Source organism: Euphorbia lathyris, chromosome 4 (assembly GCF_963576675.1).
Source record: "Euphorbia lathyris chromosome 4, ddEupLath1.1, whole genome shotgun sequence".
In the NCBI taxonomy this organism is placed as follows: domain Eukaryota; kingdom Viridiplantae; phylum Streptophyta; class Magnoliopsida; order Malpighiales; family Euphorbiaceae; genus Euphorbia; species Euphorbia lathyris.
The window spans coordinates 25,869,508-25,930,455 of NC_088913.1; the positions used below are offsets into that span (position 1 = coordinate 25,869,508).

A 60,948-nucleotide genomic window follows, 5' to 3' on the forward strand; every position below is an offset into this window, starting at 1 on the left:
TTTATGTGACTTTTCCATAATACCCTTAATATTTACGGCGCGGCTACGAAACTCCCGTCTGACTTCGCAGATTCCAGAATATGCGAAGCCTGCGAAGCTAATGTTTGGTTTACTTGATGATTTTAATTAGCATATGCAAAGCCTGTATGTGTTTTTAACAAAATTCTCTAAGTGGTATATAACAAAAAATGTCAAACAACAACGGATTCTAACATTAAAATCATAACATTATCAAAATTTACAACAAGATTGCCACAATAAACTCCTAACAAATAACTTCAAAGTGAACCTAACTAATCTGGACGGAAATTTCTCCCTCTACAGGAAGTCCAGACTTTTTGGGATGAGAAATGGAAGTCCAGACCTTTTGGGATAGACGTGTCCCATGGTGCACACCAAGATTGCCACAATCTCTCCTAACCAATCATTTCAAAGTGAATGTGCCAATCTTGAGGGAAATTTCTCCCTATAAAGTAGACCTGTTCATGAACCCGTTGGTCCGCCCAGCCCGTCCAGGCCCATCCTTTATGGGTTGGGCTTGGACATTCATATTTAATGTTTGGTCCGATCCGACCCAAGCCCGATTAAGTCCGCACACAAAATGGGTTGGGCTTGAGATTTGTCTCAAAATCCCAACTAAACCCGACCCGACCCGACCCGATTTTATATTATATTATATATATATATATATTGTGATAGATTGAAATAGATAAAATAAATAAAAAAACAAATATAGAATAAATTAATAATATCAATTAATCAATTAGTATAATCAAAATTTTAAAAGTATAATCAAAATTTTAAAAGTCTGATGAATTTTACAAAAGAAAAAGGTTCAGATGGATAATTAAGAAATGTAATATTAAGTACCAGGAGAGTAGAAGAGGTTGTCCAAGGAAAAAAAACTTTAATAAAATTGAGATTGCATTGGATTATAGGTTTACATTAGAAAGAATTTATTTTATTTTTATTTTATTTTTTAATATTAATATAATAGATGGGCGGGTTGGGTCGGGCTTGGGAAATACTTTTTATAGTTTAGCCCAGCCCGGCCCGAGCCCGATAAAAATATAGTGTGGGTTGGGCTGGGCTTGGACAAAGTCACTACATGATAAACCCGATTAGGCCCGGCCCGAGCCCGGTCCGGCCCAACCCATGAACAGGTCTACTATAAAGGAAGGAAAGTCATCTCCTTTGCAGCCCAATACGCCGCCTTCCAAAAAGGGATGTTATATATTCAAGCACCTTCAGAAAAAATTAATCGTGTTAGGCAGGAAAAAGGACGATTTGGCTTCACGAAATGAGGCTTAGCGAAGCATGCGAATGTAAATGTGCAGGGAAGAGGATGATTTTACTCAGCGAATCGATGCTTTCGCGAAGTCTGTAAGGTCTGAAACGTGCCGATCTACTTAGCGAATCGATGCTTTCGTGAAGTGTGCGAGTGAAATCATGAACTTTTCTACTTGCAGACTTCGCGAAATAATCGATTCGCTAAGCAGATCGTCATGTTTCAGGCTCTTTCTCATCGCAGATCTTCGCGAAATCACCGACTACGCGTAGTGATTTCATGAAAAACGCAGACAATAGATACTTACATTTTTCGCCACTTTCACCCTTAAAAGCGACAATAACACTATGATAAACTTGGAAAAACGATAGAAATAACGTAGAATAACCATTTCTTTGATGGTAACAAGAAGAAAGAAACCAAGTAACGAGCATGAACATGAAGATGAAGAACCATGGTTTCGTTTTATAGCATTAGGAAGATGAAGAATCAAGAGATAAAGAGAGGAAGAAGAGAAATACATTATAATTTGGAGAAATGATGCAGATTTCGTGCAATTTAAAGGAAGATAGAAAGATCAAAAGTCTGGGAATCATTCATGGAGGAGCTAATCATTTCGCGTAACCAATGAGAAGGGGGGAAAGACCGTTCGCGTAAGGAGGAAGTGAAATGGTTAGGGATATTATAAAAAATGTCATATAAAAACAGTCTAGATATATAGTAGGTTGAGTAAATGAGTTAAATATATAAATTATCATCTCATTTGATCCGGTTTTATAATTTTCCTAAAAACAAAGAGACGAAGAATAGGAATAAACTAAAATTTGTCCAAAAGTCATAATCATGAAATGAAGGATCCATGTGTGAAAGCACGAGTAGCGGTGTGACTTCTAAGTTCTATTTAATTCTCAGAAAACTGAAATGAGAAAGCTGACTTATATGTTTATAGAAAAAATAAATAAATAAATAAATAAATAAATAAATAGATGGATAATCACGTGATGATTATGATGGATTCATAATTTGGAATCTCTCTTTATAGATTCTGCATCTTCAATTAACCCCACCTCTAATATATTCTACAATTTTAAGAATCTCCAACTATTCATATCAATTTATCAATAGTACATAAAGTAAATAATAAAAGATAAATTAAATCCACACACCAACAGAGTAAAGTAAATAATAAAAGTTAAATTAAATCCCTTTATCAAAAATAAATAAAAATAAATTAAATCCACTCACCAACAGAGACGGATCTAGAAGGGGTGGGTTTGAACATCCACCGGTTACCAGGAAAAACTTAATTTTTTTTTAAGTAAAAACATAAAAAAAATCAATTTAGCATCTATAAATCACAAAAGAAAGTGAATAATCGATCCGTCACTGATCACCAAATCGAAGAAAATATTAAGAAAACAAAAACAAAAAAATAAAAAAAAAACAGTTCATTTCTTGAACGTTTAGTAAATAGATCTATGTGGTTGCAACAAAAGAAATGACTTTGATTCGAATGTTTGAAAGGGTCTAAGTGATGAAGATCGGATTGCAGTTATCTTCTGTGGATTTTGATTTCCAAGAACTATATGTTTCATTGTTTTCTGTGCTTTTTATACCTTTTATGGTTTTTCATGCTCTTTGTAGTCATTTTGTTTCCTTTATGAATTTTGTAAAGTTTTATTCTTTCTGATTTTCTTATTATATTTGTATGTTTTTCATCTAATGAAAATATAAGCATTTACATAGAAAAAATAATGACACCCAAAAAGCCCAACAAGTCAGGGGCCATAAACCATTATCCACATAATATTAAGTTGAAGTTAATTTTAGTATATGATTATTGTCTGTGTTTATTCCTTTTTCCTAAAAATGTAGTTTGAATCAAATTTAATTAAAATCACTATGTGTTTCTAGGAACTTTATTTATATAATGTTGCTCTTTTTCCATAAACCGAAAGAATGTAGTTTGAATCAAATTAAATAAAAAATCCGTACTCACTACATAAAATCTTTTGACAATAATCAAATTTAATTATAATAATTAAAAAATTGGTTCAATTGCAAAAGGACTTTCTATTGGTTATGTGTTCCCAGGAACTGTATAATGTTACTCTTTTGCCATTTACTTTTTGAACACTCAAAATCAATATTTTAGTGCACATAAATTAAAAAAAATGATTACATTGATTTTAATAATTATATATATATTCATTAAAGTTTTATCATATGAATTTCTAAACATGTATACAATGATGATGAAACCAAATAAAAAAACCGTGCAAAAGCACGAGTCTAAAACTAGTTAAAGAATATATAAGAAATAATATTTGATGTGCTTTGTTAGTTAAGAGAAAATAGTTATAAAGCATTACATGGTTCTTGATCTATTCAAAATTTGTACATTTGACCCATGATCTATTATATGATCATACATTTGACTCTTGTTCTATTCCAATTAATGAGTTTTCACCCAAATTGAATGGAAAGTTAACTATGTTCAATTCCATTTCTCACGTGGCAGTTACCATTTATCCAGTCACGACACAAGGTAAATACTAAAAAAAATCGACATTTGGATTATATGAAGTAATAAAACAGTTTTAATACATCATTTGTCCTCTGAACTTGTTTAAAAAGGTTGATTCATCCTTTGATGATGTAAATTAAAGTCGATGATGACGGTTTTAATCTTAAACTGACAAAGAACACAATCTTCTCAAGTCTAGCTTGAAGGTTGGATTAACTCAAATGAATTGTTCCTTGCTCCAATGGAGGCTTGTATATTCAAATTCTTCAAAAGTTGTTTTCTATTACAAAAAGAAAGGAATTTATACCTCCTCTCATTTAAAGGGAAAAGATTACGGACCCCTCACTAGGGTTTCCAACATAACTTAACTAATAGGGGCAAAATAGGGAATAAAGTATTAAGGATAATTTGGTCCTCAAAGAAAGGAGGGAAAAATAGTCAAAGGATAGATGGTCCCTCCTTATCCATAGCATGAAGAACTTGGGGAGGAAGTATCCTCCGGATTGGGCACGCTCCGCGTATCTTCTTCACGCTTTGCGTGAGTGTGGCTCTCGCTGGTGGCTTTCACGCTCTGCGCCCCTGGGGGTACGCTCCGCGTATATGACCTCTTGGACCTGGTTCTCTCCGGAGGCTCGATCCACGCTCCGCGCATTGGGAGGCACGCTCCGCGTAGATGACCTTCTGGACTTTTCTCCGAGTTTGGACCTCTTCACGCTCCGTGTGTTGGCAGGCACGCTCCGCGTGTTTTGTTAGTTGCTGCTGTTTTCTTCCTCCTCGGATGGCTCTCCATGGCCTTTGCTAACTTTGATACCAAGCTCCTCCCCCCTTGGCTCCGAGGTCGATGTTAAGGGAGGGATGCCCTCATCATTCTCCCCTTCTTTGAAAGAGTTGGACTCCATCTCGGGTGTCTTGGTCGACAACGTCCCCTCCGATTTCCACAAGCTCAAATCATGCACATTAAAAGAAGGTGACATCTTTCCAAGCCAATTAGGAAGGGTTATTTGGTAAGCATTGACACTAATTTTCTTAGCCACTCTATAAGGGTCATACTTCCTCGGCCTCAACTTGCTACTCATTGCATGCACGAGCCGGTCCTTTCCCAAGTACACCATCACCTCATCCCCAACCTCAAACTGAACATCTCTCCGGTGCTCATCAACCTTGGTTTTGATTTTGTTATTTTTCTCTTGAATACTATGTCAAACCTCTTGATGCATCCGATGATAATCACTTACTAAGTTTCGGGCCGCTATACTTCTCTTCTCTCCCTTTGGGACCTCTTCCAAGTCAAGCAAATGGTTAGGTGCCTTGGTGTACACGACTTCGAAGGGGGTCTTCCCAGTAGTAGAACTCACAGTGGAGTTGTAAGCAAACTCGGCTTGGGCAATCACATAATCCCACATCTTCGGCTTGTCCCGACACTTGCTCCTCAATAGATTTCCCAAAGTCCAGTTAACCGCTTCGGTTTGCCCATCCGTTTGTGGGTGAGCCGTGGTACTAAACTTCAAAGTGGTGCCAAGGATAGCCCAAAGAGTCCGCCAAAAATGGCTAACGAACTTCATGTCTCTATCCGACACTATGCTCTTCGGGACCCCATGTAACCTCACCACTTCACAAAAGAAGAGCTTAGCAATAGCTGTGGCGTCATTGGTCTTTCGACACGGGATGAAATGGGCCATTTTTAGAAAATCTGTCCACCACCACGAAAATAGAATCCATACCACGTTGAGTCCTTGGCAATCCCAACATGAAGTCCATCGAAAGGTCTTCCCAAATGGTTTCCGGAATCGGGAGGTGCATATGTAAGCCGACATTAGTGGCGTGTCCCTTAGACGTTTGACAATTCTCACATCTCTCCACAATATAAGCTACATCCCTCCTCAACTTGGGCCAATAATAGCAGGAGCTTACCGCCTCAAACGTCTTGTCTCTACCAAAATGGCCTCCCAAAACTCCCCCATGTAGTTCTTGGATCACTCTCTCCCGTATGGAAGTACCCGAAAGGCACAATTGGCTACCCCTCATGAGAAACCCGTCAACCAACTGATACTCGCCTCCTTCGGTGCCACTTCTACACTTCTCCCACAAACTTCCAAAGTCCGGATCATCATAGTACTCCCTTTTGATATGCTCAAAATCCACTAACTCCAAGGCTAATGTGTAACATCCCTAAAACCCTAACATATGAGTCTTCCCACATTCATATATGTTTTCATAATTGAATACATACATTTTAGATTCATCTCATTGTTAGTAGAAGTTTTGTATGCATAATGCGATTACCGTGCGATTAGTAGGCGATTAATATGTCGTTAAGATGTAACGATTGGTTAATTGAGTTAGGACTTAAATGAATGAATGAATGAATTCATATGTCCTAAATTGATTAACTTACACTTTAGGAGGGCTGAATTTGAGGTTTGTGAGCAAGCACGAGGTGTCACCCCAATATTAAGACAAAATACACCTCTTTGATTTAAAAAGATGTATATGTCTCAATTCTTATCCTTTGCTTCCCAAATTTCGACCAAAGCTTCAGCAAAACTTCCTTGTTCATAACCTAAATCTCTCCAAAGAAAACTCTTCCATTTTCTTCCATTTTCAAACCAAACAAGTCAAGTTAGGAAGCATACTAGGTGATAGACACAAGTTGAAGGTTAGTATGTTGTTTTAGCTTGTTTTCTATGAGTTTTAGATTCTGAAATATCTAGGTATGATCATAAGATTTGTTTTGGATGAGTTGTGATTGAGTTTTTTGAGTTTTGGTGTTGTTTAAAGTGGTTATAGGCTGTCCAAATGAAAGATATGTATCAAGTGCCCTAAACAGAAATATAGGGTACTACTTTCAGTCATCTTGGAGCATGTTTTTCATATTGATATTTTTCGAATTGGAAGATACATAAAGAATAAACTATGTTCCTATATATCATATGAAACCCTCTGTAAAATATGGGACTTTAATTCCATATATAGATGAAGAAAACCTATATGGAACATGACTGCCTCGAAATTGAATGTCATGTGAGGCAGCCATGTTGATGTAGCTTTTTGAGGACCTTAGGGTCAGAATTTGGGAAAGTTTATTTATACAAAAGTGTTCCTAACTACTGGAAGTATATGTCTGTAAAAGTATTTGGCAATCCATTGTGTTTCGTGTGAGCTAGGTTGAGTGAATTATGATAGATGCAAATCTGGGTAGTCTGTTTCTTGGTTGGAAACAGGATAGAATCATTTTGTATGCCATATATTGTGTAGAAGTGATATTAATGTGAATTTTGGATATGTTATAGCCATATATGTCTAGTTTTAGTAGGTTCAAGAAACAGGGCATTTGGATTCATATAGAGAAAGTTATGGCAGAATGTGTGCAAGTAGGTCATGTGATGATCTAAGACAAAAGGATTGGATTGCATGAACTTTGTGGAGTTAGTGTCTTGTAAATCATATAGCATTCATTAGTTTATATTTTCATTAAGTTTATATTAAGGCTAATTGTATAAATGTTATATGACATTAGGAGGGTAAGGTGCAATTGAACGCACACCCGATCGTGTTGAATAGATCGAACCAAGTGCGACGGTAAGCATATTGCTTATATATGTGTATGAATGTATTGTGGCTTGTGACTTGTTGAGTGTGAGATGTGGTTGAATCTGATGTGAATGATGTGAATAATGTTTGAGTGTTTGTGATATGTCATGATTGATAAGAAAGTGATATGATTGAGTATGTTGCAGTGTTATGAGTAAATACGGCATGTTGAGCCTTGTGCACATACTGGAACTGGATAATGGTTGGATTATAAATGAATATGAGCTTGCTTAGATGGATATGTGAAATGGTCCAAGTTGAGAGTGATATCCGAATATTGTGAGCCGGAAGCACATGTGTTGAGATATATGAGTACGTGAGTTGAGTTTAACTCCTCCGTAGCACAGATGATTGTATTCTGAATTTAGTGAGCCGGGATACAGATTGGGCCCAAGGACCATTTTATATATATTGTCTAAGTATAGCAATGCCTTTCTAAAATAAGTATTACTATACTAAATGAAACAAGTGAATATCTTTCTATTGAAAATTCTAACTTGGTACTGATGATATATTTTGATATGTGCTCTTTACATTACTTTTGTATATACATATATGCGTAATATGTTTATTGAGTAGGCAGCTCACCCCTTGCCAACAGATTTTACAGGTTAGGTGGAGTTCTTCTTGCTTAAGGTTGCACCGGCAGTGTCAGTCCATTCTCATCTAGTCATTTTGGAGTCTTGTGATGTACTTTTGTTTTGTAAATCCTCTATGTAGGATAATGACTTAAACGTGTATTGTAAATTGTAAATGCTTTCTCTTATGTATAATATGTAAAGTGTATATGAGATTGAAGTTTATATGATTGAGAATTGAAAGCATGTCTATAACTGATTTGTGTGAGATATCATGTGATCCAAGTGAGGGGGTTACATAATGTCTTGAGGAGTGCTACCCTTCGACTCAATGCATCTGCCACCTTATTTTGTTGACCCGCTTTGTGGAGAAGCTTATAGGGGAACTTGTCCACAAAGGCGGACCATCTAGCGTGCATAGCGCTCCGAAGCTGTTTTTGACTTCCCAAATACTTGAGGGCTTGATGGTCGGTGTACAACATGAATTCTTTGCCAATGAGATAGTGCTCCCACGTCTTGAGAGCCCGCACTACTGCATAAAACTCTTTGTCATAGGTGGCCCACTTTTGTCGTGATTCACATAACTTCTCACTGAAATATGCGATGGGTCACCTCTCTTGCATCAATACCCCTCCAACTCCTATCAAATTCGAAAAGCTTGTCAAAATCCAGAAATGCTAAGACCAGGGCCGTGCTTAACTTCTCTTTAATCAATGGAAAACTGCTCTCTTGCTCATCTTCCCACTTAAAACCTCTACCTTTCTTCAGACACTCGGTCATAGGAGCAACAATGGCGCTGAAATTCCGGATGAATCGCCTATAGAAAGTGGCTAATCCATGGAAGCTTCTTATGTCCCCAACGGTCTTCGGAGTCAGCCACTCCCGAATAGCTCTAACTTTTTCTTCATCAACCCGGATTCCGTTCCCACTCACAACATACCCAAGGAACACTAAACTCTCCATCACAAAATCACACTTCTTCGTGTTAGCAAAGAGTTGGTTTTCTCGGAGCAATACCAATACAGCCCTCAAATGCCCTACATGCTCCTCCAATGTCTTGCTATGTATGAGGATGTCATCAAAATAGACCACTAAAAACTTCCCAATCACCGGCCGAAGGACTTGGTTCATCAACCTCATAAAAGTGCTCGGTGCATTGGTCATCCCGAATGGCATCACTAGCCACTCATACAATCCATCACGCATTTTAAACTCCGTCTTCCACTCATCTCCCGCCTTAATTCAGATTTGGTGGTATCCACTCCTCAAATCAATCTTCGAAAAGACCTTGGACCCACCCAATTGATCAAGCATATCATCAAGTTGGGGAATTAGGAACTTGTACCGTATGGTGATCTTGTTGATGGCCCGACTATCCACACACATCCTCCACAACCCATCTTTCTTAGGTGTCAACAATGCCGGAACTGCACACGAGCTCATACTCTCTCTCACATAACCCATCTTGACTAGCTCCTCCACCTTCTCCTTCATAATCTAACTCTCCTTGGGACTCATCCGGTAATGAGGGAGACTAGGCAAACTAGCTCCCAACACAAGGTCAATATGGTGTTGAATGTCCCTTAGAGGCGGTAACCCGTATGGTAGTTCTTTCGGAAACACATCTTGAAATTCATTAAGCAATCTCCCCACATCTTCCAGAACCTCTCTTTCTTCACTTCTCACTCCCTCCGATGGCATACTAGATTTCACCATCACTACATAGACCATTTGACTCTCCTCACACTCGTTGATGAACGCCTTGTGAGTTGGGCAAACGATCAAGGTAGATTTTGTTGAAACACCTTTCCACATAATTTTGATTTGAAAAAATTGTTTAAGTATAATTTAAAATACATATTCTAAACACACTAAGTTTAAATGCTTTGATTTATTCTACTAATGTGTTTGTTCAATGTTGAGTTAAAACTGTTATAAGACATAAGGATTAAAAGGCCCAAGCCCAATACGAAAGCCAAGTCCCAAGTCAAACAACTCAGTACAACTCGGCCCGCGTATGTCAAGACGTTGCCGTTTTGAACAAAACGCAACTCAGCAAACGGAAGGATCTAGAAGACCTTCGGGAACAACTTCAAGATGAAGCTGATGAGTAGTCTCGACAAAGCGTACAAGACAACAGCTGGCAAAGCAAAACTTCCAGACAAAGTATTTCCCTTTTGGGCAAAGTTCAGATGACACAGTATGCTGTCCAGTTGACTTTACCATAAAAGGAGAGACCGTCTGCTGAGCTGACCGAGGACAGAAGATACACAATTCTGATTGGCCGAGAGCTCTGAGCAAGTCAGGATGACAATGACATGTAGCCGTTTCCCTCCAACGGTTATTTCGAAATTCAAAATGACCGATGCCCAGACGTCTCTATAAATAGTGCCATCAGAAGCTTCACTCAACACAGAACTTGATCAAGCCATTACGCTGACCAAATTTCTACAAGTTCTGCAAGCAAAGAAGCAAAGCAAAATCTTACACTACAATTCTTATATCTGTGTAAAAGTCTAGAGTGATTGTTTCAATCGTCTAAAGTGTCTTAGCAAATCTTTGTATAGGACAAAACACTTATCATTTCTAGAGATAGAAAGGAGAGGCTGAGTACTCGGTTTTAGTACTCAGCGAGCAATTAGGATTGAATAGAGGTATAGAGGAAGGTACTCTTGTCATACTCAGTTGCTGATATTGTAAAAGGTTTGAGGCTCTACCTTTAAAGAGCTCAGTAGAGGATTCGAAATCTCGGAACGTGTTTCGGGGACAGGACGTAGGCTTAGAAGAAGCCGAACTTGGATAAATCTGCTGAGTAAAGTATTTCTTACCTTTAACTCCTTATTTATATTGCTTGCTTAAAATAACCAAAAACTGACCAAGTAAAGAGGTCAAGTTGAGTTGTGCTCGTTGAACGTCTGAGCTCAGGAATAGACTCTAAGTGCTATCTCCTGACTCAAGCTAAGAAACTGACCTAGTCACCAGTTGACTAAGCCAGTATCTTGCTGTTTACTCAGCGCTTCTGTTAAAACCTTTTTCCTTAGGAAAAGAAGTCTGCCCTAATTGCGAAAAAGTTTAAATAGTTCCTAACCCCCCTTGGAACTATACTTGCAATCTTACAAGGGACCAACAAGTGGTATCAGAGCTTAAAAGCTCACTTAAAAAGGTCTAACAACCTTGAGCTGATCCCTACCATGGGCGAAAACAGCACTCGGTTTCTCCCTGGAAACCAAACAACTCAAATACTGCCTGAGGGGCTGTCCATTACTAGGCCTCCCCTATTCTTCGGGTCAAACTATACCTTCTGGAAGAATAGGATGAAAAACTTCATTCAGGCTACAAACATGAGTGTCTGGCTATCTATAGTCCAAGGCCCATTTGTACCTGTCGAGGTTATGGCTGGCCAAACAGTTGTAAAAGCTGAGGCCAAATAGACAGAGGATGATCTTAAGAAGCTTCAAAATCACGCTTCGGCTATCAATATGCTTCACTGTGCGCTCGATGCTGCAGAATATAATAAAATCTCAGGTTGTGAGTCGGCACAAGAGATCTGGAGAAAGCTGGAAGTCACCTACGAGGGAACAAATAAAGTACAGGAGTCCAAGGTGAATCAGCAGATGAGACTGTACGAGCTGTTCGAGATGAACAATGATGAGGGCATTTCAGACATGAATGCAAGGTTTACCAACATCATTAATGAGCTCAAGAGACTTGGAAAAATCTTCACTGAGGAAGAACAAGTCAAAAAGATACTCAGGAGTCTTCCTAAAGATTGGCAAGCAAAGAAGACAGCAGTTGAGGAAGCTCAGGATTTAACCACCTACAAATATGACGAACTCATCGGTTCATTGCTGACCCATGAGATATCCATGAAAAACTTTGAGGTGAAGGAAAAATCTGAAGACAAGAAGCAGAAATCCCTTGTCATGAAAGCTGACTCCACTGACGGGAGTTCAACTGACGATGAGGAGATGGCTATGTTCACAAGAAAGATGAAAAGGCTATTCAGGAAGAGTGACAAATACTCTAAAAAGCCTTACAGAAAGTTTGATAAGTATAAGGCTGACTCGAGTGACAGCAAATACAAAAAGGACATCTCAAAGCCCATTACATGCTTTGAGTGCCATCAAACTGGCCATATTAAGTCAAATTGCCCCACACTGAGGAAAGACAAGAAGAGTGGGAAGAAGGCAATGGTGGCTACTTGGAGCGACAGTGATGAGTCTTCATCTACAGAAACTGAGGCCACCGAGTCAGCAAAGATATGCTTCATGGCTGACGAACTTGCTGAGCCATACGTCTCTGAGCATGCTGACCTATCAGATGACGAGGAGCAATCAAATGAGGTAATTTCTCTTCCCCAGCTCAGAAACGATATGGTTAATGCCCTGAGTGATCTCTATAAACTTTTCAAGAAGTGTAATAAGAAAGTTAGAGCACTCAGCAGGCGCTGTGACGAAGTGGAAGAGGTCAAACTGAGTGACCTCAGATACCTTCTTCAGGACAATACAACTCTGCATGATAACATGAAGATCATACATGAGTCTGTCTCTGAAGTCCAGTCAGTTTCAAAGAAACTGAGTAAGGACGTCACAACTATCCAGAACCAACTAAAGGTTCCAAATAAAAGAAACAGTCCTCTGAGAACTCAGTACCAAGGTACTAAGCAGAGATGGAATCCCCAGCGAAAAGTCCAGTGTGACTTTTGTGAGAAGTTAGGACACACCACTAAGGTGTGCTGGCACGCTTAGCACTGGGGTGCTGACAAGTCAGTGAAACATCCTAAACAGAAGGTCAGTTGTGACTTCTGTGGAAAGAATGGCCATATTGTCCATGTATGTCGCCATAAAATAAAATATGATGCTATACCAGTTGCACCTAACAAGTCAGGACCCAAAAAGAATTGGGTACCTAAAAGTAACTAGTTACAATGCAGGTAAGCCTGAGATGTGCCGAGAAGTCAAAGATGTGGTATATTGACAGCGCATGCTCAAGGCATATGACGGGTGATGAAACTCAGTTCATCACGTTTGAGCGTAAACGAGGAGGGAGCGTAAGTTTTGGAGACAACAAGAAGGGTAAGATAGTAGGGTCAGGAACCATCGGAGGTAATCCTACTATTGAATCTGTCTCCCTAGTCAGCGGACTCAAATATAACTTACTCAGCGTAGCTCAGCTATGTGACAATGGGAGAAAAGTTATATTTGATGCTACTGGATGTAAAATATACGAGGGTAAAACAAATGAGTTAATTTTAACTGCCCCTCGGATAGATAATGTCTTTATGCTAGACTTAGAGAAAAAGTTTTCAAAAACTGTGTGCTTAGTATCAAAGGAAGAAAATTCCTGGCTATGGCACAGGAGACTTGGTCATGTAAGCATGGACCTTCTGGCCAAACTAGCAAGAAAGCAATTGGTTGAGGGACTTCCTGAACTTAAATTTCAAAAAGATCAATTATGCCACGCTTGCCAAGCTGGAAAACAAACCAAACAATCTTTTCATATCAAAAATATTGTCTCAACTAAACGTCCGTTAGAGTTACTACACTTGGATCTCTTCGGTCCAGTCCAGCCGCTGAGTCTGGGTGGAAGAAGATTTTCCTTGGTCATTGTAGATGACTTCTCTCGGTATACGTGGGTCATCTTGCTGACCAGCAAGGATGAAACCTTTGAGACATTTTCAAATTTGGTTAGAAAAATTGAAAATGAAAAAGACCTAAAATTAGCTCACATCCGTAGCGATAATGGTGGAGAATTCAAAAACCAAAAGTTTGTTGAATTCTATGAAGCCAGCGACATTGACCATAATTTTTCTGCTCCTAGAACACCTCAGCAAAATGGGGTTGTAGAAAGGAAGAACAGAATCTGGTTGAAATAGCCAGGACAATGCTGGATGAGCATAGGCTTCCAAAGTATTTTTGGGGAGAGGCTGTTAACACAGCATGCTATATTCTTAATAGGGCTCTAGTTAGACCTATACTCAAGAAAACCCCCTATGAACTTTGGAAAGGACGAAAGCCAAATATTGGATACTTTCGTGCCTTTGGCTGTAGATGTTTTATTTTAAATACCAAAGATAGCTTAGCAAAGTTTGATTCAAAAGCTGATGAGGCTATCTTTTTGGGCTACTCAACAAACAGCAAAGCATACAGAGTTTTTAATAAACGAACTCAAGTTTTAGAAGAGTTAGTACATGTAGAGTTCGACGAAACTGACCCTGCAGGTAGATACCAGCCGCTGACCGAAGATGATCCACACTCAGTAACCACCGCTGACCAAGAACCAACTACTGAGTCATTCACGAAAAGGCTGACCAAGAGTAAGAGTGAACCTAAGATTACTTTTACTGACCCATCTACTTCTGCAGAGATTGTTGAAACAGAAACAGCACAAGACATAAATCTACCCAAAGAAATAAGGATTCCAAGAGGGCACTCAGAAAGTGTAATCCTTGATTCTGCTGGGAATACCCTGATGACGAGGAATCAACTCAGGAAGTACCTCAGCAATGTTGCTTTCGTCTCAGTACAAGAACCGAAGAATTTCGCTGAAGCTGAGTACGATGAATTCTGGATGATCGCAATGCAAGAGGAGCTCGATCAATTTAGAAGAAACGATGTATGGGAGTTAGTGCCTCATCCAAAGAGTCAAAAGACCATCGGAACAAGATGGGTCTTCAGGAACAAGATGGATGAACAAGGAAACATAGTCAGGAACAAAGCAAGGCTTATAGCTCAGGGCTACAGTCAGCAAGAAGGTATTGACTACGATGAGACCTTTGCCCCAGTGGCAAGGCTAGAGGCAATTAGAATTCTATGTGCATATGCATCTTACATGAACTTTAAATTATTCCAAATGGATGTCAAAAGTGCATTTCTTAATGGAGTTATAAACGAGGAGGTTTATGTAAATCAACCTCCAGGTTTTGAGGACCCTAAGTTTCCAAACCATGTTTACAAACTCAAAAAGGCTTTGTACGGCCTCAAGCAAGAACCACGTGCTTGGTATGAGAGGCTGACCAGTTTCCTGCTGACTAGAAATTACGTCAGGGGCAAAGCTGATACAACCTTATTCATTAAGAGAAAGGGTAAAGATACCCTGCTGGCCCAAATTTATGTTGATGATATAATATTTGGTGCAACTAACGAATCAATGTGCAAGGAGTTTAGCAAAAAAATACAGACTGAGTTTGAAATGTCCATGATGGGAGAACTCAACTTCTTCCTCGGTCTTCAAATTAAACAAGGAAAGAATGGCATCTTCATCAGTCAAGCCAAATATGCCAAGGAGATATTAAAGAAATATGACTTGGAGAATTGCAAGCCAATATCCACTCCTATGGGCACTGACACTGTCCTCTGCGCTGACGAGAATGGTAAGTCAGTAGACAGCAAATTATATCGAGGTATGATAGGCTCTCTACTTTACTTAACAGCCAGTAGACCGGACATTCAGTTTTCAGTATGCTACTGTGCTAGATATCAATCTAACCCTAAGGAATCTCATTACATTGCTGTAAAAAGAATCCTTAGATATTTGCAAAGCTCAGTGAACGCAGGTCTATGGTATCCAAATACTCATGATTTTACACTCATTGGATACATTGACGCTGACTATGGACGGGATAAGCTAGAACATAAAAGCACCTCTGGAGGATGTCACTTTTTAGGAAGCTGTCTTGTATCCTGGTTCAGCAAAAAGCAGGCGTCAGTAGCCTTGTCTACCACTAAAGCTGAGTACATTGCGGCTGGTCATTGTGTTGCTCAAGTCCTATGGATTAAGCAACAGCTTGAAGATTATGGTGTTCAAACGAAGACAATTGAAGTCAAATGTGACAACAAAAGTGCAATTGATCTCTCAAAGAACCCAATTCAACACAGTAGAATGAAGCATGTCAGCATCAGACATCACTTCATTAGAGACCATGTACTCAAGGGTGAGATCAAGCTGACCTTTGTCCCAACGGATGAATAGCTTGCGGATATCTTCACGAAGCCACTGGCCCGTGAGCAGTTCAGCATACTGAGAGAAGCAATTGGTATGTTTAATCCTCTTCAGTAAATTCCTGTGCTAAATGAATATGAATGCTGAGTGAATTACTATGCTGAATGATTGATTGTTTGCTGAGTAACTCATCGAAACTGACTGAACATCAAATACTGAGTAAACTTGCACACTGAGTAAATTAGTTTAAACTTAAACTTAAAAATCATCCCTTTATGCAATGCTGACCACTCAGAATATCAAACGCTTAATATTCTACACGTTGAGTTTTAGATCCGTTAGAATGAATGCAATAGCACGCGTATAGCCCTAGGATGACGTATTCGCCATATGTGTCATAAATGCCAGGATCTTTGTCGGTACATAATCCCGAGGCAAAACTGACACATGGATTTGATTAAATCCACACCGCTCATTTCTTCTATAAATAATGGGAAATTCCCCATTTTTTTATTCTTTACGCTTAATCAAATTCTAAGGCAAAGAAACTCTTTCTCTCTCGAAATCCTTCTAAACCTTCCCCATCCTTGAAAATGACTAAGATTTCCTACAACGTCTCCGGTGCCGGCCACCAAAAGACTAGCTCCGATGAACCTACTGGAAATCCTCCTACGCCGAGCAAAGGACAAGTTGGCCAAACCTCTGGTCAGGGAAAAACCGTAAAGGTCAGGACCTACTCCAAGGTTTTTGACAATGTCCGCGAATGGAAAGTTGAGCCCTCAAGATGGGTCTCTGAAAACTTCGTGCAAAATGAACAACCGTTCTGCGAATGGATTTCACAAAACGGCTGGACGGAGCTGTTTTCGGTTAGGGATGAAACCTATCCTGACCTGGTGAGGGAGTTTTACCACAACCTCAAAGTTGCAAATGACAACACTGACTACTTATGCACTGATGTGAAAAACAAAACCATCTTCATCAACCCTCTCTACATCGGAAATCTTCTCAAGCTAAAAACTGAGGGAGCAAGGCTGAGAAGATCAGGAGATCAGGATAAAACTAACTATGTACACAACTTCTGCAAACCTGAGGGCCACTCAGGAGAAGTCTCAGCTTCATCAATGGGTCAGCACCAGAAAATGGCTCACTACTTGCTGACCTATTTCATATACCCCAAGATCAACTGCACTACATCAGCAACCAATTTCGAGCAGTGCTTTATATGGCACATGCTGACATACACCCCCATCAACATGCCAGTCTTTATTGTTGCTGGTTTCCTCCGAAGCACTGGCACGATGCGGCTTGGATCATTCATCACTAGAATCCTCATTGACCATAAGGTTGATCTTGAAGGTGAGGAGAAAACTCGAGGAACTGAGATCACAGCAGCCTCGCTAAGAGCTTTGAAGTTTGGACAGCCTTTGAAGAAAGGTAAAGCTGCTGCTGCTGCTGGCCAAACTGAGGGAACTGCTGAGCCTAAGAAAGGGCGAAGGACTAAGGCCCCAGCTTTCCGCAAGAGGAAAACTACTGAGACTCCTTCCAAGAACATTGAGTCTCCAGCAAAGAGGCAGAAGTCAGCTAGTAAGTCAGCTGAGAAAAGAAGCAGGAAAGGTGAGCCTGGAACTGAGGAAGCTATGGAGCAACCTCAGAAGAAGCAGAAGTCTTCAACACTGACTCCACTGAACGCCATACCTACAGACTTTGTTGTACCGGGTGACTCTCACTTCACCCAGTGTCAAGGTACTATAGCTGAGCATGATGAGCATGATGAACATGAGGTACAACTAGATGATCACTTCATCTCTCAAGTTGAGGAAGAACTTGACGGTGACAGTACCGAAGAAGAAGAGGAAGAAGCCAGCGGTCAGGATGACGCTGAGGAATCTGAGGAAACACCCAGTGAGATTGAGGTTGAGCATACCGATACTGAGTTGGCTGCTGGAGTTGAGCAAGTACTTGACCAACACACTGTTGATCCAGCTGAAGAGCAAGCTGACCAGCCTCATACTGAGCAACAAGAATCTTCCCCTTCTCACTCAGGAGAACCTGATCATACTGTCACTCCACCTCGTAGAAGGCGAAAGTTGGTCAAGGCCAGTGAGAAGCTAGACAGTGAACTTCCTGTGCAACTACCAACTCTTCCTGACTTTGTCGTCTCAAAGACAACTAAGGACCCTTCTGCCGTCAAACTCAAGTTTTTCAAACGCCAATCCACTTCAACTACATCGGCGGCATTAGAAAAACAAGCCTCTGTTTCTTCTCAACAGGAACATACCGACCCCAATGCTTCTGCAACATCAACCAGTCAGGTTGAGCTGTCTACTATTCATGCTATTTCCTCAAGCATGGTGCTGACTCCACACACCTCTGCCTTCAGCACAGACAGTATTCGCATTACACCTTCTGCAACTCAACTCTCTGCCGATCAATCAACTATCCCTAAAACTCAAGTGTAGATTGAGAATACTATTCCAGTCACTGACCTAGTAACTCCTTTTCACTCCTCTTCCTTCCGGTCATACTGATATCCCTGAAGGTTCACAAAGCCATCTGAATGCCACTGAATCCGGCAAAAATATCATTGACTCAGTGCAAGCATTAATCAGAGACCTTCAACATTCCACTTCTCCTGCTGCTGGATCTTCAATTCTTGAGACCACCCAGCTCTCCCAGGTCACTCAGCTTCTCAACGAAGTTAAGGGACTAAAGGATCTGCTGAACTTCGTCTTATCCTTCCAAGCACAGCAAGCTAAGCAGGATTCAATTGCTAAGCTGGCTGAGATCCAGCTGACAACCGTGCAACATCTGAACTCTCTCTATCAACAAGTCCAGAAATTGTCAGCTGTGAACACTGACTATGCCACTTCATCTGAAATCAAAATGCTCTTTGCTCAGCTTCATACTGAGCAACTTAAGACCAACGAGCAAATGGTGTCGTATAGTCAGTGCTCAGTAGAGCAAATTGGTGAGGCTATAAGGTTGCTTAATCTGAATAAGCAAGAGATGGATACTGACGCAATGAAGCAGAATGAGATGATGACTCTCGCACAACAAACTTTCAACCACATTCATCATAACAACATTCAACGTCAGTATTACGACACAGCTCTCTTAAAAGCCTTCCACCAAATCTTTGCTGGCCTTACTGAAGCTCTTATCTGGCAAGGCAAAGCTCAAGCATTCAACGTCAATATGCTCAGTGCTGCTGATCTCAAAGTACCCGAAGAGGTCTCAGCTGATGGAGTTGCCATCTTTGATGGCGTAAATGAAAGCGCTGAGAAGCTTAAGGAGCTATCCCAAGAACTGACTCGAGCTGTATTAACAGATGCTTTCAGACTCCCTGAAGTTGACAAAACGGGGGAGAAAGAACATGCAGCAAGAGCTCAGCATGAGCGAAGTCAGTCATCGCATCACAAGAAAAAGAAATAGATAGGCTAGCCCAGTTTTAGACTGAGTCACTTGTAATCTAATTCTATTTGCCTTATCTATAAAAATTTTGCTGTGTAATTACTGACTTCTATCTATATATCATATTTGCATCTCTTATTCAAATCCTGAGTTATGATATATGTTATTAAGTACTGAGTCATTATGTATCTTCAATTAAATCAGCTATGTTTAATACTTGTAACATTTATTGACTAAATGATATGCTGATAACATGTTTGACATTGACCTATGTGTTTATAAAACATTCTGATAAGAACTCATTGAACAACAAATTACTCAGCGCGCTCTATATGACTAAAACTTCCGCTTAATACTGAGTAAATAGAATATGTTGATATAGCTGACCTATATCTGAAAACTGACCTTAGACTTACTCATTTAAACCTTTAAATGTTTTGAGTAAAACTAAGTCAGTAGCTCAACCCTTACGGGGGAGTTTGCTCAATTATACTAGGTCAACTATTATGGGGGAGCTCATACTGAGTTCCTCGCTGAATAGTTTTGCCAACATCAAAATGGGGGAGTTTGTTGAAACACCTTTCCACATAATTTTGATTTGACAAAATTGTTTAAGTATAATTTAAAATACATATTCTAAACACACTAAGTTTAAATGCTTTGATTTATTCTACTAATGTGTTTGTTCAATGTTGAGTTAAAACTGTTATAAGACATAAGGATTAAAAGGCCCAAGCCCAATACGAAAGCCAAGGCCCAAGTCAAACAACTCAGTACAACTCGGCCCGCGTATGTCAAGACGTTGCCGTTTTGAACAAAACGCAACTCAGCAAACGGAAGGATCTAGAAGACCTTCGGGAACAACTTCAAGATGAAGCTGCTGAGTAGTCTCGACAAAGCGTACAAGACAGCAGCTGGCAAAGCAAAACTTCCAGACAAAGTATTTCCCTTTTGGGCAAAGTTCAGACGACACAGTATGCTGTCCAGTTGACTTTACCATAAAAGGAGAGACCGTCTGCTGAGCTGACCGAGGACAGAAGATACACAATTCTGATTGGCCGAGAGCTCTGAGCAAGTCAGGATGACAACGACATGTAGCTGTTTCCCTCCAACGGTTATTTCGAAATTCAAAATGACCGATGCCCAGACGTCTCTATAAATAGTGCCATCAGAAGCTTCACTCAACACAGAACTTAATCAAGCCATTACGCTGACCAAATTTCTACAAGTTCTGCAAGCAAAGAAGCAAAGCAAAATCTTACACTACAATTCTTATATCTGTGTAAAAGTCTAGAGTGATTGTTTCAATCGTCTAAAGGTCTTAGCAAATCTTTGTATAGGACAAAACACTTATCATTTCTAGAGATAGAAAGGAGAGGCTGAGTACTCGGTTTTAGTACTCAGCGAGAGATTAGGATTGAGTAGAGGTATAGAGGAAGGTACTCTTATCATACTCAGTTGCTGATATTGTAAAAGGTTTGAGGCTCTACCTTTAAAGAGCTCAGTAGAGGATTCGAAATCTCGGAACGTGTTCCGGGGACAGGACGTAGGCTTAGAAGAAGCCAAACCTGGATAACTCTGTTGAGTAAAGTATTTCTTACCTTTAACTCCTTATTTATATTGCTTGCTTAAAATAACCAAAAACTGACCAAGTAAAGAGGTCAAGTTGAGTTGTGCTCGTTGAACGTCTGAGCTCAGGAATAGACTCTAAGTGCTATCTCCTGACTCAAGCTAAGAAACTGACCTAGTCACCAGTTGACTAAGTCAGTATCTTGCTGTTTACTCAGCGCCGCTGTTAAAACCTTTTTCCTTAGGAAAAGAAGTCTGCCCTAATTGCGAAAAAGTTTAAATAGTTCCTAACCCCCCCCCCTTGGAACTATACTTGCAATCTTACAAGGGACCAACAGATTTTCCATTGGCCTTAGCTTCCCCCACAGTAGGGGTGAGCACTTATCGAATCCCATCCTTCAAAAATCAATAGGTGTTCCTCCTTCCGGCGTGAGTTGCATCCCTATCAAATTGCCGAGGGCGCCCCAATAGTAGGTAGTAAGCATCCATCTCCATAATGTCACAATAAACCTCATCCCGGTACTCCCCAATCTCAAGAGGTACCCGACACCTTTGGGTGACCTTCATCTCCCCCACATTCTTGATCCACCCCACACTATACGGACTAGGGTGGCCCTCAATAATCAACCCGAATCTCTTAGGCCTGGTGTCACTAATGATGTTCTCTTGATTTCCACTATCAATTATCACATTACACTTCACCCCTTGTACGAGACATCGGGTTCAAAACAATTGGTGCCTTTGATCCGCTTCTACTTTAATTGAGACCAAGAGTCTCTTTACTACATGTATGGCTCGGCCACCATCATAATCTCCATCCTCCTCATCATCAATCGGATCACAACATACATCCCCCCTCATCCTCATACTCATCTTCGTCGTCATATCGCTCAACCATGTTGGCACTCCTTCGCTTGGGGCATTCATTTGAATGATGACCCGGGTCGTTGCATCGAAAACACTTAAATGGAGCCGGTCTTGCATATGGGTTGTTGCCCCTAGGAGGTTGTGCTGCCTTAAAAGGCCTTACATCCCCACTAGGTGCTTTACCCACACTAGGCCCCTTGGGATCACTCGAGCTAGCAATTCCCTTACCCTTGTCAACTCCCTTGGGAGCTCCTCTTCCCCCATACACATTCTGAACCCCGGTTCTTCTATATCCATCACGTCCCCTCAAACTCAATTGAGACTCGGCCTTTAATGCAAGATTCTGAGCGTCTTGGACCCGAATCACCATTTATGTTCCAATCCGGTCTTGAATGTTGTATCTTAGCCCTTCAAGATACCTTGAAGTCTTTTGGCTTTCGGTTTTCGATAAGTTAGACCTTGTCGAAAGCCGCAAGAACTCCGAGGTGTACTCGTGCACACTCCTTGACCCTTGAGAGCAATTCCGATAGGAGCTATAGATGTATTGCTCGTAGTTGAGTGGTAGGAACCGCTCCCTCAACATCGACTTCATTCTAAGCCAAGATCTAATCGGCTCCTTTCCACCTCTTCTTCTCCCCTCTTTCACATTGTCCCACCAAACCGAAGCTCCCCCCTTCAATCGATAGGCAACTAAACGGACCTTCCAATCCTCCGGTATAGCCGCGTAATCAAAGAACCTCTCTACTTCAAGCAACCAATCGAGAAATCCTTCTATGTCGAGCTCTCCTCCAAATGACGGTAAGTCCACTTTTAATTTAAAAGCATCATCCCTCTCAAAATTTCCTCCATACCACATTCTCCCATTCGGCTCACCTCTAAACCCGCCTCTTTCATTACCTCGACCCCCATACGGATCATTCAAACCGAAGTTTTACCTTCCGTAACCACCTACATCATCATTATTCACAATATCCCAATTCCCGGCACGCACATGCGCGGGACCAACAACATCATTCATATTCATAGCATTTCTAACCCTATCATTCATAACATTATCATCCATATGTATTCCCATATTCCTAAAAATCCTAGGCATCTCAAAATCATCGAACAAATTACCATCACTATCACTATCAGCGTTTTGAATGATAATGGGATTAGGGCGCCTTACCTTATGAACCCGAGGGTCCATTGGTTGGGGTGCATAATTTCTTCTCGGTGGTGGTGTTGGTTGGCGGTCGGGTTGGGGGAGAACTTGCTCCTCTTGCCACCGGTGAGGTTCTCCGGCTATAAGACCTTGGGCATTTCGACTTTCCAACTTGAGCCCTTCAATGGTGAGAAGGAGTTCTCGGGTGCTCGTTTGATGCCTCTCTTCCAACTCCCGTAGAGATTCTGTTAGCTACTTCAAGTTACCTTCTATCAACTCAAATCATTGTTCATGGGATCCGGTGGCTTCGTTTGAGATACGTGGTTGAACCATTTCCGAGAAGAAGTCTCCGAGAAGGAAAATGACTCCGTTCTGATACCAACTGATGTAGATTAAAGTTGACGATGACGGTTTTAATCTTAAACCGATAAAGAACACAATCTTCTCAAGCCTAGCTTGAAGGTTGGATTAACCTAAAGGAATTGCTCCTTGCTCCAATGGAGGCTTGTATATTCAAATTCATCAAAAGTTGTTTTCTATTACAAAAAGAAAGGAATTTATACCTCCTCTCATTTAAAGGGAAAAGACTAAGGACACCTCACTAGGGTTTCCAACATAACTTAACTAATAGGGGCAAAATAGGGAAGAAAGTATTAAGGAGAATTTGGTCCTCAAAGAAAGGAGGGCAAAACAGTCAAAGGATAGATGGTCCCCCTTATCCATAGCATGAAGAACTTGGGGAGGAAGTATCCTCCGGATTGGGCACGCTCCGCGTATCTTCTTCACACTCCGCGTGAGTGTGGCTCTGGACTTGAAGGCTCTCGCTGGTGGCTTTCACGCTCCGCGCCCCTGAGGGTACACTCCGTGTGTATGACCTCTTGGACCTGGTTCTCTCCGGAGGCTCGATCCATGCTCCGCGCATTGGGAGGCATGCTCCGCGCATTGGGAGGCACACTCCACGTAGACGACCTTCTGGACTTTTCTCTGGGTTTGGACCTCTTCACGCTTTGTGTGTTGGCAGGCACGCTCCATGTGTTTTGTTGGCTACTGCTGTTTTCTTCCTCCTCGGATGGCTCTCCATGGCCTTCGCTAACTTTGATACCAAGCTCCTCCCCCTTGGCTCCGGGGTCGATATTAAGGGAGGGATGCCCTCATCATTTGAACTTTTAAAGTGTTCCGATAGTCCATCAACTTACATAAAATGTTTATTTAGCTCCCTAAACTTGCATAAAATGTAATCAATTAATTACTCGGTTGTAGAAAAAAAAAAGTAAACTACACGTGAAAGATATGTTGTATGGGTCTTAAATTCAAATATCGAATTCAAAAATTCTTAACTGGTTTTATTTTTATTTTGATAGCTAACTGAGTTTATTGATCATCTCTTCTCTTAAATGCGAATGTAATGAACTTGAAAATGACAAGTTGAAATTGCAAATTTCTACAAAGTTTCCACACGTCCCATTTACTCATGATTTGAAACAATTTCAAACACTTTATAAAAAAAAAAATACAATTCAAACACGGAACTATAATTTTAATTATGATTCATATACCTCGAATAATATTTCAATTAATCATAAATTGATAAACCACTTCATTATCTTGGTCCCTTTCAAATTATATTTAATTTTTTTATATAAAAATTAGTTATTTTCTAATTTTTCTAACATACTTTTTGATGTGATGTGATGCGATGAATTCTGATTTGAGATTGTTGGGTCCACTTAATGCTTAAAATAAAATAGAAATGTGGTAAAAAAGAGGCTCAAGTGACTATTACTTAGAAATGATATTAAAAAGTATGTAAATTTAGGTGAACAACTAAAGTAAATGAAATACATTTTGACTATTATGTATATTGTATTTATAGAAAATTTAGGTTGTGTACTCTAAATGTGAGTCATGAAGGATCATATGACAGTCATTTAAGAGAGATCAATAACAGTATCATCAAGGTCACCTATAATTTCACTAATGACGTGGTACATGGGTAAGAATATGTATGACCTTCAAGACCTTATTTGATTAGTTGCTATACTTAAGGGTGAGAGTGTTTCATTGGTCTACATATATTTATAAATAATAGTATGATATCAGATGTTCCCTCCCCGATGAAGCCTATTCATCTGAAGTGTTTTAGGACTTCATTTTATTTTGTAACTAAATGTGGCTTCCTTTGAGTTTACATTTTGATCGGTATTTACCAGAAGTGTCATGTCAAACTCTTTTACTTTGAATTGGGGTGTGATATGTTTGTTTTTTAGTTAATTTTGATAGAAGAGTAGTGGGTGGGTACGCGACGCTATGGCAAATGGATATGTGATATGATCTCATTAGTTTCTGACAAGTCATGTGAAGGTGTAAACATAACGTCACCTCCCTACCTTTTCTGTTACCCTTCCATCGGGGCCAGCTCCAAGGTCCTTTTTATGAAGCTTGTTTGGCGTATGTGGAAAGAGCCTGATGCTTTGTGGGTACGGGTCCTTCTTGGTAAATATAAGAAAGATGAGGTGTTTGGAGGGATTGGCCGTGTTAAAAATTATTTCTTCCTTTGGAAGAGCTTCCACTCTGTATTCCAGGAATTTTGCAGTTGGGTTAAATGGAATGTTGGAAATGGGACTGATGTGAGGTTCTAGAGTGATGTTTGGGTGAACAATGTTAAACTGATTGATGTTGCTAATCCAAAACCGCATGCTTCTGCTCTTGGTTTGAAGGTGGCGGACTATATCAATAGTAATAAAGAATGGGACTGAGATAGGATTGAACCGTTTCTTAATATGGATTGGCTTTTGAGGATTCGTAGTGTTAAACTTAGCCTGGATGGGGTTGATTCTGATGTTCGCATCTGGGGTGGTTCCAATTCTGGGCGATTTACTTGCAAATCGGTATATGACCTTGTTCGTTAACCTTTGGTAGGTGTTGTTTCGGGTCATTGGAAAAAAATCTGGGCCTTAAGAATTCTGCAAAGATTGCGCAGTTCCGCTTGGCTGACTGCTCACCATAAGCTTTTAACGAACCAAAAGAGATTTCGAAGACACCTGGTTTCTACGGAACTTTGCTCTCGCTGTGTGATTGGTTGTGAGAATATAACTTACACGCTTCGTGACTATCAGCAGAATAGGGATGTATGGCGATACCTTGTTCCGACTCGCCTGATGTCTGTCTTCTTTGCAGAATCGGATCGAGACTGGTTTTCATGGTGTCTCTAGGATAAGGAGCTAAACTCGATTAATAAGTGGCAAATTAATTTTATCACTTGCTGCTGGCTCTTGTGGCGGTAGCATAATTATTTTGTGTTTGATAGAAAAGAGGAAATCCCCTCTAACTTTTTATTGGTAATCCATTCGACTGGTAATGATTTTCAGGCGGCATGGAATAACTCGGGGGAAGGAAGTTGTGGGCCTTCTCATGTTGAGACTAATGTTCACTGGGTGAGACCTCCTGTGGAGTGGCTCAAACTTAATACTGATGGCTCGAGGATGAGTGACGGATCCATTTCGGCTGGCGAGGTCATTCGTGACTGTCATGGGGATTGGGTGGCTGGTTTCGATCAGAAGATTGGTAAAGGGTCCTCCTATGATGCGGAGCTTTGGGGGCTCTTCTCTGGTATCTTTCTTGCTTCAAATAAGGGCTACCATTTGATTGAGATTGAATCGGATAATTATAAGATTGCAGATGCTCTTAATGGAGATGGCGTTGCTGGTTGTATTGGTCAAAATCTCTTTAAAGGTATTAAGCATCTTATCAGGAATTTTGAGTGTGTTCGGGTTCGTCATGTTTTCCGGGAGCAGAATCGGGTTGCTGATTTTTTGGCTGGTATGGCTCATGATTTTGACTTCAGAGTCACTGTTCTTTCTTTCCCGCCATATGAGGTTCGAAAGCTGCTGTTAAATGACATTTTGGGTGTTTGCTTTCCGAGGATGATTATGCCTTAATCTTTTTTGTGTGTTTTCTTTCCATGTTAAAAAAAAAAAAATTAAATAAGAGATATATTTTTTACGGCTAATCTATATTCAAATAAATGGTAAATGGAAAAGCCCTTTATGCGGTTGTCGCCTGCTTTGCCCTAACCTTAGAGCAACGTTACGGTTTTTGTGCCGCTCCTGGTGTTTTCTCGGAACTACCTTGATCAGGGCTTCTGTCCCTGATGGCGGATGAGATAGGGAAGATGTATGAACACCTCAAGATAATAGATGAGGAGGACGATGTGGTGGAAGTTGATGATAACAACAACGTCCATATTGAAGGAGTGAAGAAGAAGATTGTTGGCAGGCTATTAGCCACGAAACCACTCAATCTCAGATCCATGGCTAACGCTTTTTCTTCTATTTGGAGAACTAATAAAGGCTTCAGGGTTCATGAATGTGGTAAGAGTTTATTTATGATTGAGTTCGAATCTAATCGGGATAAAAATAGGGTTCTGGAAGAGGGGCTGTGGCACTATGATCAACATTTGGTCATCTTGTCTGACATAGTAGGAATGGTGAATATCTCAGATATCAATCTTAATAAATGCGATTTTTGGGTAAGAATGGAGAATGTCCCTGTGAACTGCAGAACATTTGATTCTATTAGGAAAATCGCTAGCAGAATCGGGATAGTGGTAAAGATTGATGAGGAAAGCATGATGAACTGGGCTTCGTTTGTTCGAGTTTGAATCTCCATGGAGGTGACAAAACCTCTGAAGCGTGGGGTTAAAGTAAAGAATAGTAACAAAGGGCTGGTATGGGTGAACTTTAGGTACGAAAAACTACCTAATTTTTGTTATGTGTGTGGTCTAATAGGCCATGTTGACGAAGACTATGAACTGGAACAATCGGAGGGGGAGACCGAATGGTTCTTTGGACCCAATCTGAGGGCTACCCCATCAAAATTACGTACCTTTAATTGTGGCTTCAAAGAGAGGCAGAAGGATGAGCCACCCACTCGAAGCTCAAACTCAAGCGATTCGGCAGCAAAAAGACAATTATTTGCTGTTCATACGAGAAAGAAGGATGGACAGGGGAGTTCCGACGCAAGTTTTAGAAACAAGTGTATCTCTACGAATGAATAGACAGGGGAGGATGAAGGAAGTAAGGCAGAGGAGGAAGATGGGGTTTCAAGTTCCATTCAAGGAACAACCTTAAACCTTAAAGCTGATGAACGGGGCAAAGCAACTGTAATTGATAAGGGGGAGCAGGTGAAGCTGAGAAAGGTCAAGATAAAGCGTATGGCTCGCTCGAAATAGAAAAAAGATGGGCAATTGGTTCTGAGGGGGCAGGGGATGGATGGAAGAGGAGGACTTAAGAGATAATATGAGGAGGCAGATGTGGAGATGGCTGAAGTAGACGAGAGCTATACTAAAAAACACGTGACTCACTATGACCAGAGAGTGGAGGCCGATCAGGAGCCCCACCCTACATTATGAATATCATGAGCTGGAATGTTCGAGGCCTGGGCAACTCTCGAACATTCCAATCATTCAAGCAGCTGCAGAAGCTGTATTGTCCTGACTTTCTTTTTCTGATGGAAACAAAGCTGTTCAATCGGGAATTGGGAAGCATCAAGTCTGTGTGTGGACAATATGATATGTTTAGTGTACAGTCGAGAGGAAGAAGAGGTGGGTTGCTCTTGGCATGGAAGAAGGAACTTAATGTTGAGATTATTCACTATGGAGATCATGGTATTTACTTTTTTGTCAAGAATATGGATGATGTGGTAATCTGGAGGGGTATGGGTTGCTATGGGTGGTCGGAGAAGAGTAATAAAAAGTATACCTGGGAACTTTTGAGACATGTGTCTGGACTATATCATTATCCTTTTCTGGTCTTCGGTGATCTTAACGAAATACTATTACCATCCGAGAAGGATGCTGGCCGAGATGGAGATTGGGCGAAGATGCAAGAATTTTCTGAGTGTATCCAGGATTGTCATTTAAGTGATCTTGGTTTTTCAGGGCCGCTCTTTACTTGGACAAATAGGAGACAAGGCGGCGAAGAGATACGAGAAAGATTAGACCGTTTTCTGGGGGATAATGATTTCCAATTCGCCTTCCCCAACATTGAAGTCTGCCATTTGGGAAGGTATGGTTCTAACCATAACCCAATTTTCTTAACATTGGATAACAGGTACGACCATAGGGGCAGGAGGAAAAGACTCTTTCGGTTTGAATGGATGTGGTTGAGAGATGAGAACTGCCGGAAAGTCATAGAAGAAGCGTGGCGTGCGGAGAATGGGGTGCTTAACAGGGTGGAAGGCTGCTGCAAAAGTTTGTCCACATGGAATCAGGCCTCTTTTGGTCATGTTAAGAGCAAATTGAGGCAGCTCTATGAGGATCTGCAACTTGTCCAAACACTTGACCGAAATGATGAAACCCAGAGAAGAGAGGTGGCAATCTCAAATCAAATTGCAGAATTGACGATCCGAGAGGAAGTTTTATGGAAACAACGGTCCAGGGCTGACTGGTTATGGGAAGGGGACAAAAACACAAAATACTTCCACTCAAAGGCATCAGTGAGATGGAAGAATAATTTTCTTGGTAGGATCAAAGATGGTGCAGGAGGCTGGGCTGTGGGTGATGAGAATGTAAGCATGGTGGTAATGAATTACTTTAAAGAGTTATTCTCCAAAAGTGAGCAGTGTGGGGTTGAAGAGTTTGTGCAAAATATCGATAAGAGAGTGCCGAATGATATGAAGGCTAGTCTTGAAGCTCCGATCACGGATGAAGAAGTAAAGCAAGCCCTTTTTCAGATGCATCCTGATAAAGCTCCTGGCCCGGATGGTATGTCCTCTCTTTTCTATCAACCATTCTGGGATGTAGTGGGTAGTGATGTGATCAAATTGACAAAAGAATTTTTCAGTTCGGGTAATATGCCTGCAAACCTTAATCATACATGGGTCACTTTAATTCCCAAAGTGCATAAACCGGAGAGGGTTCAGGACCTTAGAACAATTAGCCTATGTAATGTGTTGTACAAGGTCTTATCTAAGGTCCTCCCAAATAGGCTAAAATTGTGTCTAAATGATGTTATATGTGAGACATAGAGTGCTTTCGTCCCAGGTAGAGCAAGCATTGTTATTAGCCATTTACTGTTTGCCGACGACTCTATTATCTTCGGGCGGGGGAATGAAAAGGAAATTAGTGTGGTTAAAAGCGTGTTAGCAGATTATGAAAGTGCTTCGGGCCAAAAAGTAAATTTTGACAAATCTGAAGTCTCCTTTAGTAGAGGAGTTGTGAACGCGAGGAAGGAGGCGTTGATGAATTTGCTAGGGGTGCAGGAAGTTGGGCATTTTCCTAAATACTTAGGAATGCCAACTCTTGTTGGACGTTCAAAAAAGGCTATCTTCCAATTTTTACTTGAGAGACTCGCAAAATGTCTACAAGGGTGGGGAGAGAAGCTTCTATCTAGTGGTGGGAGAGAAATTTTGATTAAAGCCGTTGCACAATCTATACCTCAATACTTGATGAGTTGTTTTTTGGTTCCTCAGAGTTTCTGTAACGATTTGAAATCAATGATTGGAAGATTCTGGTGGAGCGGCGGAGAGGCGAAACGTTCGGTTCATTGGCTTTCGTGGGACGTCTTGTGCAAGACTAAAGCTGCCGGATGCCTAGGCTTTCGATGGTTCGAGTCTTTCAACCTAGCCATGGTTGCAAAACAATCCTGGAAGTTAATTACTGCCCTAACTTCATTATGTGCAAAAGTCCTCAAAGCTAAATACCATCTTGAGTCAGATTTTCAATCTGCTACTAAGGGAAGAAACTCTAGCTATATCTGGAAAGGATTATTAAAAGGAAGAGATTTAGTGGTGTCGGGGCTGCAATGGAAGGTGGGTGACGGGTGTTCAATTGACATTTGGGCTTCAAAATGGGTAACTTCACTTCCTGCTAACCGTCCCTTAACAAAGCTAGTGAATGTCGACAACCTCATTGTTCAAGAGTTGGGTATTTGGAGGATAGGTCTGATCAAGGAATTGTTTAGCGAGGATGAAGCGAAGGAAATTGTGAAGATCCCACTGAGCAGAAGGCTCCCCGAAGATATCACCTACTGGCCACTAACCAAAAATGGAATGTATACTGTTCGCACGGGGTATTTTCTTTAAGAGGATCGCAGGAGAGCTGCAATCTGTGGTGCATCGTCATCAATCGTGAACGGGAACCGGGGGTGCTGGATTTGGAAGCTGAATTTCCCTCTTAAGTTCAAGCACTTCTTGTGGAAAGCTTTCAAAAATATCCTGCCATGTTATGAAAGTCTGAGGAGGAGAAGGATTGATGCGCCGATGTTGTGCCCTTCTTGTAATAAGTCCCCGGAGAGCATCCTTCACATCTTTAGGGACTGCGGACTATCAAAGGAATTATGGCGGAGCTGGTTCGGGGATGACTGGAGGTGGAAAGAGAAGACCGACGATTTCTGTTCTTGGCTGGAAAACAGGGAAAAACAGTTGCCTAGGGAGCTTTTTTATTAATTGGTGATCATCTGCTGGTTTAGATGGTATGGACGTAACAAGCTGGTCCATGTCAACGAAGTATGGACGGCTGATCAGTACCTGAAAGCTGCAAGGGATTGGCTCTCAAATTGGGATGCAATTAAATTAGGCTCAGCGCCTACTGGTGCTGCTCAGATGGAAAACCCGAAGTGGATCAGACCTCCTCAACAGTGGCTGAAGATCAATGTCGATGCGCGCTGGAAACGTGATCAGATAGGAGGTATTAGGGCGGTGGTTAGAGATCATGATGGCAGCGTAGCTTTTGTGGCTGCTGCCCCGCTAGCACCGCCTCTTTCGGTTGAAGTAGCGGAATTGTATGCTGTTCTGTTGGGCTTAGAAACGGCTTGGAACGACGGATGTTCTAAAGTGCTACTGGAAACTGATAACTTATCAATTGCAAATGCGATTAATGGCAAGGGATCGATTGATAGTGTGGGCTCCCATCTATTGGATGATATTATGCAGTGGAGAACCAATTTCGAAGCGATCACGGTGCAACATGTGAAGAGAGCCGCAAATGCTACTGCCCATGAGATTGCCAAATGGGGTGCAAACCTTCCTGATCAAGTTTTATTTGTTGAAAAAATTCCTGATTTTCTTGTTACCTTCATTGTAATTGACTCTGGTTTGGCTGTTTAATGAAGTTGCATTTTCCATCAAAAAAAAATAAAAATAAATGGTAAATGATTTCTGTATAAAAAAAAACGGCTCAAAAGTAAGACAATCAAAATCTAAATGAGTTCACACACTAAAGAATAATAATAATAATAATAAAGTAGAAATAATAATAATAATCATAATAATAATAATAATAAGAGATGCCCATGCAAATTTTGAGTCAGCTTTTGCTGCTTGGGTATCCGTAGTGACCATGTTATAAAATCCATTTCAAAAAAACTATATTTATTATTTGGAAAATAAGGATAAAATTGGTATTTAGCTATGCATAATGTATACTTAATCATTTATAAGTAGTAAAGTCCAGAATTATATATAAGGGGGCGTTTGGTTCACAAGGGGTAAGAGAAAAAGAATGAAGAAAGGGAAACTGAAGGAAAGAAAATGAATAAGCATTAATTCCCTTATGTGTTTGGATATATTTAGGAAAGGGAATGGGGTAAAGGGAATCCAATTTCCTATAGAATTTGGGGTAATGGCTTAACCTAAAGTGGAGTAATTTCATAAGCTAAAATGGGTAAAGGGAATGAGTTTTTTTTTTAAAACAAACAACAACAAAGGGAATGAAACCCTCTCACTCTCATTGTCATTCCTAAAGACCCCGAACCAAACGCCCCCTAAGTAGTATATAATTGATTTATAAATGAAAATATAAAAAGCATATATATATGTGTGCTCTTTTTTATTTTAATTTGAAAGTAAAGACTTATTATTAATTTCATAAAAAAAAGTTTTTTTTAGAAAATACTTGTAATTTCATTAGATAAAAAAATATATAACAAGTAAAATGTAAGGAATAATATTTCACACGATTACAGGCTAAAACCAATACACGAAAGGATAAAAAAAAACTTATTATTAGTTGTTAATGAAGCTTCTTTGGAGAATGTGGCAATCCCCCTCCTCCCTTTGAGTTCGTCTTCTGTGCGGCAAGTATAGGAAAGATAGAATCTTTGGTGGCCCGAAGGAGAGGGTTGTCAGCTGTTCCTTCCTCTGGAAAGGGCTTAGTGCTGTTTTTGCTGAGTTCTGTACGGGGATTGGCTTGGAGGTGGGTAATGGGAGATCCATTAGTTTCTGGTATGACACCTGGATTGGTGACAAACCGTTGATTGAGGTGTGCATCGCCCCTCCGCCGAATGATCTCCTCTCCTGGAGAATTGCTGATGTGGTGGACTCGGAGGGAGACTGGATCTGGTCTAAGTTCGACTCCTTTCTTAGCCTGGAGACCCTCCTTAATATTAGAGGTGTGAAGATTAGTAATCAGGAGGAGGATAAGGACAGACACTGCTGGGCCTTGACTAATAATGGTTCTTATTCTTGCAAATCGGCCTATGAAGCTTTTACCCCTAATAGGGCTGATCCTCCTTTGGAAATTTGGAAGTCCATTTGGGCCCTCAAAGTCCCCTACCGCATTAGGAGTTTCCTATGGCTGGGAGTCAAAGACAGGCTCCTCACGAATGCAGATAGACACAGAAGGCACTTGGCTGTATCTGGTGCCTGTAGCAGATGCAGCGGCCATGTGGAAACCTTGTGCCATGCTTTGAGGGATTGCCCGAATAGTAGAAAGGTTTGGGAAGGGGTCCTTCCTCACCACATCCTTCCTTCCTTTATGGGGTTCTCTGATATTGACTGGTTCTCTGAAGGCGTTAATGGGAATTTGTTGGCCAGTATGGAGCACGGGGCTATTCTCTTCGCTATTATTTGTCACCAAATGTGGAAATGGAGGAATGAAGAGTTATTTGCTGAGAAGACTGTCTTTATTCCTGACCTCCGGTTTTACTTCTCGAAAAAACTCTCTGTTATTACAAAGAGTTTTGAAGGAGAGCCCCTGGTTCACCCCTCCCCGGTTAAAGAGGTCCAGTTAGTTGGTTGGAGGAAGCCCAGGGAAGGGGTTGTCAAGTTGAATACGGATGGCTCCTGCCTTAGTAATGGCAGAATTGCTGCTGGTGGAGTTCTTCGGGATGCTGGTGGCGCCTGGCTGGCTGGGTTTACCCATAACTTAGGTACGGGCTCCTCCTTTACTGCAGAGCTCTGGGGGATCTTGTCTGGCATTAAACTCGCCATTCGCATGGGTGTTAAAAGACTTTCGGTGGAGTCTGACAATTTGGAGGCTATCAACAGGATTTCGGATAGACAGGCTGTTTGTCTTAAGAGTCAGAATCTCATTAAAGCCATCTTGAGGCTTCGTTCTGCCTTCGATTCTCTTACCTTCTCCCATATTTATAGGGAGCAAAACCGTGTGGCGGATCGCTTGGCAGCTGCTGGGCATGGGGGGATGTTAGGTGTTTCTACCCTTTCCGTTCCTCCTTCTTTTCTGTTACCTTCTCTTCTTGAGGATAGGATTGGGGTCAGTCTTCCTAGACTGATCCCGAGTTAGGTTTTTGTTTGTTTGTTTTTTTTTCTTCCCTTCTTACCAAAAAAAAAAAAAGTTGATTGATGTGCCACAATCTAAGCGTTTATAAAATGACATTATTTAATATATATAAGGTTAATTTGTCAATAATAATACTCTAAATTAGTTTTTTTTTTGTACTAAAATATATAAAAGTCAACAATGTCACATGGCACTAGATACATAATAAGTCCACAGTTTTTGAGTTTCACTTAATTGATTCATAGTATCATAAATCTCAATCCTTAAACCAATATATACATTGCATGACCGCCTAATATAATTTGTTATTAACTCTATCTTAATCTAAAATTAATCAAGGGATAATTTAGTCAAAATTTAGTATGATCTCGAATTTATTAAAACTAACTCCAAAAATCAATTTAATCCGCATGATTAATTACATGTTTGGTTCTTTTTAAAAAAAAAATTCAATAAAAACTCAACGAAAAATGAAATGAAACGAAAGTCTTCACAAAATGAGGAGCTGAGTCCCAACAAATTGGATTAGACCAATTAAAAGCAGTTTTAGCAAGCCATTTGCTACACTATTTGCACATCTCCTAACATAAGTAAGCTTAAGACTCGGACCATCTTTACCAATAAGTCAACATTGTTCGATCAACGCTCAAACTCACACATGTCCTTAACCATATTAAAGAAACTATTGACGACGACTTGAGAAGCATCCATCTCAATCCAAACGTTCTGAAGTTGAAAGTCTCTAACCCAAGATACCTCCTTCAACTAATAAGCTTATGTGAACGTTGTTGGCCATATATATGCTCATGATACACTGAGTGCGGCAAAATAACACGTCCCAAGTAGCCCCCACTCACCAACCCAAAACGCACATGGCGAGAATTTTCATCGTGTGTTTCCAATATATGTAAATGTGTTTTAAAACCCAAAACATGAGAATTTAAATAAAATGAACAAAATATCTAGATGATATGAAATTAGACTTTCACACAATAAGTGATGTGTATTTATTTCCAATATTTTTAGGTTCTCCTATGGTCATATAGGTGAATTAGTAACCCATTTAATCAATTTTCTATAATTAATTTGCAGCTAATGCTCCAAGAGTGGAAAACGTGAAGAATGGAAAATGTCATATTTTGTGCCTTTTTAGTGGCACTTTCTCTAAGAATTTTAGAATAATTTTTATTTTCAGTAATTTGGGGTGTAATAGTCTTTTGTCATTTCCACAACAAACGTTATGGAACCTTTTCTTAGAATGAGTGTATAATTTTAACTATTTTTATACTAGACTTGATGAAAAAGCTTTACAAGCTTCTTCTCCTTCTCCATTTTTTTAGAACTAATCTTATGGTTTTAATGCTTTTAACTATAGTTATATGTATGATTAAAGTTACTTTTCCTAAATTTAGAAATGAATTAGGACGAATGCTTAAATTTGAGATAATACCAAACTCACTTTAACATGTTTTACCTATTTACAATTTTATATATTATTACACTGTTTGGAAAATATTTGTTAGTTATTAGCTGATTATATTAGTTCTTAGTTGATTACATTTTTAGTTAACTGATTGTATAAACTTGATTGGTAAAAGTTACCTGATTGCTAATACTTATTTATGTAAAATGACATAAAACCTTTGATTGAGGTTCAAAGGTAGTAATTAGGGGTAAAAATATATTTAAAAAAAATAAAACGATAAGCTAATTAAAAAAGCTCATAAAACCAATTTTTCAAAAAAAAAAAAGGACCCAATAAACTGTTTCAAACCTCTATTCACCAAACACCACTATTAGAGATTTGACTAGTTAAAAAGTTTTAAAATGGCTCAAACACCTAATTTTATCCTAAAAAGCTTTTTTTACCAAATATTTATATTCGATCAGATGCATCTTAAGTCCAATCAGATACATCTTAAATTTAAGATCTATCTAATTAAATATAAATATTTATATTTGCATATTAAATTTTGAAGCCCTTATAAATTTGTAACCAGTTCCTTAGAGCATCTCCAATAGAGGGTGTCCAAAAAAGTGTCAAGCTGATGTGGCATTTAGTTTGACAACTTTTAAAGGGTGCCCACTATTGGAGTGATGGTGGGTGCCAAAAAAGTTGTCAAAAGGTTGCCAATTTTTGGCAACTTTGAAGCAAGGTTGCCAAATATTTTTTAATATAAAAAAATTTATTTACTTGAATACTATTGGTTCACATTTTTGATGAATTTCTCTCTCATTTCACTATTAGTTGATAATATTTATAATTAAATAAATTATGTATTAAGTAATGATTTGTGGAGTCATTGTGGCAATTTTTAAAGTTGCTTTACTATTGACGCATTTTTAAATAAAAGTTGTCAAGAGTGATATAGAATACTAAATTAATAAAATATTATATTTTAATATGACGTGTTAATTTTTGGCATTTTTTGGAACTACTTTTGTTGGAGATGCTCTTATACATTCTTATCTACCGCCCTATTTATCATAGGGTATTTCAGTCCATATAAATATGACAAAATCAGTTGACTTAAAAACATTCCCATTCTACCCCCAAACATGCCCCTACCCACCCCTGTAATATAGTAGACATAATAATACTAGTTTAGTGTATCCCCACATACGAACATGCAATAAAATAAGTAGCTTTCTTCTTCTTCTTTCTCCTACTTGTAAACTATACCCCAAACAAAGCTTCCCATTTTCTCACCTCCATAATGGGCACTCTAGAGCCACCACAAACGCCCATCGGCGACACTAAATTCTCCGACCCAGAAAAACCCATCTCCACCATCGAAGACGACGACGTTTCCCCAATTGAAGAAGTCCGGTTAACCGTCGCAAACACCGACGATCCGACCCTTCCAATATGGACATTCAGGATGTGGTTCTTGGGTTTAATATCATGTTGTCTTCTTTCTTTTCTCAACATGTTCTTTTCTTACAGAACAGAACCTCTTGTGATTACTCAGATAACAGTTCAAGTTGCTACACTTCCTATCGGGCGTTTCATGGCGGCTGTGTTGCCGTCGACCAAGTTTGGGATCCCTGGATTCGGGTCGAAAAAGTATTCGTTGAACCCGGGTCCGTTTAATATGAAGGAACATGTTCTTATTTCGATATTTGCTAATGCTGGAAGTGCATTTGGGAGTGGATCTGCTTATGCTGTTGGAATTGTTACGATTATCAGAGCTTTTTATGGCAGGAAAATTTCTTTCTTGGCTAGTTGGATTCTCATTTTAACTACTCAGGTAATTATTATTCAATTTTGTCCAATTTAATTCTTTAAAAAAATAATTTCTTTCTTAAAAAAATTTAATATTTACTTAAAAAAAGGGTAAGATTGAAATAAATTTTCTATTATGGGGACAAAATTGAGCTAAATTTTTTTTATTATGATGTTAGTAAAATTGAGTTATTGGTAAAATTAATCTTCCTTAATAAAATTTAACTTCTTTTAGTTGTCCAACTTAGAAAAATATCTTTGTTTAATTTTTTTTTTTAGAAAATATCTTTGTTTAATTTAATTGAAATATTTCTTTTAGAAGAATCATAAATATTTCCAAGGGTAAAGTAAAAAAAAACTCATGGGCTTTCATTTTTTTTTTGTTAAACTCGTGCTTGAATAATTTTTTTTTTTTTTTGTCTAAACGGAGAATAAGGCTTTCGTTTGCGATTAGGAGATGACTAAAGTTTTTCGCTTTACTAAAAACAAGGACTTCAAAATTAAAATGAGCGTTGACGACTTCAAAATTAAAAAATTCAAATATTTAATGATATTCTAACAAACTTTAATTCTTCAACTTTTTAATTTTGAGGTTATTTAAGTGTTGTTTGTTGAGGAGCAAGAAAGTAAATGTTTTAAAGAGAGAAAGCTCTAAAAATGATGTTTTTGGAAAATGAAATTTTTTCTTCCATAATAAATATGATCTAAACAACTTTAATTTTTGGAGTTTTCCATTTTGAGATCATTAATGGTCATTTTTATAGTTTCAAACTAAACAATCCTCATTTTTAGCAAAACAAAAACCTAAGTTCCCATTTGAAAAAAAAAAAAATTGTTCAAGCACCAGATTGAGGAAAAGTGAAAGCATAAAGGATTTTTTTTGGACAAGCCTTCTAAGTTCAAACCTAGTTTTGTTTTGTATAGTTTTTTTTTTTTTAATAGAAAGAATAATTTTTGGCTTGGAATTAGGGGTTATGATTGTAATTTTCAAAAGATTCCTTATTTTTTAGGCTACATAAAAAAAATTGCAAACTTTTTAATGGGGAAGGATTTTCTTTTGTTAAAAGAAAGAGTAAAGAAGAATCTTGGATTCGGTGGTTGAGAATTATTATAATTGCAAGTTTGATAAGAAAAATGATAATGATTATGTAAAGAGATTATTCAAAGGTTTTGGTGTTTGAGTAAAGAAAAAATAATTTTATTTTATTTTTTATGATTATGCAAAGAGAATATAGAATTTGACCCATTATCTAAAGTGGGGATTATTTTAATTGAAGTGAAAGAATGGATTAAGAAAATGGTAATGGATGGAATATGTTTAATTAGGTATTAGGATATGGTTGGGCTGGACTGCTAAGGAAATATGTGGTGGAACCTGCTCATATGTGGTGGCCTAGTACTCTCGTTCAGGTCTCACTCTTCAGGTATATATGTACCTCTTTTCTACACTAATATATTACTCCGAAAGCATACTGTGAAGATTTTATTTTGGGTAAACTAAAAAAAAACTCATATACGAGACTTGGAAAAAAATGTCAAAAGGTGACTGACTTTTTTCGTTTTGTCAAGAAAATGGCTGAGGTCTTTCGTTTTACTAAAAATAAGGATCTTAAAATTAAAATGAGGGTTGACGACCTCAAAATCGAAAATTCAAAGACTCAGTCATATTATAAGAAACTTTAATTCTTCAACTTTTTAATTTAAAAGCCATTTAGATGTTGTTTGGTGAACAAAAAAAATGAATGTTTTGGAGAGAAAACTCTGAAAATAATGATCTTGAAAAATAAAAAATTTGGTTCTATAGTAAATGTGGTATTTAACAACTTTAATTCTTAGGATTTTCTATTTTAAAGTCAATAACAATCATTTCCTAATATCAAACTAAAAGATCATTGTTTTAAGGAACCGAAAAAGCTATCACCTTTTGGGCAAAATTTTTCTCAAAAACCAGTTTGACAATGGTTTTTTTTTTGGACTTTATCATTTTATTTTTATGTTTATATATATAATTAAAGGGTAAAATATAAAAATACCCCTAACGTTTACAATCATAAGCAATTTTACCTCTAATGTCTAAAACGATGCAATTTTACTCCTAACATTACCAGTCAAAAGCAATTTTACTCCTAACATTAACAAATTGGGTCAATTTGATAACTTTATCAAACTATATATATTTTTATTAGTTTTCCACTCTAATGAAGTACTAAAATAAAATACTTTCCTTTCAAAGTGGACTTATCCAATGAAAAATTGGATGATCTTGGCATACTAATCATATATGTCGTCTATATTATAACATCACATTATTTTCCCAAAGAAAAATAAAAATATTACACAACTTGGGAGAAGTTTATACTAATCAAATCAGTAATCCCGCAAATTCTGACTTAAATTAATCCAGCAGTGCCATATGTAGACAATTAAAGCACTACTCATTTTTCTCTTTTATTGACTATTGGTTTTGTCATATTCTTCTCTCTGAAATAAGTCAACTGCTTAAGTCTGAATGATAATATATTATTGAGATTTTAAAAATAATTTTAAAATTCCACTTTCAATCATATTTACAAGTGATTTCATAAAGCTTGTGTGAACTTTCACCAAGTTGTAAGAGAGCCAATTTGCGACGAGATCACCGCAACTAGCAATAAAGATCTATCATGAAATCATGTGAACAACTTTTTGACAATTTTCTTTATAGCTGTTGCTTTTATAGCTTACTAAATTCAAAGTATTCAAATCATCAAAATCAACAAATTAATCGCAACATGTAAAGTTCCGTACAAAATAGTATTGTGATGTCAAAATTATTTTAACCATGTCGTAAAAAAAAGTTCACTTGAAAAATCATCAGGAGAAAGTAGAGGTTCTAGGATCAGACCGCTGTGATAAAGTATAAATTTGCTCCTAAAAAATATTAGGGAAGTGTATATATAAGTACTTGTTCCTAACATTCAAATTTGAGCAATTTTGAATCTAAATAACGGTACATGAAAACAATTTTGGATTCATATAATAGAACCCATAAAACAAGACTGTTACTAGACGAGCAATTGCAAGGTGTTGGTTGCATCCCCAAAGGGCTGTGTATCTTTTTTTTTTTGGCCTAGTCCAAGCCAAAACGACGTCGTTTTCATGAGTAGGGATAAAAAAAAAATTTAAACTTAACTCATATGGCAGTCAAAGGTTGATCCGCCTCTACGTTGGAAACCTTGAGGAATTTTTTTTTACCAATTTGTACGTTAAGAATATATCTGCACTTCCTAAAAAAAACGTTAGAGAAAATTTGGATTTTATCCCTTTCATATAGTAGACCGTGTTTTATGATTATATTTCCTATATTTCCAAGCGGCAAAATGTCTATCAAGCCTTCAAAATTTTCGTGTTTTGCTAATTAAGTTTACTCAGCTAATGTCTACAAGAAAATCTCATAATTTTGCAGGGCTTTGCATGAAAAAGACGACAAAAGTCAAAGAATGACAAGAGCAAAGTTCTTCGTAATTGCACTAGTATGCAGTTTTTCTTGGTATCTAGTTCCAGGATACCTATTCACAACATTGTCAAGCATTTCATGGGTATGCTGGGTGTTTTCAAAGTCAGTAACAGCACAACAACTTGGCTCAGGCATGAGGGGACTCGGACTCGGAGCTCTGACCCTTGATTGGAGTGTCGTGGCTTCTTTCTTGTTCAGCCCCCTCGTCAGCCCTTTCTTTGCAATTGTCAATGTTTTTGTGGGCTATGTTTTGATAATCTACATAGCCATTCCAATTTCTTACTGGGGCCTAGGCTTGTATAATGCACATAGATTTCCTATTTTCTCTTCACACTTGTTTACAGCTCAAGGCCAAAGGTATGACATAAGAGCCATTGTTAATGACAAGTTTGAGCTAGATCTTCCAAAGTATGAGCAGCAAGGACGAATTCATTTGAGCATGTTTTTCGCTCTTACTTATGGTTTCGGTTTCGCAACCATCGCTTCTACTCTTACGCATGTGGCCTTGTTTTATGGAAGGTAATCTCTCACTCATCAATTAATCAGAAGCTTAACTATAAATTGCCAGTTTTTCATTTCTATGAATTCAGCTAACTGGTATGCAACAAAAAAGGCAACCACTAAAATTTCATGGCCATGACAAGTTCATGTCTCTTATGAGATTGATGTTCAAGTTCTAAGCTACTAACTACATATTTCACAGGGAGATATTTGGACGGTATCGTGCTTCACATAAGGGCAAGGAGGATATTCATACCAGACTGATGAAAAGATACAAAGACATACCTTCCTGGTGGTTTCACCTGTTACTGGCTGTGACACTTGCAGTTTCCCTTATTCTCTGTATAGTCTTGAATGATCAGGTTCAGATGCCATGGTGGGGACTTCTCTTTGCCAGCGCTATGGCTTTCTTCTTCACCCTTCCTATCAGCATCATAACTGCCACAACAAACCAGGTAATTCAATCGACGTTTTGCCCACATTTGCATATATAAACCTGATAAAAGACAATAAACTGGTTATAGATACTTCACAAATAATAGATACACTGGTTATACCATAAGAAGTATCTGTAAACTTCGCCTCCACTTCCCCATCTGTACAAGCTGTTGTCTACAACTACTGACTTCATATTTTATGTATAGACACCAGGCCTAAACATAATAACGGAGTACGTCATGGGTATCATATATCCAGGCAGACCAATAGCCAATGTTTGCTTCAAAACCTATGGTTACATGAGCATGTCTCAGGCTGTCTCCTTCCTCAATGATTTCAAGCTAGGGCACTACATGAAGATACCTCCAAGATCAATGTTCCTGGTTCAGGTACAATTTGTTTTCTTCAAAACAAGGGCAATCAAAGCAAATTTATTAAATCCTTAGAATTCCAACTTGTGATAAACTATCAAATACACACACACACACACACACACACACATATATATATATATATATATATATATATATATATATATGCCCTATTGTTTGGTTTTACAATACAGCTATCACTTTGAATTACAACCACTGATATATATTATTTCTATGTTTCTTTTCTTATTGGGGATGCCTAGTTCATTGGAACAATGCTTGCTGGAACCATCAACCTTTCCGTCGCATGGTGGCTGCTGAACTCCATTAACAACATATGCCAGGATGATCTGCTTCCCCCTAACAGTCCATGGACATGCCCAGGTGACAGAGTCTTCTTTGATGCTTCAGTCATATGGGGTTTGGTGGGACCTAAACGTATCTTTGGAAGTCTTGGAAACTATCAAGCAATGAATTGGTTCTTCGTTGGAGGTGCAATGGGACCCATTATCGTTTGGTTGATGCACAAGGCATTCCCAAAGCAATCCTGGATTCCCCTTATTAACCTTCCAGTTCTTCTAGGATCAACTGGAATGATGCCTCCAGCAACAGCAGTTAACTATAATTCCTGGATCATAGTAGGAACGATTTTCAATTTCTTCGTCTTCCGCTACAGAAAACAATGGTGGCAGAGATACAATTACATTCTTTCAGCAGCACTGGATGCAGGAGTGGCTTTCATGGCAGTGCTGTTATACTTTTCAGTGGGCATGGAAAACAGAACTTTAAGTTGGTGGGGCACAGATGGGGAACACTGTGATTTAGCAACTTGTCCAACAGCCAAGGGCATAAATATTGATGGCTGTCCAGTGAACTAATGGTGGTGTTGCTTGTCTCTGCTAAAGGAATTACACAGAACAGATATATCAAATGATGAAAAATAGAACCGACAATGAACTATACAAGTGGAGCAATCATATTTACTGTAGGTTTATAAGCATTATTATTCTTAATGTTAGTTCTGTTCTTATGCAAGTGCTATATCATTTTAAATTTTCAAACGGAAGTGAAACAAGAGCGTTCCCTCTGTATAGGACAATCTTGTTCATATCAACATGTTACTTGAATCATGACCCAATATGTATATATACATTACACCATGCTTTGATGCCAAGAGCAATAGCAACAGGGTTTTCACACTACTGATGCATATGAATAGAAGAATGTTGTAGAAAAAGTTATATTTTATGGGAGAGCCATTTCTAAGCTATAATAGAAATAAAGATTATTGAAAAAGAAAAAAAAAAAAGACAATGTACACTAAATATGCAATACACATCCGAACAACTTCTAATCAAATTGGGAAGCCAATATATGATGCTATGCTTTATTGAAGAGTTCATTCATGATCTAAAATTCATCTGCAGAAATTAGAATATTTTCACATAATTATATTAATCCTCTGAACGATGGGTAAAGCTAAAGTGTCTTGCCTTTTAGAAAACATATATTCCCCAATAAACAGGAGTATTTAGGTTGACCGGGAAGGATCTAGCACCAAGCAATAATGAGTCTTGCAGATACTAATGCTGAACCATAGGTGTTTTTGCAGTTGTGCAACAAGATGTATTGAAGAGAGGACCAGACAAGCCAACAAGTCAACAGACATAATTTTTAGTCGGTTAATGCATTTCATATATTACCAATCATGAGGCATTATCTGGATTTGAAAGCCACAGATTATACTCATCCATCCGTATAATAAAGGAGCTGGAACTTGGTGAGCCACCTCCACCATATGCCTTCATGTTCATTCAGAAAACAAAGCCCAACTTGCTTAATAAGTTCCAGACAAAATAGCCAATACAAGAAGATAAAACCTCATCATTTGGTTCTGAAGCATACCTTGGAAACTTCCATGGTATCAGTAGCACTGTCTGTACTCCTCAAGCACATCTTAAGATTGTTCCTTTGCATGTAAATTACAGCTCCTATGGGCCTAATAAGGAATACAGTCTTAGGAAACGTCCATTTATGCTACAATTAGCAATAAGCTTAACAACTATTAGAAAATATGATTTGGCAACTAGCAAGAGACTGTAATAAAGTGGTAAATTCATAAATGCTATCATGGAATAATGCAGTCGATGCTAAGTCTGCCAACCACCAAAATTGCAGAATTCAAGTCAGGTGCTAGCTCAAACAATAAACTACTCCAATATGACCCGGTTCGTGGCAACAATCAGTCGGAATTCGAACACAATAAAAGAATTGCTACAACTGAAGATACCAGGAGATAATCTTGGTTTAGATGCACTCATAATTATAAATAACCTATTACCTTAAACCAGCTGCAGCACTATTTACACTTAGTTGCCTGCCCATTTCATCACTTAATTTGGAATTGCCATCTGCTCGTACTCCCTGTAATTATGGAGCAAGACCAAATAAGACAGCATAAGTGGAAAGGAATTTCAAGCAAAACTTGCTGGCTCTAGGAATGAGATGGATGAGCAGTGATGCAATTTATTAAACATTTTCCTATAGGAAAAGTGGAAGATAGGAAACTGATTCAACAATAAGCAGGATAGATATAATAATAATAAAAGATGTTTCCAGAAGGATAGATCTTTACTTACCAGGCACTCCCCATAAAATCCTCTACCCAACCGAACTTTGAAAACTTTATCTAGCAGTTTTCTTGCTGAAGACCCATGGAAAGAAATAATTGAATTTCCCTTGGCAATTAAATCAGTGGAATTTATCTCCAACAACTACAAGAAGGGGCACGTCAAAAGGAATTCAGTATTGATTCAAATTTCGGATATCATGAAGACAAGAAAAGGCAGTAGAGAAACATGTTACTCGTTTAAACATTTAATAATCAAAATTAAATTTTCAAAAGATGAAAATAAATCATCATGCTTTTTGTAACTCGGGTTTTGACATGCAAAGAATACTTTCACTCTCCTACTCAGTCAAAGTTATAAAATAAATTAATTCAATTTAACGTATAGGAACAACTATATATTAGACAGAAAACTTGAGATAAGAAGTACTAATATGAGAAGCAATAGATACATCTAAAAGATACAAATTAGGAGACTATAATAAAAACAAACAAAAATCAGAGAAACCTATTTAACTATGCTAGTAAGACTGAGAACCTATTCATTAAGTAATTCTCCCCTGCCATTCACGATGGGGAATCATGGCATAAAAAAACTTCTATAAGTAAGAAGATTGATTATTAAATCCCCATGCTCATATTCCATATGACATTTATTTTTCCAGTGCAAAATCTCTAAGTTAGTCTAGATATTAAAAACTCACTCATTGGAATAGAAACAAACACACAACAAGCCTGACAGGTAATTTCTAGAATCTAGATTAAAAAACCCAAGACAACAGTTGTGCATATATAAAACTTCTCTCTAACACCTCTCTCTTTTTTTTGTCAAACACTGATGGAGGAAATTCAAAGTCATGAACCAAAACAGAATGCAACATCACAAATCAAGTTATATTTCGATTTAAGTGTCTATAATATAAAGAGGGCGCAATGAAATATACATACAAAAAAATTAATTGAAATTCAAGGCACCAAACCTCTTGATACATAAATGGGTTAGTAATGCAATTTATCTTTGAGCGCCATTCCCGTAATCCAGTATTAAAAGCTCTAATATCGGGTAAGCTCCATCGACGAAGACCAACATCTTCAATGTACTTAAGAACCATTTCAAACCGGTCTTTGTCTTCTACATTCAACAATCTGGAAGCTTCCCCCTTATTTTTTATCAATAGAAATGAACCCCCACTTTAATATGTACACTGCTTATAATCCTAGCAAACTATGTAGAGAATATATTGTGAAAATTACTTACATTAGGAAACTTCATTTCTACAAGCTTGGAAGAGAAATAGTCATAGACAGCACGAGAACTACTTTTCTCAATATCAACAAGAAATTTGACTCTCTCTGGACACGCTTCTATACAGGATTTCCTGGATAGTACTGATTTTCGGTGATCAAAACCTATTACCCTATAAATATAAAACCAATAAATTACTTATTTAGTTTGAAAACAAAATAATTATCACAAGGCGAAATGCTCATAGCTAGCTTACTCGCACATTGATTGCTGCGAAAGTCCAGCAGCAAATCGCGGTGGACCAAGGAAATCAAGAAGGTAACATTTTTCAAGTCCTTCGAATCGCAAATCTTCAACCCTGAAACAATCCAAAAACAAAAAATAGGTTAATTAGTTTACATGAGTACTATAATCGAGAAGAAGACGACATTTGCAGGTGATGTAGGGACCTGATGGGCTCAACGGTAGAGAATGGAAGGATAAGGAAGGAGAGATTGAGGCGGGAGAGGAAGAGGTGAGCAATGAGAGCACCGAAAGCACCGGAGAAAGAAGGGTAATTGTATAGGACCAAATTTGTGATCTTCTCTTCCCTTGCATTCTCTAATGCTTCTAAAGCAGCGTCTGATCGAAATCCATTAACTCCAGCTTTAGCGGCTTGAATTGGAGGTAATGTTGAAGGTAAGGTTGCTCTCGGAAATCTCCATCTTCGGCAGAGGAAGTGAACCATTGAATTAGTAAAAGCAGAAGTGCTACGCCTGTTTGTTTGAGAGCAAAATATTCCAGCGAAAATATAGTGCACAAAAATAAATATTTTTCAACCACTACATTTAGATTTTCAGTATTTTTTATTTCAATTATATATAACATAAAAAAAAAGATTCATAGGTATTAAACACAAATTAAACATCAAAAACACAGATAAATTATAATGTGTTGTTTGCTTCGCGGAATAGAAATAGAAATTCTTTAGAAATAATGGTTGATGGAATAAAAGTGGAAAATGGTGAAAACGCAAAAACCATATAAACTGGTTAACATAAAAAGAACATACAAAACCTGAAAATACATAAAAAAAAATGTGCAAATGGTAAAATGCAAAAAAATATGTAGAAACGTTGAAAACTGTGAAAACAAGAAAATGTAAAAAACACGAAAACACAAAAAACTTGAACAGATGTGAAAAATACGAAAATGTTAAAAACTTTAAAAACACGAAAACCTGAAAAAATATGGAAAACACAAAAACGTGAAAACACAAAAAAAAATTGTGAAAATTTGTTAAAAATATAAAAAGTGGAAAAATACGTAAATCAAGAAAAGTATAAAAATATTACAAACATGAAAACATGGAAAAAAATGGAAAACATGAAAATGTGAAAAAAAAATAATGTTAAAAACACAAAAAAACGTTTTTTTTTCACATTTTCAGTATTTTTTGTACGTTTTCTTGTGTTATTAAGGTTATTGTGTTTTGTTGCATTTTTCTTCATTTTTTCGGTTTTCCCTTTTTCATGTTTTTTTTTACGTTTTTTATTTTTCACATTTTGTTACTTTTTCGTGTTATTCATGTTTTTTTCATGTTTTCGTATTTTTCACGTTTTCGTGTTTTTTACGTTATTCATGTTTTGTTTGCATTTTTCGTCTTTTCATGTTTATCCGGTTTTTTCACATATTGTCATATTTTTGTGTTTTAACATTTTTCGCGTTTTTGTGTTTTTCGTGTTTTTTTTTTTTTGTGTTTTTCACGTTTTTGTATATTTCATATTTTGTTACTTTTTCGCGTTGTTCATGTTTTGTGTTGCTCTTTTTTTTTGCATTTTTGTGTTTTTCGCATTTGTTCACCTTTTTATGTTTTTTTGCGAGGATTTTTCATATTCTCGTATTTTGTAACGTTTTCACATTATTCATGTTTCATATTTTTCGTATTTTTACATTTTTTTACATTTTCTCTTATTTTTTCATTCTTTTTCCATTGATTTACCGCTTATTTTCTTTTAACTTATTTTTCTGCCCAAACAACTGGAAAATTAGAAAAAATATTTTCCTACATAATATTTTACTCCAAACAAACATGGCCTTAATGTGCTACCCATTGGTTGAATTATTTTATTTTGAGGAGATTACAAAACTGGGTGGAATGGAGGACTCATTTACATATTTAGACCAACTACCCAACCTATTATATATATATATATAGACTATGATTTAGTGACTTTCCCAAAATACTCCAAACATTTCATGCTCTCCCTTCTTTTCTATCAGTTTCAACCTTTTATCTTCCTTATCCTGTGTATCATTTTCAACATTTCATCTTCCCCTTCCTTTATATTTTGCAGAATTACCTTCATTTTCTTCATCACCATGAGTATCTTTTCTTCCTCTCTTCCTCTCTTTATCTCTTGATTCTTCATCTTTCTATTTCTAGAAAATTAAGTCATGGTTCTTCATTTTCATGTTTCATTTCGTCTATTGGTTTCTTTCTTCTTGTACGAATCGAAGGTATCGTTATTCGACCTTATTCTGCTTTTTTTTCTACGTTTATCATATACTTATTGTCGATTTCAATGGTAAAATGCAGAAATAATGTAAGCATCTCACTCGTACCATACCAGTGCTTTCTGAAGCCGCTATGTCAAATGAAGGAGAATATCGATCAGTTAAAATAACACAGTCTGTGTTTGACAACAGACTACACTCAGTGGCGAATCCAGGATTTGAGGGAGCGGGGGGCAAAACTCTACCTAAAAAAATTTTAGACAAAAATTGCAAAATTGTTCAATTTTTTATGATAAAAAATGCAAAATTGTTCAATTTTTTGTGATGAAAAATGCAAAATCGTTCAATTATCATGCATTATTTTCATGATTTTTTTGATAAAAAAACATAAATTTTAATGTTTTCGACTCGTAATCATCCATTTCAGGGATTCTCGAATTGTTACGCATCAAATATCCCTAACGTTTTGGGTCATGAGCAATTTTACCCCTAACATCTATAATGGTGCAATTTTTTTAATTTTTTTGTCTAATTCATACAAAAGATAGTATGTTTTTAATATTTTTCACATCCCAACATATATTTGTGATTTGTTACTGATAAAATAACGCAAGGTGTGAAGTGTAGATGACAAGATTCATGATCGAGAAGACAATTTGATGAATTATTTCTCAAATTGACCCAATTTATCAACATTAGGGGTAAAATAAAACTGTTTTTGGCTTCCAACATTAGGGATAAAATTGTACCATTTTAAACGTTAAAGGTAAAATTGCTCTTGACCCAAAACATTAGGGTTATTTTTGCAACTTAACTATTCTTTTTGGACTTAAATTTTTTTTTTTATGGGATGAATTCAAGGGGGGTGCAAATGGCCCATTTGACCCCTACAACTGCCACTGACTACACTTATGCAGCAACTCCCCCATTGGTCGTTTAATTCTCAATAAAGGAGATAAACCCTGGAAATTAGAGCATCTCTAATGGATATAACTTAGTTGTTACTTCTCACAAATTAGTTATACCCAAGCATTAGAGACTTTGTTTTTTTTATGAACATACTTACTTCATTAGATGAAAAAAGTACAATTACAATCAGAAATCCATAAAGAAAATCCTAACAAAACCACAAGTGAATGAAATTGACTACAAAGAGCATTAAAAACCCATAAAAGGTATAAAAAGTACAAAACACAATGAAACATATATTTTTTGGAAATCAAAATCCGTAGAAGAGCAACTGCAATCCGATCTTCATCATTCAGACCCTTTCGAATATTCGGATCAGAGTCCGTTCTTTTGTTGTAACCACATAGATTTATTGATCCACGTATAAAATAAATCGTTTCCACACTTACTAAATCCGAAAAATATATAAATAAAAGAATGATTGGGAGCAAATACAATTCAAACAGGTATAGAAATCCGCAAAATATATGGATACGGAATAAGACAAAAAAAAAATCTTTACCAATATTGGTAACAACCCTTTTATCTCCCGGAAATAAGCAAGGAAAGAAAACAAGACTAGCTTTTGAAGATCACGCGAGCGCCAATTGGTCTACATCTTATGCGTATACTACACTCTCCAGATGTAGGCGTCTGGCGCCTCAAATAAATCAAACAACACCACTTTCTTGCTTCAATCCTCAAAAACGGCGATCCTTCATTTTATTTTAATATTTTTTTCTTTTCCACTTAATGTTTTTTGTAATCCACTATAAAAGGGTAACTATTTTTTCTTCTTTTATATCACAGCCTTCATGTTAAATAAACTACTTCTTTTCAAACTATCTTAATATTAATATTGTGTTTTATGCAAATAAGCAGTGGCGGAGCCAGAGCTCAAAGTCTAGAGGGGCTCCATTGCATGAATTTTTTTTTTTAATAACGACTTAAGGCTTTGATTTATAGTAGTCAAATCAAAACTTTCAAATTTTTGATAATATAAGGGTAAATTTGATCATAATTGGAAACATTAAGGTACAAAACAACTGAGAATCAATATAAAGTAAGGATAAGGTGCAAAAATACTTTAATGTTTACACCTAAGAACAATTTAGAAGAAAAAAATTAAAATGAGATAAAAAGTGAAGAGAAGAAGATTCGAACATAAAACCAATTGAATGTAGAGATTCCTTTAATTATCACTACAACCAACTATGCAAACCTAGTTTTATGTCATATAATCACATTCTACATTATAAGTACTAATTTTAACTATTTTGGGGGCTGCTCGAGACTGAACCACTGTTCGTCAAGGGTGTTCCGGAGGGTCGGAGGGTCGGGAGACCCTCCCCTACCCCTCTTGGCTCCGCCCCTGAATGAAAGGTTATCATTTGTAGGGATAAAATACAAAAATACCCTGACGTTGACACTTAGAAGAAATTTTACTTTTAACGTCTAAAATTATGTAATTTTAGCTCTGACGTTAGAGTAAAATTGCACCATTTTTATGTTAAGTTAAAATTGCTTTTGAGTATCAACGTTAGGAGTATTTTCGCACTTTATCTCTTATTCTTATCTCAACATTGTATTTCATCGCGAAATTTTACCAAATATTTTTTTATCTCGAAATAATAATACGTATTGAATTAATTATTTTATTTGATAAATAATATTTATGAAATTAATAATAAGTATTGGATTAATTATATTGTTGGGTTTGATAAAAAAAATTATATTATTGAGTAAAAAATTGTTAATTGTATGTTAATTGAATAAATATGGTGTGTTTTATGACAAGTGGGGTCTACTAAAAATTGAAGTAACAATGTGCTCTAATGATATGTAATTATAGAGTGTTACTTTTGATGATGTGCAGGTAGAAAGTAACAAACTTTGTCACTTAGGATTAGAGATGCTCTTAGATAACCTACGACAAAAATTGACATAATATAGGGAATCCAGGGAGGTTGACGCCTTATTTCTATGGGAAGGGGAAATTATCACACTCTTCTTTCGATGAATGACTCTAAACAAGCTATTTGGAGTGGCGGTGTCATGAGTTTGAAATCGGGATTTTTTTTTTATTGCACAACCAATGCACAAATTTGGGTTTGCATATATGATCTCCTATGGGTATATTGAGACACTGTTATTTTAGCTTGTATTGCTAAATGTTTAGGTGGCCTTCTCCACTCTCGAAGGTGTTTTTGGCCACTGCATTAGGCTTTTATTGGATATAGACCTTGCTGGTACTTTACCAACATCCATTGGTATTGAAAGGGATGGGAAGAAATTGAGGATTTCGGTTGCATATGAAATGCTTCTCGGGTATCGCAAAGTTTGTTCCGCTATCGATCATATGTCATATCAATGTAGACAAAACAAGTCTTCAGGTGATTTAGAGGACAAAAAGAAAAAGGCTTCTATAAGTGGTGCACTAGATAGTATCAAATTAAGACACACTAGTCGGTTTGCTCATGCAACTGCAGCTCCTAAACCCCGTCACTAGTCTCCCTCTCATACTCATAAAAGTACACATCATTCTCGTGGTCGCACTCCTCCTAGACAAACTTAGCGTGTTGTTTCTAAGGATCCGCATGTGCAATTCACTATCCTAGTTATATATGTTATTAATCATTTGCATGCTGATTTGAACATATTACCCAAGTATAATACCACGACTGATACGATTATTAACAACTCGGTTAATAATGGTTCTAGACCTGGTGCAATTGTAATAGTGCACCTCTTGATTGAAACAACTAACACTTTCAATTCGATTGACCTTAATGATGTCCATATTGAGATATTACATCACGTCAAATTGGATTTTGAAAAGTCAATTTCTTTTTCTTTCTCTTTTTGCTAGAATTCCAAAATTTTATGGAATTCCAAACCATTAGAATTCTAGTGTGAAGAAGAAAAAAGTCAAATCCCTCGTACCATGTCATTGTTATCTTGATTTTATTAACGGAGAAAATCACTGAAATTATGTTGTAATAAAAGAAATTACAAGTACGAATGTGAAATAATGTGAAATCATATGGGTTTAGTTGAGATTAACCCTAAAACATATTAGTATTTTCATATATATTAACCTGTGATTTGTTAACATTTATCGTGATCAATTAGAATCAATTATAAACCAATTTTAACTAAACTATTACAAGTTATAAAATTCCTTTTTGATTTTTTACACTGAAAAATAAAATCCAAACATCTAATAATTTACTTGTCATTTGTTTTGTAATTTTGAGCTCGACTGTATACAATTAAAAGCTTAATTTTGCAGTTAGCGTCAAATTCATCTTCCTCATCTGCCCCATTATAGATGTGTGTTTTGTTGGCTTTCCCCTGTTCCAGCTTCTCTTTGAAGAACCTAGAATCCCAAACTGGAGCAGGTGTGTACGTTTTTTTGGAATGTAAAGTCAGCCATAATCACGTCGTCCACTTGAGTGGGTGCCCAAGGAAGCGGTGGAGAAAGAACTCAAGCTTAAGTCCATGCCAGAGAGATTGAAACCTAATAAGATTATTCACACCAAGGAGGGGCATCCCCTTTCCACGAGTTGGAGGTATGAGTAGGTATAGTTAGTTAGAAACTGGATTTTATCTTTAATAGACATTTGCTTGTAGCGAACTTTCGTGTCTCATATTGCAGTTGTGCGTGGAGCCTTGGTTGGGCGAATTGGCCCATGGGAAGCGTTTTGATCAATTAATTTCACCAGCACCTTCTCTGCTCTTCAAACCTGCCCCTAGGCAAGGTCCTGATTGTGTTTCGATAGCGGAGTGGGGGCGGAATGCTCAACTAGTTCGGATACTCTAGCGGCGAAGTCTGCAGCTAAGGCTAGGTAAGAATCACCAAGATGCCAACCCTCCCTTTTATAACTCTCTAGTACCTCAGTTACGAATAAATGTTATAGGTTGTCATTGTCAGGTGAAATAATAGTTAAGCCCCTAATATTTTCATTTCTCACTATCTTCACGATGGAACAATTTAGAATAGAATAGTTGATGTTGAAGATAAAATGGAAATTCTCACTTTCTCTTAGCATCACTCATTTAGAGGTGGAGCGTAAGCTACAAGGGGTCAACAAGACCAACAAATTCCACAGGGTTTTACATGGTCTATTTAATTTACATAACAGAGTTCAAAAACTAATTTTCAGAAACTGAAATGGGTATGTTTGTTTTCTTCTTCTTCTTCTTCTTATTTAATTGTTGCATTGTACCCTTTTCAGCTGAGGATCTGTCCTATTATTATGCTCCTTCAGATTCTATTTCAATAGATTGTGCCCTATCATATCCTTCATCTTTTTCTGAAAATCAACTCCATTCAACATTTTCATCAGTATCCAGAGTTTATGCCCTGCATCCTGATAACCGGGAGAGACCAAGCGTGTCTGCTTGTATTTATAGAAACCAGTTCACTCACAAACTCTCTGTCTCTGTTGTTGGCCCCAAATTCATTCGATTTCACTTCATTTCAGTTACTTATTCAGGCTTGAGTTTATCCAAAGCATTGTTCTCTGTCAGTGTTGGTCCTTACACTCTTTTAACCACTTCTGAATCTTCATATTCTAACCTCCATGAAGTAAGAATAGTAAGAGAATTCTGCATCAATTCACAAGACCAATTATTAGATCTGACTTTCACCCCATCATCAAACATTTCAGGTGCCTATGCCTTTGTCAACAAGATTGAGATAGTCTCTATGCCTTCAATGCTTTACATTCAACAAAACATTCCTCTTCCCCTCATCGGCTCTTCTCGTAGCTATTCTATGATGAACTCTACAGCCCTGGAGACTATTCACAGGATAAACATTGGAGGGGACTTGATCCCTCGCCTTGAAGATAGTGGCATGTTTCGTTCCTGGGGTACCGACGGCTACTATTTTATGAGTAGTGATGAAGATCAGACAGCTAGAATTCAATCAGAAATTGAGATCAGGCCAACCTCATTGAAACCAGTATATGCAGCTCCAGTCCAAGTTTACGCCACTGCGAGGACGGTTTTAGGTATGTCTGCAAGTAACAATAGTGTTAAATGGTCATTTCCTGTTGAATCTGGATTCATTTATCTTGTTAGGCTTCATTTCTGTGAGATTTCAAGCACAATTAATCAAGATCATCAAAGGGTTTTCAGTGTTGATATCAACAATCAAACTGCTGAAGATCATGCTGATATTTTCAATTGGAGACATGGGGCTGGACTTCCGATTTCCAGAGACTACATAGTCAATTTTTCGAGGCATGGAGAAAGCATAAAGTACTTATCAGTTTCTATTAGAAGTAACAATGGATCATCAGCAGGTCCCATTTTAAATGGTTTGGAAATTTTGAAGCTGTCCAGCGACCTTTCGAACAATCTTGCAGGACAGTACCCTTTTGGATTAAGAATTCATCCCAATCCGAATTTTAAAGATAAAGTTGAAGATAATGTTGACAATCATCAAGTTGTGATACTTACACAGACAGTCTATGTTCTTGCTTGGAGCTTCCTAGCAATGTTTCCTCTTAGCATCTTCTATATGCTAGTTTCAAGTTGGAGACGGACTTGTAATCAACAACGGCAATCATCTGAACATTGTCGAATCTTTTCGATTCAAGAGATTAAGACAGCAACCAACAATTTTGCAGATAGTTTGGTAGTTGGCTCGGGCGGATTTGGAATGGTTTACAAGGGGTGTATTAGTATAGATGGTGGTACTAAAACCGTCGCAATAAAACGCGCCAACCCTAATTCACACCAAGGTCTAAGAGAATTCCAAACTGAAATCTCCATGCTTTCAAACTTCAGGCACAACAACCTACTGTCTTTGATTGGATATGCCTCCAAGGGTGAGGAAATGATCCTTGTTTATGACTATATGGCACAAGGTACACTCCACGATCACCTGTATAAAACTCGAAAACCTACACTTCCATGGAAGGAAAGGCTTAAAATATGCATTGGAGCAGCGCGAGGATTGCATTACTTGCATACAGGTACTAACAAGAGTATTATCCACCGCGATGTTAAAAGCTCCAACATTTTGTTAGATGATAAATTGGTGGCAAAGGTCTCAGATTTCGGGTTATCAAGTGCAATGTCGGAGTCTAAGACGCATGTTTCAACAATAGTAAAGGGTACTTTTGGTTACCTTGATCCTGAATATTACCGACGGAGAAAACTGACGGAAAAATCAGATGTGTACTCATTTGGTGTGGTGTTGTTTGAGACAATATGTGCTAGGGCGGCTGTTTTCGAAATCAAAGACCAAGACGAAGAAGAAGAGAGAGTAAATTTGGCGGAATGGGTGTTAAGTTGGTATCAGATGGGAAGTGTTGAATGTATAATTGATCCTTGTCTTAAAGAAAAGATTGCTCCTGAATGTTTTAAGACTTTTACTGATATAGGAATCAAGTGTTTGGCAGATAAGGGGAGTGAAAGGCCATCTATGGAACAAGTGCTGTCTCGTTTAGAGATAGCAATGCAGCAGCAAAATGCTTCTGGTTTCGGAGAAAACAAAGCTCCAGAAGAGAGGATGATTTGTGGAGGAGAATTCATTGATTTTAACCATTCAGATCAAACTCCTGGGGTCGAGTTTTCTGATATTATGTTTCCTACTGGACGTTAGCCTCCTTATATTCTCAAAAATTTCTATAGTGGTTCGGGTGTAATAAACAGTTCTATAGTGGTTCGGGTGTAATATGCATAATCAGTTACATATTAAATAATTGGTGTAAAAAGAATATTGTATACTTATTACATTTTTATTAGTAAGATGCACTGAAATTTCAATAATAATAGAATTTTCAATATCAGGAGACTTGGAATGTCTTTTTTTTTTTTGTCCAAAATTTGAGTATTTTCATTGAAAAGATTACTTACGATTGTATAAACATTTTCCTATTATATCTCTTATGACCCTTTTCTTTTAACAAAGGAAGAGAAATAAAAAAACAGAAACAAAAGGCCACACTAAGAAGCAACAAGTCGGGGGAGAGCAACTCCTAAATAGTCATCCTTCAGCTTTGGCAACAGATCTTGAGGGATCTGACCAATATCGGTCACACAAATTGGACAAGAGAACACTTTTCTCGTAAGAAAGTTGGCACAACGATTTCTTTCTCTATACATATGAGAGATTTTAATATGCTCAAAACTCTTCATAAGAATTTGAATGTTTCTGATCAAGGACCGAGAGAGATGGTGAACGGGACAAGAGTTATTAATCATAGATACTACATTGGCACAATCTGATTCAATAACAAACCTTAAAGCCTATTTGGATTTAGCGAAGTGAAGATCCAGTAGAATATCCTAGAGCTCCGCTTCAAAGGAGCTCCATTTCCCAATATTATGTATACAACCACCAAGCCAAGAACCATTGTTGTCTCTGAGTAAGCCACCAACAGTTATGGGAACCATCAGAGTCGGTCCTGACAATTTAGGGGCCTAAGCAAAACAAGCCGTAAATGTCCCTTTAATATAAAATTTACTAATTGATATTTATTCATATCATTGTATAAATTAATTGTTAATTTTCAAAATTAATCAAATTAAAAATAGTTCTTCTAAAATGGGGTAATAAAATGAAACTTGTTTTCTTAGGCTTGACTACCCATAACATTTATATATTAAAAATACATCAAAAAAATATCAAAGGTGAGAATCGAACTCATGCACTCTTTAGTTGGAAGACAATGCAATACTATTATGCTAGTTTGAATTTATTTATAATATTTAAAACATAAGAAATTTATTTACAAAGTAAATTTTTTTGGGCCCCCTTCCGGCCTTGGGCCCTAGACCGGCGCATCCCGGGCATAGGCCCAGGGCCGGCCCTGGGAACCATCAGTGTTTAACTTCCAACATAAACTATCAGGTTTCGACCACCCCAGCCACCTTTCAATCTTCTTTGATTGAGAGTTAGACAAATGAATAAGATCCCAACATTTATTATTATCAGCAGCTTCTAGGCGAATAATGGTCCCTCCTTGTTCTTTGAGGAGGCAAAAAAAATCAGATTGAAAAAGAGATTTATTTCTCCAATCCCAAAGGACATTATAGACTATAATAAAAAGATGTTTCCAATTAGAAAAAATTACAAAACTAGGTCAAATGGGAGGCCTATTTACATATTTAACCCATTTACTCAACCTACTACATATCTAGACCGATTTTGTGTGACGGTCTCTCCAAACGCGAACGGTCTCTCCCCTCTTCTCCTTGGTTACACGAAACGGTTGGCAGCTCCTCCACTAATGATTCCAAGACTTTTGATCTTCCTATCTTCCTTTAAATTGCACGAAATCTGCACAATTTCTCCAAATCACAATGTATTTCTCTTCTTCCTCTCTTCATCTCTTGATTCTGCAAATTCCTAATCCTAGAAAACGAAGCCATGGTTCTTTATCTTCCATTTCATGCTCGTTCGACGAAATGGTGATTCTACGTTATTTTCATCGTTTTTACCAGTTTATCATATTGGTTTCGTCGAAAAATGTAAGTATATACTATTTTTTCTGCGTTTTCCCTATAAATCCACTTAGCATATGAGTTTTTCGCGAGGTCTGTAGGGAGAAATTTATTGATTTCACTTCGCGAAACGATGATTACGCGAAGTGTGCGAGGTACTTCGATAAATTTCTCTCGCAGACTCCGTAAAAATCATCGTTTCACGAAGTCAGAGCGTCACATTCCTCCTCGCAGACGTCGCGGAATCATTGTTTCGCTAAGTAAAATCACCCTCTTCCTTGCACATTTATGTTCACATACTTAGTGAATCATCGTTTCGCGAAGCCAAATCTTCATTTTTTCTGACTAACACGATTAAATTTTTCTGAAGATGGTTGAATACATAATATTCATTCCTGGAAGCCGGCGTGTTAGGGTGCCATGAGAGACATCCATTCCAAAAGGTCTAGACTTCCAACCATCGGTCGTTAATAAAAGCTTACACTGTCGGACACATCCATCCATGTGGTGAATAAGAGCCTATGTATCGTGAGACATCCATCCATCGGTGGTGAATAGTGTTGGTCCCGTGTAATGTAATAGGATTAGTTCCAAGGGGGGGTTAGGAACTAATGTAATTTTTTCGCTTAATTATGCTGAATTAATTTAATTCTTTAAATTACTTCACTCAGTTTTGATCAGCAAGGCTGAGCGTAGTGTAAGACAGCTTTAGTCAGATGTTGACTAGAACTGTTTCACTTGTGAGTTGGGAAATAACTCTTGAGGTCAGCTTCCAACTCAGCACTCTGATTACTTAGCGTCGGTTTATACAAATTATATACTGAGTAATTTAAGCAAACAACACATACATATATATATATCAAGAGAAGGGTTAGAGATTACTCAGCAGTCTTATCCTGGTCCGGCCTCACCGCCTACGTCCAGTCCCCAGAATCCTTCCGAGCTTTTTCAATCCACTATTGAGCTCTTTAAAAGTAGAGCACAAACCGTTTACAAAGCAATTGAGTATGCAAGAGTACCGTCCTCTATTCGTCTACTCAATCCTACTGAGCGCTATAACCGAACACTCAGATTTTCTCTCCCACTGAGTACTAAAACCGAGTACTCAGCTTCACTCTCTCAACCTTTACAATTGATACAAGATTTGTTCTCTCAAACGAAGAACACTTTAGATGAATACAAATTCACTCTAGACTTTTACACAGAGATTGGATTTGGGTGTAAGAACTTGCGTTTTCTATTTAGACAGCTTCTATTTTGGATTTTCACTCTTGTGAAGATTTGCTTTTCTGTCTGTGCTTTCTTATTTTTCGGTAAAGGATCCAAGAGATGAATTTGTCCTTTTATAGTAAAATCTGAAGCTTCAATCATTTGAATTCGGACATATCCGTTGAATTCAAACAGTCTTCTTGCGTCATTCATTGGTCAGCATTCAGATTTGTAGGCCAATCCTGTCGTCTGAATTTAGCAGGCGCCAGGCTTGCCAGTTTCGTCTTCTTGCGCAAGGTTTCGTCTTCTAGCGCCAGGTTTGTCTTCTTACAAAACGCCAGTTGATCCATGCATCTCGAAAAGGTCTCTTGGCGCAATTCCGAGGCTTCTGAATTGGTGCAGACCTTTGTCGGACTTTGTCTTCTAGTTAACGGATCATTGGTGCTGTCCTGACGAACACTCAGCTTGATTTAATTGACGTTGCCTGAGATCTTTATCTTTGACGAGACTGAGTTACGTTCTACTCAGCTTCTTCGGTCAGCTTCGTCTTCAAGCGTTTGTTCTGAAGAAGACTTTTCTTCTATGATGCTGAGTTGTGTTGTACTCAGCTTTTGTGGCTTATGCTGACTTCGTTCTGTCTTACTTTTTATTTATGTTCTCATTTATTAATATACTCAACATTAAACAAATACATTAGTACAATTAAATCAAAGCACTTAAATTTAATTGTCTTAATCATGAGATTAACTTAAATAATTTCGTCAAATCAAAATCATGTGGAAAGGTGTTTCAACAAATAGGAGTCTATGTATACTGAAGTGATTTATTAGGAGTTTATTGTGGCAATCTTGTTTTGTACCGTGAGAAACATCCATCCATCGGTATTAAATAGGAGCCTATGTATAATGAAGTGATTTGTTAGAAGTTTATTGTGGCAATCTTGTTGTAAATTTTGATAATGTTATGATTTTAATGTTAGAATCCGTTGTTGCTTGGCATTTTTTGTTATATACCACTTCGCGAATTAGCTTCAAAACACATTCAGGCTTCGCATATGCTAATTAAATTCATCAACTAAACCAAACATTAGCTTCTCAGGCTTCGCATATGGTAATTAATTTCATCAAGTAAAACCAAACATTAGCTTCGCAGGCTTCGCATAAGATCGAATCTGCGAAGTCAGACGGGAGGGAGATAGACGCGCATAAATATTGAAAGTATTATGAGAAAGTCACACAAAATCAGTCTAGATATGTAGTAGGTTGAGTAAATAGGTTAAATATATAAATGGGCCTCTCATTTAACCCATTTTTACAATGAGGAAATTACACAAACACTCACTTATTGAGTATATTTTACAATTAACTTTGTTCTTTTTTTTTTTAGCTTTTATCAAATTCGTATTTTATATAATTAGAATATCAAAAAACCCCAAAAAATTTAGTTTTTTTTGTCATATTGCACGGTTATACAGTTTTTTTTTAATGA

General features: G+C 37.8%; 3 protein-coding genes across 5 annotated transcripts; 2 read left to right on the plus strand and 1 right to left on the minus strand.

The window, feature by feature from the left end:
• Positions 1-37,044: 37,044 nt before the first annotated feature.
• On the plus strand, positions 37,045-43,715 carry LOC136225869 (oligopeptide transporter 4). Its single transcript, XM_066014007.1, has 6 exons — positions 37,045-37,688; positions 38,990-39,087; positions 41,109-41,678; positions 41,863-42,115; positions 42,305-42,487; positions 42,733-43,715. Exons 1-6 carry the CDS (start codon positions 37,155-37,157, stop codon positions 43,345-43,347), a joined length of 2,253 nt encoding a protein of 750 aa, XP_065870079.1. The 5' UTR covers positions 37,045-37,154; the 3' UTR covers positions 43,348-43,715.
• LOC136225870 (uncharacterized) lies at positions 43,230-47,135 on the minus strand. 3 transcript variants are annotated; one of them, XM_066014008.1, is made up of 9 exons: positions 46,794-47,131; positions 46,601-46,702; positions 46,357-46,516; positions 46,079-46,258; positions 45,109-45,243; positions 44,811-44,893; positions 44,375-44,468; positions 44,173-44,271; positions 43,230-43,368 (listed from the first exon to the last, which is right to left on the minus strand). In XM_066014008.1, the coding sequence occupies exons 1-8, from the start codon at positions 47,069-47,071 to the stop codon at positions 44,176-44,178; spliced, it is 1,128 nt and encodes a 375-aa protein (XP_065870080.1). In that variant the 5' UTR covers positions 47,072-47,131; the 3' UTR covers positions 43,230-43,368; positions 44,173-44,175. The 3 variants fall into 3 exon arrangements, with proteins under 3 accessions (XP_065870080.1, XP_065870082.1, XP_065870081.1); XM_066014009.1 differs by having other exon boundaries at positions 43,231-43,365; positions 46,794-47,132; XM_066014010.1 differs by lacking the exon at positions 46,079-46,258 and having other exon boundaries at positions 46,794-47,135.
• Positions 47,136-53,646: 6,511 nt separating this feature from the next.
• On the plus strand, positions 53,647-56,587 carry LOC136226575 (receptor-like protein kinase FERONIA). Its single transcript, XM_066015142.1, has one exon. The coding sequence runs from the start codon at positions 53,963-53,965 to the stop codon at positions 56,405-56,407; it is 2,445 nt and encodes an 814-aa protein (XP_065871214.1). The 5' UTR covers positions 53,647-53,962; the 3' UTR covers positions 56,408-56,587.
• The last annotated feature ends 4,361 nt before the right edge of the window (positions 56,588-60,948 follow it).

Excerpts from the sequence above, each read along its gene's own strand:
- LOC136226575 (XM_066015142.1), top strand. The coding sequence starts at position 53,963 with ATGGGTATGTTTGTTTTCTTCTTCTTCTTCTTCTTATTTAATTGTTGC.
- LOC136225870 (XM_066014008.1), bottom strand. The coding sequence starts at position 47,071 with ATGGTTCACTTCCTCTGCCGAAGATGGAGATTTCCGAGAGCAACCTTA. Across the intron at positions 44,894-45,108 it reads GATTTTATGGGGAGTGCCTG|GGAGTACGAGCAGATGGCAA; the intron begins GTAAGTAAAGAT and ends CCATAATTACAG. Across the intron at positions 44,272-44,374 it reads ATACCATGGAAGTTTCCAAG|GCATATGGTGGAGGTGGCTC; the intron begins GTATGCTTCAGA and ends ATGAACATGAAG.
- LOC136225869 (XM_066014007.1), top strand. The coding sequence starts at position 37,155 with ATGGGCACTCTAGAGCCACCACAAACGCCCATCGGCGACACTAAATTC. Across the intron at positions 37,689-38,989 it reads TTCTCATTTTAACTACTCAG|GTATTAGGATATGGTTGGGC; the intron begins GTAATTATTATT and ends ATGTTTAATTAG. Across the intron at positions 42,116-42,304 it reads TAACTGCCACAACAAACCAG|ACACCAGGCCTAAACATAAT; the intron begins GTAATTCAATCG and ends TTTTATGTATAG.